Here is a 57,789-nt window from a genome sequence, read left to right on the forward strand (position 1 = left end):
TTTGACAACAGGATGTAGCAGAAATGACAATTTGGAGCTTAGTATTCATACTGTCTTAGAAGACAGATATCGTAGAAAAGTATTTAAATGATCTTTTATTCCCATTTATTTTTTTTGTGTGTGCGGTGTATGTGTATAGGCATGTGTGCATACAGAGATCAGAGGACACTTGTAGACTCTGTTCTCCCCCTTCGACCCTATGGGACCCAGGAATCAAACTCAGGTCATCAGGCTTTGTGGCAAGCACCCACACTCGTTAAACCACTTTGCCGGCCCAGAAATCTAAATGATCTTGCTACAGACATGTCATATCCAGGAGTTACAACCAACCTCCGGACATCTGACCGAGGTGACTAGGCCATCCAAACCAGTTAGTCAGACTGCATATGCGTAATTTACCCAAAGGAAAGACCGGAAGAACCACCTAACCGAACACATCCCAAACTGCTGTCTCACAGAACTGGGAGTACGTCAGTGACTACGGTGTGAATTCGGTACATTTTGGAGTGGGCTATTATGCCTTCCAGCCCCCCAATCCTTTACCCTCCCCGGAAATCTAATACAGCCATGACGAGTGGATTGTTTTATTGAGATTTATTAAATAAGTAGCATACGCAAGGCATCAGGCTGCCTGCAGAAAGTGAGATACAATGTACAAAGCATGACCAGTCTTCAGTAAGTTAACAATGTGTATCAGGAGGTAATCAAATGCTTAAGGAACTATCACACAGAACAACATAGCGAGAGCCATAGTATATAACTACTACATTGACTAAGCATTAAAAAAAACAGAAACATTTTAGCTTGAGGTGCTAAGAGAGGATTTCTTTTTTCTTTTCTTTTTTTTTCAGATGGATTTCCCCCCCAACACCATTTATTAAAGAGATTATTGCTATACTTTAAAAAGTGGCATGAAAGAGAAAGACACCATGCCACAGAGCTCAAATGGAGGGATTTTTTAAAAAAAAAATTTCTTAATTGATTTTATTGAGCTATGCATTTTTCTTTGCTTCCCTTCTTTTCCTCCCCTCCCTTTTAACCCTCTCCCATGGTCCCTATGCTCCCAATTTACTCAGGAAATCTGAGACAGGTTTCTCTGTGTAGCCCTGGTTGTCCTGGAACTGAACTCACTCTGTAGACCAGTAGACCAGGCTGACCTCACTCAGAAATCTGCCTGCCTCTGCATCCCAAATGCTGGGATCAAAGGTGTGTGTTACCAGCATCCGTTAGAGAAGCTTCATCAAGAAGGTAAAAATCAGAAAACCTTGAAAGATTTTGGTAGTGAGGTGGAAGGATAGGGCTCTCTAAGTAAATGCCCCAGAAGGACTGTCCAAGAAAAAGGACAAAGAATCTGAGATACCTCCAGTTTTAGTTAGAATACTGTATAAACATACAGGAGATGCGAGCACACCGTTCTGCATTCAACAAACAGCAGCTTGATGTCAGGGCATCGGCTACTACACTAATTATTATATAATAGACCTGGAAGCTAAGTCACTAGGTAAAGATCCCCAAAAGTGATGGAGCATGCCTATTTTTGTTTTATGTTTATATATGTATGATAGGGGCCGGGGAGTGCATGTGGAGGTCAGAGGACAAATCTGGGGAGTTAGTTTTCTTCTCCTTTGAGTTCTAGGGATCAAACAGGTCATCAAACTTGTGGGACAAACATTTTTACTCCCATGTCAGTGCCCCCCCCCCTTTTAGAGGCAGAGTCTCCTGTAGTTCAAAGGGGCGTGAAATTTGCTATGTAAACAAAGATGACTTTGAATTACTTTTGTAATTCAAATGACCGTTGTAATATACCCTGTCGGGGGCCAGCCTCGACAAAAATACCTTTCTTCCAGAATGGAGGCGTGGGAATTTAGAAATATAGTAAAGAATACAAACTACTTCCCTATTTCAGAAGCACGAGGTCTGACAACTAGCCACACCTGGTGACAATAATTTTGAGAGAGCAGAACTCTGATTTACAACTAGGTGGGACCTCTGTTTGAGTTAGAAGCACAATAATCTCGAACTAAAAACAAGTCCCAAACTCTCTGACCTTTGGCCTCTTTGGGCTTCCACATCCCCACCCCCTCACCCCCCACACGTACTGTGGCTGGGGATATTATTCAGAGATAGAAGACTTTATTATTGGGAGGTCCTGGGTTAGTTTTCCAGCACCAAAGAAAGGGACTTAAGGAACAAAAATCTTGTACCCATCTAAATGTCTATCATTGGTTTCATGGTAAATCAACAGCAAACAAATTAAAAAAAAATGTTATGCTATACTACATAGCGATGAAAATAAGTATGCTACAACTGTTACCACCAAAATAGCTAGAGAAGTCAGCAGGAGAAACTTCAACCACTTAAAGACTGTAGAGGAGGGGCTGGAGAGACAGTTCTGTGCAGTGGCTGCTCTTCCAGAGGGCCCAGGTTTGATTCCCAGCACCCACATGGCAGTCTGTAACTCCGGTTCCAGGGAACCCAACACCTGTGGCATAAACACTATATTAAAAATTTTTTTTTCAAAAATGTGGAGGAAAACCAAATTAAGATGTAACAACATTTATATAAAGTCAAGGCAGATCAGGTAAAACTATACAACTTATTGTTCTGAAATGCTTACATTTCCCAGGCATGGTGGTAACCCCAACACTTGGGAGTCAGGCAAGAGGATCTCTTTGAGTTGGAGGTCAGTCAGGACCACAGAGAGACTCTGCCACAAAAAACAAAGTCAAGCAAACAACAAAAAAAAATGTTTTATCAAAAGACAGGACAAGCACAAGAGGGATTAATACACCATTCAGGAATATAGCTTCCTCTACAACCAGAGAAAAGACAGTTTGCTAGCCACCACCGCCCGTGTTTTTTGTTTTGTTTGTATTTTCGAGACAGAGTTTCTCTGTAGCTTTGGAGCCTGTTCTGGAACTAGCTCTAGTAGACCAGGCTGGCCTTGAACTCACAGAGATTCGCCTGTCTCTGAGTGCTGGGATTAAAAGCGTGTGCCTCCACCGCCTGGTTATCTTCCTCAAATTGTACATATAGGTTGTAGACATCTTATTTTTATTTACTTGACAGATATGTGTGCATATTCACACATATACATACATGCATGCATATATATATTTGATTTCACACAACCTCTACTATGCAGTTCAAAAGAGAAGTGGGGTGTACTGGAGAAAAGGGATTGAAAAGAATACAAATTTAAAAGAGAGAAGGCATTTCAGAATGAGAAAATAGAATCAGGACAGAGGCAGAAAAGAAGGCATCAGATGGGAAACAATGGGGTCATTTTTTTGTAGCAACCTATGATATTTATATTGGTAGGGAATAAACTCTTAGCAGAATGTGGGGATTCTTGGGCTCTCACAGGGGATGTGTATGCCTCTCACTGTAAACAATAGGGACTTTGTATTAGTAGTCACTGGTTTCGGCAACAAGAAACAATTGTGGCTATCTGAAATAAAGGGGGGAGGTTTGTTTTTATTTGTTTGTTTTTAAAGAGAGAGAGAGAAGGGGGAGGGCAAAAGAGAAAGATTGAATAGTTTATTGGCTAGGCTATATAGTCTACTGATCAGTCTCGGACCTCAAAAGATCTGGGGATCTCAATGGGATCAACCAGGTCCTACAGCTTTCGATTTCAGCTGTTTCAGATGTCAGTTCTCAGGAGTCTGATGAGTCTACAGTTTGTTTTGTTTCCTCTTATGTGATCTGGCATCTTTGTTTGCTGTTCATTATAACATGGGAAACACAAATTAGACAAAAGTCTACCAAAAGAATAAGGGGACAATGGAGACATACACACTCATACACGTGCACACGCAGGTAGTATGTGTTCCTCAGTAAATTATAGGATGGTAACTTCAAAATCCAAGAATGACCTCATTCACCTAACTAATCCTGAGATTACACATCTAGACATGTAATAGATTAGTTAAACATAGGATCCGTAGGATTCGTGGCCTTCGTGTAGTAACTAACGTTTTTCGTTTAGGATGTCCTAAAATTTGTCCCGCAACTCAGATCCAAATTGCTACACATTGCCTCTAATATGAAACTCAGATCAGTTAGCTTTTGCAAAAGGCTTAAACTCAACTAGCAGAAAATAAAGATATATAAGAAAATAGCTGGGAGTAATGATGCACGCCTGCTGTGAAGGCAGAGGATCAAGAGTTCAAGGCCTTCCTCAGCTACAGAACGAGCTGGAAGCCGACTAAAAGAGACCCTGCCTCAAACAAAGGCAAACAACGACACTGCGAGATAGGAGAGCTGAGGACTAGTCAAGCCACTCGCGCCGCAACCCCCATTCGTACGCTGACTACCAACGCTCCCTATTCTGCGTCCTCAGAAGCCGGGAAAATCTGCAGAGCGACGAAGTCCCGCCACCCGCGCGAGGAGAACCGCACCTACGGAACCGCAGTTCCCGGAGAAAGGGGCAGAGCGGGAATGGCGCACATGCGTACAAGCTCCCAGGTCAACAAAGACCGCGGCGGCGTGCGCGCGCGCGCCCCGGAGCCAGATCCCTAGGACGTGCGCGTGCGCGGCCACGGCGGAGAGGAGCCAGCGGGCCTGAGGACAGAGGAAAAGGAGGGGCGGGTCGGAGCCGCTGGCCGCCTGAGGAGGTGGAGAGGGGGTTGTGCTCCCGGCCAGCGGAGGACACAGGGGCGGGGCCGGCGAGCGGCGCGTGCAGGTGCCGGGCTCCCGGGCTGCGCGGGTGCGCGAGCGGCTCCGTGGCCCCCGGGCGTCGCGGTGGCCGCCGCCGCCGCTTGGTGGCCGTCTGTCTGAGGGAGGCGGGTTATGGCGGCGGCGGCAGTGGGAGCTGTGAATGAGTTCTCCGGCCGGACGACGGAAAAAGAAAGGCTCAGGCGGCGCGAGCCCGGCGCCCGCCAGGCCTCCGCCCCCCGCCGCGGTCCCCGCCCCTGTCGCCGGCCCGGCCCCCGCGGCCGGCTCGCCGCCTAAGCGGAACCTGTATTACTTCTCGTACCCGCTGGTCGTCGGCTTCGCCCTGCTGCGCCTGCTCGCCTGCCACCTGGGGCTCCTCTTCGTGTGGCTCTGCCAGCGCTTCACCCGCGCCCTCATGGCCGCCAAGAGGAGCTCCGGGACCGCGCCGGCGCCCGCCTCGCCCTCAGCCCCAGCTCCCGGGCCGGGTGGCGAGGCCGAGAGCGTCCGCGTCTTCCACAAACAGGCCTTCGAGTACATCTCCATTGCCCTGCGCATCGACGAGGAAGAGAAAGGTACCTGGGTCCGGGGGGAGACGGCGGCGGGCGGCCCTGGGAGGGGGGCCGCCACCTGCGTCCCTTTCCTGCACGCCCCCCGAGTTGATCTGCCCCAGGAGTCCGATTCCCTACAGGCCAGACCCTGCTGTGGGACGCCTAGTTAGTTAAACCTCTCCCTTTTCGGGGCGCCCTAGCTCTCGACTTTGTTTCTGCACCCCCACACTTGTGCATTATCCAAGTCCCCGTGAGACACGCAGACGTGCTGGTGACAGTGACAGTTGGCCTAGAGTGACCACACGGGATTCTTTCTAACACTGTAAACAGTGTGGCATTCTCTGAGCTGGGCTTCCAAATGGTTCTGGTATCGAATAAGCTGTGTATAAACTTAATGAAAAGAGTTCTTCTGTAGTGTCTGAGGAGAAAAACAGAACAAGCGTTCACTTGAATTTAAAAGGGATAATTGCTTATAATCAGTGCCGAATTTGCGTTACTCTGAAGCTTCATGAATTATTTTTATCCATATAGCGAGCCTTGACTATTTTTTCTGTGAAGTTGTATTTCAGCCCCTGGTTGGTTTGGTTTATTTTCCTAAGTTTGTATTTCAAAGCAGGCTCTTAAGTTTCTAAATTGAAGTGTTAAATGAATGAGTTGAGTAAACATGCATATCATTGTCCCGTGAAACCTAAAACAAAGGCTCCTGCTTCTCAGTGAAGGCAGGGGTGCTGCGTACTTCAGGTTTTCCTTCAAGCAATGTCTTTTAGTCTTTTCCGTGGGTGAGGCATTGTGCGATTCGCATTGCCTGTGCCCCTTGATCCTCACGGTCATTCCGCTGTGAGCATACTATCAGTAGAGGTGTCTTCCAGATGAAATTACTAGCTAGAAGATTGAAGCAGGTGGCATCAAATTTAGGCTAAAGTGGCTAATTTTAAAACTTCCTTGGGGAACGTTAAGTGGGATTAGAAAGTCTTGTGTCTCTCCTTTTGTTGTCACCTCCAGTATTCTCCAAAGAAGCCCAGATTCCCACCCTGGCTCAGTTAGGTGCGCTCATCAACGTTGTCCACGGTGGAAAATGAACAATCTGTAGTTTTTTTTGCAGTGTTCTTCCCTCTGGCAACACCAGAGACTGTTCTAGTGTTTCAGTCTTGGTGAAAATTTTCCTTTGCAGTACCTAACAGTAAAAACGGAGATATAGTGAAAAGGGCAGATGTCCATGTTTTGGGAGTCCAAAGACAGAGTGAAGACTTAGTAGAAGACAGTAGTACAGGCGGCCCGGGTTCGACTCCCTGTGTGGGAACCAAAAAAAAAAAAAAAAAAAAGAAAAGAAAAGAAAGAAGAAAAAGAAAAAAAAAAGAAGATAGTAGACACAGTTAAGACTGTTTTGTGTTTGTGAGAGCGAGCTTTTTAAATTCATTGCTTAGTTCTTTCTACCTCTTAGGAAAATCCAACAATCACTTAAGGAGGATGGAGAACCGCACTCTTCCTCCCTGATGTGATGTTGATTGCAGTATTTTATAGCTTGGGGTTCCCTGGCTTTTTGAATAGTGGGACTATTCTTGAGAATAGATTGTTTTAGGGACTTGAGGTTGTAGTTAGTGATAACAAGGCTTGTGTCCAGTGTGCTTCCTAGTGCATGTGCTTCTCAGTGCTTCAGAAACAAAGCCAACAAACAAATTAGAGAACAAACTAGTTACATTCATTTTCCTTTAAAAAGAAATAAAGCTGGAAGTGATCTTCCTGCTGGGGAAACTGAAGACTGCCATGAGTTCAAGGCCAGCTAGGCTACTTAGCAAAACGAAGCAAAAAAATAAATAAATAAACAAACTGAATCTGAGCCTGGTCTACAGAGCTACTTCCAGGACAGCCAAAACTATCACACATGAAACCCTTCCTCGAAAACCAATAAATAAATACGTAAATGAATAAGTAAAAAAGGGGCTGGAGAGATGGCTCAGTGGTTAAGAGCACTGACTGCTCTTCCGGAGGACCTGGGTTCAATTCCCAGTACCCACATGGCAGCTCACAACTGTCTGACACTCCAGTTCCAGGGGATCTGACACCTTCACACTGGTGCACATAAAATGAATCTAAATAAATTATTAAAAAAAAAGAATAAGTAAAAAAAATTTTTTAGAACTATTTTGTATTTTCATATATTTTCTCTTCTATCCCATTTTTCCCCTTGGCATAATTTTGTAGTCTAATTTTAATTCCATAATTGAATAAAAGTTTACTTTGAAGTTTGTCAGCCTTTTCAGCTATACTTGACAACTCAGAATTTACTTCCAAGAGAATTTAATTCTCTTTTCACTGATAAAAATATGTGAAAAGATAAACTGTATTGAGTATGCAGTCTTCAGAGGCTTTGTTACTCTTGTACATTGTTGCAAGAGTAATAGTGTCTTACATTGTCATCTATTAGAAATGAAACAAGCAGCTGGGCAGTGGTGGTGTACACACCTTTAATCCCAGAATTTGGGAGGCAGAGGCAGGTAAATCTCAGTAAATTTGAGACCAGCCTGGTCTACAAAGGGAGTTCCAGGACGGTCAGGATTGTTAATACAGAGAAACCCTGTGTCAAAAAAAAAAAAAAAAAAAGGAAGAAAGAAAGAAAGAAAAAAGAAGGAAATGTAATACACCACATGTGCGCAGTGCCCACAGAAGTCCGAAGAGATGTGCGCAGTGCCCACAGAAGTCCGAAGAGGTGTGGGATCCCTTGGGGCTGCAGCTACAGACAGGTGTGAGCCACCATGTGAGTGCTCACTAAGCCAAGCCAGGGCCCCCTTTTTAAAGAGCAGCCAGTACTCCTAACCTCTGAGCCTTTCCTCTCTCCAGCTCTGATCTTTGTAGTATTTTAATGTTGAAAGAGTGATAATCTGTGACATCCATTTATATATGAAGAAACAAATTAGAGTGGGTTCAAAGTAGCGTAAGTAGGAACAGAGGTGACTAGACAATATAAAATCATTTGATTTTATGATTTTTTGAGATTATACTATAATTGCAATATTTCTTTCTTTCTCCCTCCATACTCCCACAGATTCCTCCTTGCTCTCTATCAAACTCACAGCCTCTTTTCCTAATGCTGGTAAAGAGTCAGTCAAGAGGTTATAATAGTGGTTCTTTGGACTAACTAGATCATGACCTAACATGTTTTGTGTGACGTTTAGAGAGAGACAGTATGAGATCTCCTAGTCAATACAGAGGTGGAGCTTCAGAAGGCGTGGCTTGTTATCTCACGTTGGTAGCACCTAACTGTAAGGGCTGCAGTGTGCTGTGTGAAAGAGAGTGAACCAGTTTTTCAGGATGTTGTAGGGCTGGAGAGTCTGGCATCAAGAACAGAAAGTGTCTAAAGAAAATAGTCCTCATCAGTTACATTTTTCTCCATTTTCTTTATTAATTTTTCTTGTGTGTGTGTTTCTGTGTGTGTACACAGACACGCATGTGCCGTAAAGTGCATGTGGAGGTCAGGGTGCTGGTTGGTTCTGTCCCATCACATGGAACCCCAAAATCAAACTCAGATTGTCAGGTTAGCAGGCTGAGCCCTCTAGTCATATCTATATTTGGTGTTACTGTTCCAGAGCACCGAGTGTATCACCCTCATAGCAGGGAGGTGTGGCGGCAGGCAGGCAGGCATGGTGGCTGCAGCAGCAAGCTGAGAGCTCACATCTTGAATCATGAGCAAGAAGCAGGGGAAATGAAATGAGAGGAAGTGGCCGGCCCCTTTAAACTCTCAAAGGTGCTTCCAATGACACCCTTCCTCCCAAGAGACCACATCTCTTAGACCTCACAGACAGCACCCAGCAGAATCATGTGTTCAAATGTGTGTGTGTTTGTGTGTTTGTTTGTTTTTGGTCCAGGATCTCTGCATAACCCTGGCTGTCCTCAGACTCAGATCCACCTGCATCTTCCTCCTGAGTGCTGGATTAAAGGTATGCACCTCCCTTTCTAGCAGTGATTTTTCTAGTTTGTATAATCCAATTTGTACATTAACTTAAAACAACAGTCTGCTCACATCCACATTTTCCTAAAGTGAGGGGAGGAGGAAGAAACCAAAAGTGTGATTACTTTCATTCCTGAAAAGTGTACATCTGCCATTTAGAATTAAGTTCAGACTTAATTTTCTTTTGCTGGGTGACTGCCTAAGGGTTCTGGTAGTTCACACCGTTCCCAACACTCCGGAAACTGAGGCTGGATGGTCAAAGAGAGTTTGAGGCCAGCTTGAACAACATAGTGGAGTTCTAGAAGACCCTATTTCAAAAAAAATTATTTTGAAATTCTCCTTGATTAGAGGCAAAACACTAAAGACCCAAGAACTTGAAGGCCATTGTAATCTATCTAAGAAATTGTAAACCACACAAGACTGCCTAATAGGAACCTGCCACAACGAACCCAGCAGTCTCCCGATTTGAATAGGAAAGAATAGTGCAGGGACATTAGGCCTTTTGCAAAAGCATTGGCTTTCTTCTTAGTGACTGCTCAATATTTAATGTTGTTTGCACAAAAAGAGCTAAAGACAGCCACTGCTAGAGCCCTTATGCCTTGTTTGATTTCTCTTTTGTTTTAAAACAATTTATTAAAATTGTTTTATATGCACAGATATTTTGCCTGCATGTATGTGTGTGCACCAGTGCATGCCTAGTACCTACAGAGGTCAGAATGGGAAGTCTGAGTCCCTTGGAACTGGAGTTGCAGGAGGTTGTGAGCCACCACATGGGTGCTGCAAATTGAACCAGGATTTTGTGGAAGATCGGCAGGTGCTCTTAACTGCTGAACTAGCTCTCCAGCCCTTTGTTTTGTTTTTTAAAATCACAGTTTATGTGGTTAATGTAAATCTTGAATAGTTCTGTTATTCCTGGTTAAATCTGTAGAAGAAGGAATTGCTGAGTCTTGTACCAAATAGCACTGACATGAACCACCGTCTTTACCCAGTTAAAGGTACCAGTTTGTATTAGGACCAGCAAACATGACATTTGGTCCATTGCTTTTCCTTCTTCTATTTGGAGACAGGGTTTCTCTGTAACAGCCCTAGCTGTCCTGGAACTCACTCTGTAGATCAGACTGACCTCAAACTCTCAGAAATCCACCTCCTTGCCTCTGGAGCGCTGGGATTAAAGGTTTGCACCACTACAGTCCAGTGGTCCTTTGCTTTTTGTATTAGATTGTTTGGGTGGTTTGTTGTTGTTGTTGTTGTTTGGGTTTTTTGTTTTAAGTTGGTTTCTTAGTCACAGATCTATTTCTTTGAAGAGACACTATGACCAAGGCAACTCTTATAAATTAAGGCTTTTAATTACAGTTTCAAAGGGTTAGTCATGGCAGGGGCATGTTGGGAGCATGGCGGCACTCATGGCGCTGGAGTTATAGCTGAGAATGACATCCTGATCCACACACAGACAGCGAGAAAGAAAGATATGGCCTGGCATGGGCTTTGCAGCCTCAAAGCCCACCACCAGTGACATACTTTCTCCAGCAAGGTTATACCTACTCCAGCAATGCCACCATCCTACTCCTCATCCTCATCCTTTCAAACAGTTCCACTCCCTGGTGGATCAACATTCAAATAGATGAGCCTAGGTGGACCATTCTTATTCAAACTACTACAGTTGGCTTGGTTTTTCTGTTTTTAAATTTAGATATGTAGTGAGTGGCATCTTACTAAATGTCTTAGTTTGGGTTAGTGATTAAACCCTAGGGCCTTGTGCTGTCTTGACAAGCATCATCCTCCACTGAGCTACAACTCTAGATCTCATTTTGCTTTAAAAGAATTATTTAGGGGGCTGGAGAGATGGCTCAGTGGTTAAGAGCAGTGTCTGCTCTTCCAGAGGTCCTGAGTTCAATTCCCGGCAACCACATGGTGGCTCCCAACCATCTATAATGAGGTCTGGTGCCCTCTTCTGGCCTGCAGACGTACACACAGACAGAATATTGTATGCATAATAAATAAATAAAAAAAAAAGAATTATTTATTTTGGAGAGAGATGGCTTAGCACTTAAGAGCACTGGTCCTTCTTCCGGAGGTCCTGAGTTCAGTTCTCTCTTCTGGCTTACAGGCAGACATACAGACAGAACATTGTATACATACATGTAGAACATTGTATACATAACATAGTAAATAAATAAATTTTTTTTTTTTTTAGTTTTTCGAGACAGGGTTTCTCTGTAGCTTTGGAGCCTGTCCTGGCACTAGCTCTTGTAGATCATGCTGGCCTCGAACTCACAGAGATCCGCCTGCCTCTGCCTCCTGAGTGCTGGGATTAAAGGCGTGTGCCACCACCGCCCAGCATAAATTTTTTTTTTTTAAAGAAAAAATTTATTTTGTGTGTAAGTTTGTGGAAGCAGTGGGGGAGTGGAACAGGGAGTGCATTCACAGTATGTGCTTGTGGAGGTCTGCTCTCAGGATCAGTTCTCTCTTTCTATTCTGTGGGTCCCAGGGATTAAGCTCTGGGGGATCAACCGCCTTTACACACTGGTTCTCTCTTTAGTTTTTGAAACAAGGTCCTGGTAAGTTTTCTTGATTGTCCTTGAACTTGTGAGTCCTCTGCACTTCTGCCTCTGAGCAGCTGGGATCACAGACTGTGCTGCTGAGCTGGCAACATGGCTTCAATTTGTATTCTCTGGCAAGTGATGACATTGGATGTCTGTGTGCTTCTTTACCATGTCTGTATGTATGTCTCTGGGACCCTGCATAGGCTGTTTCATTCCCCGCCCCCCTTGGGGATTTGAGATTAAACCCAGGACTTTGCACATCCAAGCACAAATTTGACTCCTAAACTGCATCCTAAGACATTTGGTTGTTTCTATCACTACTTTTTGAGGGTCTTTGTATAGGCAAGTCCTTTGTTGTTGAGAATGATTTTGAGTTTCTTAAAGCCTGTTTGTTTTCTTTTTCTTCTTAGAATACCGGCACTGAAGAGCAGGGGTTTAAATTTAGTGAAGTTTAGTTTATCTGTGTTTTTGTGACTTTTGCTTTTTGTGTTCTCTTAGAAAGCTATTTGATTCAAACTCTCAAAAGAGTTTTGTTTAAACACTCTGAGTTTTATACACTAGAGAAGTGCTGGCAGGGTGACTCTTGGAAAAGGCCTTTTGCTTCAAAACTTGATGGCCTGAGTTTTTCCTGGAACCCACAAAGGTGGAAGGAGGGAATCACCCCACAAGGTTGTCTCCTCAGACCTCCACACTTACGTTCTGCCCCACTCCCCCTGCCCCATGTATATACATGTGCATATAACAAATTTTATTATTTTAAAATAAAAGAAATGAGGTAATATGTAAGTGACAAGCAAATGCTGATAAGAATGTTGCCATTGAGCCAGTAAGATGGCTCACCAGTTTAAGGCTCTTGCAGCCAAGCCTATTCAGTCCTCTAGACCCACATAGGAAGGTGAGAACAGTCCCTAGAAAGTTGTCTTCTGACTTACGCTAGCTAGCACTTGTGTGCACACAAAGAGGCAAAATTAAGTGTGTCATGTGAACTTTTAAATTTCTTTCATTTTATGTATATGAATGTTTAGCCTGCACATATGTATATACACTATTTGTGACTGCTGCCTAAGCAGGTCAAAAAGAGGATATCAATCAGACCCCCTGGAATTGGAGTTACGGGTGATTGTGAGCTACCACGTGGTTTCTGGGAATTGATTACGGTCCTAACTACTCAGCCATTGCTCCAGCCCCAATATGAAATCTTAAAATTGAAAAATAATGTTACCAATGAGAACTCTCAAATATCAGCATTAAGAGTGTATATTGGTCCACAGATAAGATGGCTCAGGAGGTGAAAAGCACTTGCCACTCAAGCCTTGAATTCAGTCCTCAGAACCCATCATTGAAGGAGATAGCCAACTACCCAAAGTCGTTCTCTGACCTCCACATAGGCAGTGTGGCACTCACACATCACACACACTCAATAATAATATTAATAGTAAAATAAATTGTCGGGTTTTTTTTTTTTCCTTTTTGAGATAGTGTTTCTCTGTGTAGTCTTGGCTGTCCTGGAACTTGCTCTGTAGACCAGGCTGGCCTTGAACTCACAGAGATTCACCTGCTACGATTAAAGGTGTGCATCACCACCACCCAGCAAAATAAAATCTTTAAAACATAAAAAGACATCCGGGCGGTGGTGGCGCATTCCTTTAAACTTTAATCTCAGCACTCTGAAGGCAGAGGCAGACAGATCTCCGTGAGTTCGAGACCAGCCTGGGCTACAAAACCTAGTTCTAGGACAGGCTCCAAAGCCACAGAAAAACCCTGTCTTGAAAAAAAAAAAAAAAACAAAAGCAAAAACAAAAAACAAAACATAAAAAGATTAAAAAAAAACAAGCATAGTTTTGGCTTGGGGATATAGCTTAGTGTTAAATGCTTGCCTAGCATTAACCCAAAGCCCTGGGTTCAATTCCAATATCACACACATGTATGTACACACACACACACACACACACACACATACACAAAGGGTGGGGGGGGGTCGGTGAGATGGCTCAGCAGTTAAGAATACCCTGCTCTCTTCCAGAGGACCCAGGTTTAGTTGGCTCACATCCATCTGTAACTCCAGCTCCAGGGCATCTGACATCTCTGACCTCTGCAGGCATTTGAACTCACATGCACTTACTTACAGCCACTTAATTTAAAGTAGTAAAAATTAAAATTAAGAAAGTAAAGGAAAAGGGTTCAGCAAAATAGTTTAGTAGGTAAAGGTACTTGCTAGCAAGTTTAATGACCTGGGTTGGATATCCAGGCCCTACATGGTACAGAGAATTGACTGTGGTAGTTGTCCTCTGACCTCCACATGGGTACTGTGGCAGGTGCACAGCCACATGCATACAGTACACACAAAACAAATAAATGTAATAAAAATGTAAATATAATAAGCGTATATAGTTAGAACAGCCCTCTTAAGAGTTAGCTCATGTGGTGAGTGGAGAAAAGTGACAGCCCGTGGTTTCACTTGTTCAGTGTACAGCAGAGATGCTGCAGATGGGTGCTGGGGACACAGTGTTCACCACAGCACTATTTGAAATTTTTAAAAAAAGCTGGCAACGCACTTGGTATCTTTTTGGGGAGAGAGGTAGAGGTTGAACACAGAACCTTGAACATGTTAGCCAGTGAGTTCCAGGCTAGCCATTAATTTTCAGTATGTTTTGGAACATTTTAAGTGATTTTTTTTTTAACTATTCTTTGTGTCTGAGTGTTTGCTTATAAGTATGGATGTATACCACGTTTGTGCCTGGTACTCATAGAAGTTATAAGAGGGTGTTACATCTCCTGGACGGGAGTTACAGACAGCTGTGAGCTACCTTGTGGGTGCTGGGTCTCAAACTCTGGTCCTCTACAACCCCTGGCCAACTCTGTAGCTCGAGTACCTTTTCTTACAGCATCTTACCTTTCTGTGTAGTACTAGGGACTAATACTCCACCACTGAGCTCTATGTTCTCAGTCATTCAATATCTGATAAAACAATTTTTAAAGTACCTAAGTAAAAATTTTTATTTATTTATTTTGTGTGTGTTGCCATGGTACAGGTTTGGAAGTTAGAGAACAACTTATGGGAATCATTTTTTTCCTTCTACCATGTAAATCCTTGGTATCCAACACACTTTACCCACTGCTCTGTCTTACCAGCCCTTCAATAGCTTTTGCTTGGGTTTGCTTTGGTTTTTTCAAGACAGGGTTTCTCTGTGTAGTTCTGTGTAGTAGGGACCGGGGGCCCTTAGTTTGTCCTGGCTGCCCTGCTAGCTTACACTTGAAATAATCACACAGAAACTGTATTAATTAAATTACTGTCTGGCCCATTAGCTCTTAATTTCCCATTGGCCAACTCTTACATCTCAATTCAACCCATTTCTACCAATCTATGTAACACCACGAGTTTATGGCTTACCAGGAAAGATTCTATCCAGTGTCAGTGTCAAGGAGGAGCTTCATGGCGTCCGCAACTCTGCCCTTCTTCCCAGCATTCTGTTCTATCTACTCCGCCCATCCAAGTTCTGCCCTATCAAAAAGCAAAAGGCAGTCTCTTTATTCAACCAGTGAAAGCAACACACAAACAGAAGGACCTCCGAAACCAATTCTGACTATTCTGGAACTTGCTCTGAAGATACAGACAAGGCTGGCCTCACACTCACAGAGGTCCACAGCCTCTGCCTCCAGAGTGCTAGGATTAAAGGCATGCACCACCAGTGCCCAGCTTGAAAACTTCTAATATAGAAAATAGCAAAATTAGCAGGTAATGAATGTAATACATATATATTACATATGTATATATACATACATATACGCACATATGTAATGGATACATAAATGTGTATATATTATATATATATAATACCATAGCAATTTCATGTGTGAATTTTTTAAAAAAATAGTAGGGCTGTGGAGCTGGCTCAGTGGGTAAATGCTTGCTAAACAACATGAGACCTGACTTCAGGTCTCCATCACCCCAGTAAAAGCCAGGTAGTGGGCATCTCTGTTACCCCAGCGCTCAAGTGTAAAGGAAGATTGTGCTTTTGTTTCCCAGCCGCCCAGACCCGAATAATAACATGATGTGGGATTCCCCTCTGTATGCTATGAATTTGTTTCATTACCATTGGTTATTTTTTTGTCTTTTTATTTATTTTTATTTTTTTACCCTCAGAACCCATGATATTTATTGAGTTCTACATTTTTCTCTGCTCCCCTCCTTGCCTCTCCCCTCCCCCCTTCAATCCTTTCCCCAAGGTCCCCATGCTCCCAATTTACTCAGGAGATCTTATCTTTTTCTACTTTCCATCTATGTAAGTCTCTCTTAGTGTCTGTATTGTTGTCTAAGTTTTCTGGGATTGTTCATTACCATTGGTTATTAAAGAAGTTGCTTTGTCCAGTGGCTTAGTAGAGTCAAGCCAGGCAGGAAATCTGAACAGAGATATAGAGAGAAAGTAGGTGGTGTCAGGCAGCCATCTAGCTGCCAAAGGAGACAGATGCTGGATCCTTACTAGTAAGGCACAGCCTTGTGCCGATACATAGATTAATACAAATGGGTTACTTCAAGATGTAAGAGCTTGCTAGGAATATGCTAGAGCCATTGACCAAACAATGTTGTAATGAATATAGTTTCTGTGTGTTATTTGGGTCTGGGTGGCCTGGAGACAAAGGAGCAGTCTCCGTGCACAAAATGACGTGCCAACATGGGCTGACTACATCAACATAAAAACCTGGGAGAGCTTGGGAAGGAATTCTAGACATACACACACACAAATACACACACACACACAAGAGTTAAGCACAGCTTCATGGTAGCAGCATTTTCTTGGGTGGGCTCTGTTTGCTAGAAGCAAGCAGAGGCACGATTCCTTTAAGGGAAGGCTTCCTGACTCAATGGTAGCAGCAAAAACTGCACAGCTCCTTTAAGAAGGCTTCCTGGTTTGTGCTAGTTGCACAAACAGCTCTGGCTCTTTCAGGAGTCCAAGCACTTGAATGGGGTTTGTGGGCAGAATGCTGCAAGTACTTGGTGGCAACATGGGCCAACTGCTTCCCAGACTTGAGGTGGTGGGTACGGCTCCTACCTAGCAGTCCCAGAGTGGGTCTATATCACCATAAAGCAACTTGTAACGCTCTGCTCACAAACCCCAGTTAAGTGCTCTGTAACAGGACCTCCCAAAAGAGCCAGAGCTATTCAGGGTGCCAGTAAGAACCAGGAAACTGTATATTAAAAGAAGCCATGCCTCTGCTTACAGATAGCAAACAGAGCCTATCTGAAAAAAATACAACTACCAAGAAGCTTCAGGGCCGGGCGATGGTGGCGCACGCCTTTAATCCCAGCACTCGGGAGGCAGAGGCAGGCGGATCTTTGTGAGTTCAAGACCAGCCTGGTCTACAGAGCTAGTTCCAGGACAGGCTCCAAAGCCACAGAGAAACCCTGTCTCGAAAAACCAAAAAAAAAAAAAAAAAAACAAAAACAAAAAAACAAAAGAAGAAGAAGCTTCAGTTGACTCCCTTTTTGTGGGTCTAGAAACCCCTCTCCTTTTTAAAAACTTTTTTAGGCTTTATGTGGATGTACATTGCTGAATGTTGGGTGTAAATGAGACTGTGCTTTTGTTTCCTGGCCACCTAGACCCAAATAGTCACACAAAAACTCTATTAATTACAACACTGCTTGGCCAATGGCTCAGGCATATTCCTAGCCAGCTCTTACATCTTAAATTATCCAGTTTCTATTATTTCATATTTTACCACAAGGCTTGTGGTTTGTTACCTCACACCTTGCTTCTTGTGCACCTATGTGGTGTCTGCCTGACTCCGCCTTCTTTCTCCTTGCATTTAGTTTAAGTTTTCCCACCTGGCTATATTCAGCTCTGCCATAGGCCAAAGCAGCTTCTTTATTAGCCTGTGATAATAAAACATTTTCACAGCATATGGGGGAATCTCACAACACTGGAGTTTTTAGAGACTTGTGACTCCCAGGGGCTCTCGGATCAGGCCCTCCTAACCAAAACAGTAAGCTCCAGGTGAAATGAAAGCTGCTGCCTCACAAAATAAGGAGAGGGTCTAGTGAGATGGCTCAACAGGTAAAAACTCTTGTTCACAAGCCTGCAACCTGCTTGATTCTCAGAACCCATGTAAAGGTCACAGTTAGAGAACTGACTGCCCCAGTTGTCCTTTGCCCTCCACATGTCATATGACCCATGCACCCATGCCCTACCTCGTGTGATGATAAATAAGGTGGAGAGCAATAGAAGGTATGGACATCAGACTTTGTCTTCCATCTGCACATGCAAGGGCTTGTGTACCTGCATATACACGCACACACAAAAGTAAATGAGAGGTAGGAGTGGTGGTGTACACCTTTAATCCCAACTCTCTGGAGGCAGAAGCAATCATATCTCTGCGTTCAAGGAAGGCCAGCCTGATCTACGTAGTACTAGGACAGTCAGGGCTATGTTGTGAGACCCTGTCTCAAAAAAAAAAAAAGAGAGAGAGAAAGAAAGAGACAACAAATATTTGTGAATATAGTAGAAAAGCGTGTACTAGAAAGATGTGTCATGAAAGTGACCTCTTGGAAGGACAAGACTTTGAGAATGAGAAGAGGTGCTATAAAGGAACTCTCTAATATTTGCTAGGATGTATTCACTTTGGTGCCTTATGAACTGTATACAAGTAAGACAGTGCTAGCGACATTTTCATCACTCCGAATGTAAATGTCACTATACTCCTTGTTCTTTTTTTCAATTAAAAATACCCAGAAGTACATATGAACAGGTGTTCTTTTTTTTTTTTAAAGATTTATTTATTTATTATGTATACAGTGTAGGCCAGAAGAGGGCACCAAGTTTCACAGATGGCTGTGAGCCACTATGTGGTTGCTGGGAATTGAACTCAGGACCTTTGGAAGAGCAGGCAAAGCTCTTAACCACTGAGCCATCTCTCCAGCCCTGAACAGGTATTCTTATGAACAGGTAATGCTAGCTTGTAATGCTACCACTTGAGGGTCAATATTTCAAGGTCATCCTCAGCTATGTATTTATTTAAGATCTGCTTGGAGTACATGAGACTATTTCAAAAAGAGAAGAAACAGGAAGATGAACATTCAGAGTTTCTGTTGGTTTACAATAAACTGTTCGAGGAAGGATCGTGTAGCCTACGCTAGCCTCAAACTTGCTCTGTGGCTAAGGAAGACCTTGAATTTCTGATCTTCTTGCCACTGTCCAGGTTGATTTATAACAAGCTCTTAATAATTTCTTCATGTGCCATTATCAGGTATATTTTTCAATACTTGCTCTTTACTTGGCACAGTGAAAACTATGGTATTGTGAGAAGTAAGAAATTGCAAATATAAGAGCTGAGATAAGAAGGAAAGGGAGGCTAGACGTGTTTTAAATCCAGTTGTAGGAGGCAGAAGCCACACATCTCTGTGAAGTCAAAGCCAGCCTGGTCTACATAGTTCTAGGACAGCCAGGGCTATATAAAACCTATCTTAAAATGGGGAGATTCTGGGGGGATAGAGAATACACATTTCTTAGTTGTTATATGGTGTCTATAAAGGGACTTCATTTGGGCTGGAGAGATGGCTCAGAGGTTAAGAGCACTGACTGCTCTTCCAGAGATCCTGAGTTCAATTTCCGTAAACCACATGGTGGCTCCCAACCATCTGTAATAAGATCTGGGGCCCTCTGCTGGTGCTGCAAGCAGAATACCCACATAATAAATAAATAAATAAATAAATAATTTTTTTTTGTTTTTTACAAAAAGACTTCTACTTTGTGATCACAGCATTTATGATTAAGTTTTTATTTTGAAAATTCAAATGAAGAATGATATGGAAATTTTTATTTTATTATGTATAGGTATAATGTTTCTTAGACTTACTTGATCACAACCTTTTCATGTATATGATACTTGGAGGAGTGGATGCTACCTTTTTTTGTACTCATGATATATACAAATAATGATTTCTGTTTTTAAAGCAGGACAGAAGGAACAAGCTGTGGAATGGTACAAGAAGGGTATTGAAGAACTAGAAAAAGGAATTGCTGTTATAGTAACAGGCCAAGGTAGGTTATATGCAGTTTCTATTGCCACCTCAAATTCTACTATAGTTCCTCCCTCCAAATCCCTTCCCCATGGAGACCCCTCCAGGGCTTCTCATGGACTGACCGTGACACTGTCAAGCCCTAGAGACTATACTAATACTAATAACCAGGATGTCTGCTGAGTGACTCTGTGGCAGCAGCACATATGGATATTTTGGACAAACGGAAGAGTCGTGATGTGGTTGGGATAGATTAGGTAAAGGTGAAATTTAATTAATATCACAGAGTTCGACATCTCTAACTTGTTTATTTTTTGTAATTCTCCATTTAATTATTTTGGACTGTAGGTGAGCACAGGTAACTGAGAATTCTGAAAGCAGATTTGCAGAAGGGGGTTGGTGACTGAATTTACATATTTACCCCCTTTTAGATCTGTTTACCTTAGTAGATGCATTTTATTTCTTGATGTCATTGCATTTTGTTTGTTGTAAATTATTTTTATTTCATGTGCATTAGTGGTTTTGCCTGTGTGTATGTCTGTATGAGTGTGTTAATCTCTTATAACTGGAGTTACAAACAGTTGTGAGCTGCCGTTTGAGTGCTGCGAATTGATACTGGGGCCTCTGGAAGATTAGCCTTTGCTCTTATCCACTGAGCCATCTCTCCAGCCTTTCTTTTTTTAAAAAAAAAATTTTTTTTTTTTTTTTTTTTTTTTGGTTTTTCGAGACAGGGTTTCTCTGTGGTTTTGGAGCCTGTCCTGGAACTAGCTCTTGTAGACCAGGCTGGTCTGGAACTCACAGAGATCCGCCTGCCTCTGCCTCCCGAGTGCTGGGATTAAAGGCGTGCGCCACCACGGCCCGGCTGTTTATTTTTTTAAAGATTATTTATTATGTATAGTATTCTGCTTGCATGTATGCCTACAGGTCAGAAGAGGGCACCTCTCAGCACTCGGGAGGCAGAGGCAGGTGATCTCTGAGTTCAAGGCCAGTCTGGTTTAAAAGAGCTAGCTAGTTCCAGGACAGGCTCCAAAGCTACAGAGAAACCCTGTCTCAACCCCCACCCGCCAAAAAGAAAGAAAACAGAGGTAAAATTAGAGGCTACTGTCTGTGTAACTATAGTGAAAACATTTGTTGTATATTACTAGCTCCGAGTAGTCACTGAAAGTGCCTAATGGAGAGCATCTCATTTTTACCATGACTTCTTGCTTTTAGCTACTGTTATTAGCCTTATTTTTCAGATGAGAAACATGAACTACAGAGATGTAACTCAACTAAGGTTTCGTGGTTAGCAAGTGAGAAAGTTGGGATTTGTACCCAGGCCATCAGATGTCAGCCTTCTCCTCCCTCCCTTTTTTTCTCTTTCTTCTCTCTCTCTCTCTTTTTTTTAAATATTTATTTATTTATTATGTATACAATGTTCTGTCTGTGTATGCCTGCAGGCCAGAAGAGGGCACCAGACCTCATTACAGATGGTTGTGAGCCACCATGTGGCTGCTGGGAATTGAACTCAGGACCTTTGTAAGAGCAGGCAATGCTCTTAACCGCCGAGCCATCTTTCCAGCCCCCCTTTCTTCTCTCTTTTTTTTTGGTTTTTCATGACAGGGTGTCTCTGTGTAGCCCTGACTGTCCTGGAACCTGTCCTGTCTGTAGATCAGGTTGGCCTCAAACTCAAGAGATCCTCCTGCCTCTGCCTTGAGATCAAGCATTGGATCAAGGTGTGTGCTACCACCCCTGGCTTTCTTTTTTAAGGTTTATTTTATTTTTATTTTATGTGTATGGATTCTGCCAGTATGTATGCTGTGTACCACATATGTGCCTGGTACCTACAGAGGCCAGGGGAGGGAATTAGATCTCTTGGTACTGCCATCTCTTCTCTCCATTTTTAAAAAATATTTATTTATTATGTATACAGTATTTTTCTTACATACATCCCTACAGGTCAGAAGAGGGCATCAAATCTCCTTATAGATGATTGTGAGTCACCATGTGGGTGCTGGGAACTGAACTCAGGACCCCTGGAAGAGCAGCCAGTGCTCTTAACCTCCTAGCCATGTCTTCAGCCCCTCCATTTTTGGGTCTATTTTTGTTTTTTGTTTATTTGTTTGTTTTTTTGAGACGGGGTTTCTCTGTAGCTTTGGAGACTGTCCTGGAACTCCATATGTAGACCAGGCTAGCCTTGAGTTCACAGAGATCCACCTGTCTCCCCAAGTGCTGGGATTAAAGGTGTGCACCACCACCACCCAGTGCTTCTCTCCATTTTTAAAATTTAATTATTTAGGTTGTTGTTTGAGACAGGGTCTCACCATATAGCATTGGCTGGCCTCAAACTCAAAGATCTGCCTCTGTCTCCTGAGTGCTTGGAATATAGGTATGAGCCACCACACTCAGCTGGTCTTTTATATAAACAAGCAGAATTTGAATCGGTTAGCAGTAGAGCATTTGCCTAATTTTGATGATGCTCTGGATTTAAACTCAGGCGTTGCAAAAGTCAGTTTAAAAAGAAACAATAAAATGAATGTGAGTGGTTGGGTCTTTGAGGCGTTGATGACTGTGACTTTATGAATTAAAAATGTAAATATATGCAGTTCTGTATCAGTTCCATAAAGAAATGTTAGACGGAGATGGTTTAAAATAAAATGCCTTTTATTTAAGAAAAAAATCCCTTAAAGTGTGTTTTCTTCTCACCCTTAGCATTTAAGTTCTGATTTTGTGAAATAGAATGTGTGCCTTTCATAGAGATCACAACATTAGCATCTGACAGATTTGCTCATGCACAGGCAGTGACAAAGTATGACTGTAGCTTGGATGATAATAAGTTGGCACAGGTGATATCATATTCCAGCTCAAAGGTTTTTGCTTTTTGTTATTTGTTTATATATGTGTATAAGGTGTGGGTTTGAGTGGAGGTCACAGGACAAGTTTCGGGGTCAGATCTGACTTTCACTTTGGGTCCTGGGACTTGAACTCAGCTTGACAAGCTTGCTCAGCAAGCAGCTCTACCCAATGAGCAACCTCACTAGGATCAGTTCAAAGACTGAAGTGTGAGGGAAGATGTCATGGGTTCCATGAAATATGTGTGAAATTCATGACACTGCAGTATATTTGAAGCCATCATTAGGAACCATGAATATGTCTATGTGTGATATACATTCATATTTAAGACAGGTTCGCACTGTATCTTCCAGACTGGTCTTGACTTCACTATCCTTCTTCCTCAGCCTCCTGAGTTCATCTACGATTTCAGATGTTCTTCACCTTGCCTAGCAAAAGCATTCCCTTCCTCCATCCCTCCCTCCCTTCCTTACCCCTTTCCTCCTTGCCCTTTTTGAGACAAGGGTCTCACTGTGTCGCCCATATTGACCTGAAACTTATTATCTATCCTGACTGACATTGAACTTGACTTGGTATCCAAGTCCTGGGATTCTACATGTGGAGACACTATGCCCACTTTTAATTTCTTTATTAGGAAAAATTTTGATTCTCCATGAAGGTAATTGGAGCAGCACTTACCTTGAAACACTGTTAGTAGGGAAATGTAGATGCTTTAACTAATTCTTCCTTTCTTTTTTTTCTTCATTTAGGTGAACAATATGAAAGAGCTAGACGCCTGCAAGCCAAAATGATGACTAATTTGGTTATGGCCAAGGACCGTTTACAACTTCTAGGTATCACCTTCTCTAATTAGTTATGAAATATACTTAAGTGTTTAATGAATCATTGGTAAGGGCTGGGCACACAGTTGAGTGGCAGAGCACTTGCATAGCATGTGTCAGACCCTGTGATCAGTCTCCAGTGAGAAGTCAGTCTTTACCGGTGGGTAGAGTAGATCAGTAATTTCAGTGTTTAAATTTTATTTTCTGTGTGTGCCTGGGTGTCTGTATGTATACAGCATGCACGAAGATGCCTATGGAAACCAAATGAGGGCATCAGATTTTCTGGAACTAGAGTTTCAGGTGGTTGTAAGCCACTTAATGTGTGTGCTGGGAACTGAACCCTCGTCCTCTGCGAGAGATCTGATGCTCTAAACCATTACTGTTTCCTTCCTTCCTTCCTTCCTTCCTTCCTTCCTTCCTTGCCTCGAACTCACAGGGATCCTTCTGCCTCTGCCTCCCAGTACTGCCCAGCTAATACCGATTATGCCGTTTTTGGAAGGCCACAAGTTCCTCTTGCCAGAGATTAGGATGTCCTCCTTTTTAGCCATCAAGAACTTTCCTCAAATCCTTGAGAAAACGGGGACTTTTGTCTAAATGCCTGACCTTGGGAAAAGGACTTTCTCGGGGGACCAAATACTCCATTATAGCATATTACAATTTTTTTTATGTGGCTTAGTTTATCCTAATAGCTAAAGCTTAAAATGAGCAAAGACAAATCTAGACAAATATTACTGTGAACCTGAGTAGACCTTAGGAATTTATAAATTTTGATTATATATAATATACCTTATTTATTAAACAAATCTTATTTATCAAAAACACATTATTTATCACACTTAAGTTACATATCTAAATTTTCTAGCAGCTTGGTTAACTTGTGTGGGAGTAGGCAGAGTTATCACTCTGTTGTTCCATGGTGGAAAGGATTTTTTCCAAAGAATTATTTTGTTTAAAGAGGCAACAATTTTATACATTTTCATCCTTCAAAGCTTGCATAAAATTCCCCAAAGGAAGAGGTATAAGGGAACCTCCATTATACATAGTGAGAATCATTGAAAATGAAAGTAAATGGGTGCTGGAGAATTGTGATCCGCAAGGTCGAAATGCTGGGACTTTGTCAGGCAGCAGTGATTGCTGTGCGGTCCATGCCATTCTGTAGACCAAGAACTCATAGAGATCCACCTGTGTTTGCTTCCCGAGTGCTGGGACCAAAGTAAAGGGTTTTAGAGGAGTCCTAATGGTAAGGTTTTTCTGTGAAGCCCATCAGTGAGGATTTCTTTAGGATTAGAAGGGGGATCCTAGGGAAACTTGACTGTGAAGTTCAGATAGCCATGTTAGTCTGTATTACCTCAGGTGTTTCAAAAAGAAGCACTAGTCTCTTTCAGTTGTTGTAACAGGACTAGAACCCAGGGCCTTGTACATATCACTTGAGTTCTCTACACTGAGCTTCATCCTCAGTTACTGTTTTGTTAATAGGGACTAACTGGAAACATGGTTACAGTGTCTGTGTGTGTGTTTATGTAGCTAGAATTATAAACGCTACATACTTTAATCTATAACTTTTTATTTCCTGTCATCAAAAAAAATAAAATTTTGATTCCTGCTTGTCTTTACTATATAATGAATGTTTCTGGTAACTTTTTATGTTAATAAAGAAGATGCTTAGTGACCAAAATTTTCTAACTTATGATTTCACCAACACAAGTAAGTTGTGTCTCAGTATTTTGATTTAAAGAGCATTATCTTGAGAAAAATCAAGTGACCTATCTCTAGCTAACCAAAGTAAATAGAAAGGATTTAAAGTATATTGTATCAGCCACTTCTAGGACACAAAAGCTACGTGCTGCTTTGTGCTTTGTATACAAAGGGTAGCTGCTATTTAACCTGTCCCAGAGGCATGTGATACCTCACCGTACACCAAGCACGGTGCCTGCTTGTCTGACTTTAGGAATATAAGTCAAAGAGTTAGTATGTATGTTCTGCTTTTTTTGTTTTGTTTTTCATTGGGTGCTGATAATTAAACCAGGACCTTGCATATGTTAATTGCATATTCCACTCTGAGCTACACATATTTAGCCCTAGTGCTGCATTTATACATGGATTCATTGGCTTTCTAATACAGAAGAAAACAAACTTACTTCAGCAAATCATTTTTGGGAAAAGTGATCCCTTCCTTGGATGAGACAGATAGGTATGTCACCTTAGGAGCAGCGTCTGGCAGCCTGCATATAGCCCTAAGGAGGACGGAAGGCTGCGGTCTTGCTGCATAAGGAGAAAGCAACACCCCTTTTGCTCTAGGCAACAGACGGAGACTCCAGCTAGGGAGGGTGGTTATTTGAGGTGAGCAAATCTTTTTGTTGATTAGTTACATCTTACATGTCACAGAATTTTAAGCATGACTACCATCCCTCCCATTGTCCCCAAGTGACCCATTCCCATCCCAAGAGGCAGCTGTACTGGGTCATCAAGAAGTGACCAACTGTGTGTGTGTGTGTGTGTTTTCACAAACAGTAGCGTATTGCACACATAGTTCATCATGCTGATCCCCTTGCCTTGTTGCATTTACTTTTTTGCTTGACTTAAGGTAATAAAGTCAAATGTGACCTTTCTTAGATACTCCTTGTTTCCTTCTGCGCTATTTTTAAGTGATTTCCTCTTAAAGTGTCCTTTTAATCTTAGTGAGGTCATACTGTACTTCCTATAAAACATTTCTTTTTTTAATGATTTATTTATTATCTATGTATATTGGTATTTTGCCTGCATGTATGTCTATATGAGAATGTCAGATACCCTGGAATTGGAGTTACAGACAGTTGTGAGCTGCCATGTGGGTGCTGGAAACTGAACCCCTGTTCTCTGGAAGAGCAGCTAGTGCCCTTAACTGCTGAACCATCTCTCCAGCCCCTCCGCTACATTCTTTTGTTTCTTTTTTTGAGGGGTTGTTTTAAGACAGGGTTTCTCCTTGTAGATACGGCTTTCCTGGAACTTACTCTGTAAACCAGACTTGTGCTCAAACTCACAGAGATCCACCTGCGCCACCACTGCCTAACTCTGAAAGACCTTTTCAATAGGCTTTTCTATACTATACAGTATTTTAAAAATACAGTGATGTTGAGCTGGGTGTGATAATATAGGTCATCTTATGTTTTGTTTTGTTTTGTTAAGACAGGGTTTCTCTGTGTTGTCCTGGAACTCACTCTGTAGATCAGACTAGCCTTAACTTATAGAGATCTGCTTGCCTCTGTCTCCTGAGTGGTGGGACTAAAGGTGTTTACCACTACTGCTTGGCTAATAGTACAGCCAAACAGATCCCAGTGGATCTCTGAGTTTGGGGACAACCTGGTCTACATAGCGAGTTTTATGACATCTAAGGCTACATATACAGACCCTGCCTCTAATAGTAACAATAATAATGGTAATAATAAGTACTAATCCAGTTATGTTCTAAATTCCCAATTATATTTAATAAGTTTTTAGATAATACAGCCAGTCACTTTTTATCCTAATATCACTAAATTATCTTAGGGATTTGAGCATATGAAAAGAAGCCATCACTTGCTGTTAAAAATAGTGATAAGTAACTGTCTTAGGTTACCAGCCTGAATAAGGAGTATTTTCAACATAGCCTTCCACGTGTTAACTTCTGTACTTTTCATATGAGTTCTTACTAATTACATATTTTAGAGTATATTTCATATATGTGCAAAAACTTCACTGACAGCTTTGTAACACAATAATTTTCCATTTTCCACATGCCTTTTATTTGTTTATTTTTCTTTCTGTTTATTTTGTTCTTTTTAACCTCCTCTGTTGCATAGAGAAGCTTCAACCAGTTTTGCAATTTTCCAAGTCACAAACGGACGTCTATAATGATAGTACTAACCTGACATGCCGCAATGGACACCTCCAGTCAGGTAGGTTTAGGCTAACTAACGTAAACTAAAGCTTGCATGGAAAATGAACTCTTGCTTACCCTATAATGTTGGTTTTGCTGTGTAGTAGAAGGTATAACTGTTTTGTTTTCACAGGATTAGTAAAACATACAGAATCCTTATCATTCATAGTAGATATAGTAGAGCTGTTCTAAACATACCTAGTCACATGTTTTCCAACTTCCTACTTATAAAGTACAAAAGATGAGGAGGTGGTACTCTCATTACTGTCTAGACCACTGGCCCTTCAATTGTACTCAGTAAACCTGTTCTTTAGAAAAACAATATAAATCCATGTATGCGTGTATGTGTTTGTAAACACATTTGGAGGTCAGAGGACACCTGAAAGAAGGGGTTCTCTCCTAGTACCATGTAGGTCCTTGGGATTAAACTCAAGTTGTCAAACTTGATAGCCAGTGCCTTTCCCCACTGTGCCATCTCAGAAAACATGATTTGATCGTCTTCTTGTTGCTAATATTGTTTTTTTGTATTTTGTTTCTGTCATTTGGGACAGGGTCTTACTATGTAGCCTTACCTGCTTGGAACTTACTATATAGACCGGGTGTCCTTTAATTTCCAAAATCCATCAGTGTTCATGCCTCTTTTTCCCCAGTATTGGAATTACAAACGTATTGCACCATATCTGTACATAATTTGGTGTAGCCCTGGCTGGCCTGGAACTCTCTACATAGACTAGGCCAGTTTCAACTCAGAGATCTGCCTACCTCTGTATCAAGTACTACGATGAAAGTTTTGTACCACCATAGCCAGGCTGTACAAGTTCCTTTAAATAATATTTTTCTTTTCTTTTTTTTTTTTTATTTTTTTCGAGACAGGGTTTCTCCGTAGTTTTTTTTTTTTTTTTTTTTTTTTTTTTGGTTCACTAGCTCTTGTAGATCAGGCTGGCCTCGAACTCACAGAGATCCTCCTGCCTCTGCCTCCCGAGTGCTGGGGTTAAAGGTGTGCGCCACTACTGCCCGGCCTAATATTTTCATTTTTGTTGTATTTTGTTTGTGGGATTTTTCTTTTTGTGTTTTTAATATGAAAACCTTAATACTTTCTCAAACATTAATTACACATTTCCTGGAAGTTATGGCTGCCATGGGTATACCTTGTTCAAATAAACACAGACAATGCTACAGCTTATGTCTCTAAGAAAATGAAACAGATTTTTCTTATTATAATATAAAGCATATTACAGGTATACCACACAGTCCCATAGGCCAGGCAATTACAGAAAGATCAAATCAAACTCTAAAGTATATATTAAATAAACAAAAAGGAATGATAAATACCCCCTGAATTAGATTGCATAATGCTTTATTAACTTTAAATTTTTTTAATGCCAATGAGAAAGGAGCAACAGCTGTGGAGAGACATTTGCTAGTAGAAAAGACTATGGAGTTAAATCAGCTAATGTGCTTTAAAGAAATGTGTTATGTTGGGGAATGGGTTTTCCTTTTGGTTCGACAAAAGAAAAGCTATGAATACCACCTGAAGATTGCAGTGATCCTCCTGTCTCTACTTGCCCAGTGTTAGGATTATGGGATTATATGTCACCGTGACCAGCATTTTTTGTTTGTCTCTCTGTTATTGGCTTGTTGTTTTTTGTTTGTTTTGTTTTGATTTTTTTGAAATATGACGTACCCCACCACCCGGCTTCTCTGATTTTTGAGACAAGGTCCCTCTATTATGTAGCTCTGGCTGTCATGGAACTCACTGTACAGACCAGGCTGACCTGGGAATTACAGAAATTCACTTGCCTCTGCCTCCCAAGTGCTGGGATTAAAGGCATGCACCACTATGCTCCGCTAGCTTTTTTTTTTCCTTAAGCATAGTTTCACACTTTGTAGCCTAGAACTCACATAGCCCAGGTTATTGTTGAACTCACAGAAATCTTCCCTGGATCAGCCTCAAGAGTACTCACATTATAGTTTAAGCCACCCTACTTGCCTGGCTTAACATTTGTCTTTACAGAAAACATCATTATTAATAAGCACTGATTTTTCTATTTTATTTATTTTTACCTTTTTTCAAGACAGGGTTGCTTTGGAGCCTGACCTGGAATTCACTCTGTAGGCAAGGCTGGCCTTGAACTCATTGAGATCCTCCTGTCTCTGTCTCCCAAGTACTGGGATTAAAGGTGTGCTTACCACTGCCCAGCTATTTACAAATACAATTTTCCTCATAAGAAAATTATAATCTACAACAGGGAAGGACAAACCTAATAACCAAATGTCTTTTCCCAGTAACTATTCCCATGATATCCTTGTCCTTGTCCTTATTTTCTGATTCAGATCTTATTTTGAAATGCTTCTGGATTTAAAAACCTTTGTTAAGGGCCAGTGAGATGGCTCAGTTGATAAAGGCACTTACTGCACAAGCTTGATGGCCTGTGTTTGACCCCTGTTACTCACAAATGGGAGGTGAGAACCAAAGTCAGAAACTTGTCTTCTGACTTCTGCGTGTGCACTGTGACATATGTGCATCCACACTCATTCAAACATCATATACACAATAATAATAAATACAAATTTTAAACTGCTGGTACCTTGTTTTGCAAATTTGCTAGTATTACTTTTTATTGTTGCTAGTATTATAAATTATTATTATTACTTTTTATCTGCATAGTCAAAGTTTTCAATCATGATGGCTGTACTTTTTTCTTGACAGAAAGTGGAGCAGTTCCGAAGAGGAAAGATCCCCTAACACATGCTAGTAATTCACTGCCTCGATCAAAAGCAGTCATGAAAAGTGGATCCACGGGCCTTTCTGGTCACCACAGAGCACCTAGTTGCAGTGGTTTGTCCATGGTTTCTGGAGCAAGGCAGGGTCCTGGTCCTGCAGCTTCCACGCATAAGGTACTCTAGAACGGGTGCAATTGTGCTTTGTCATGCTTGCTTTAGTGTATTGAGTTCTCTGTAATGCCTTATAGACTTGAGTGGTTTCCACAAAGGGAAATATAATTTTCTAATTTGCAAAAACTATTTGCTATTAAAATCTTAGTTCCTTTCAGAATAATTAGAAATTTTATATTGTTTACTTAGGAAGTCTTTTCAGTATAATATTGTATATGTCATTTTAATTCTAGTTTTATGATCATTTCAGATTGTGTAAATTTTATTATTTGTTTATTTTGCTTTTTCAAGGCAGGCTTGCTCTGTGTAGACTTGGCTTTCCTAGAACTCACTCTATTGAACAGGTTGGCCTCAAACTCACAGAGATCCTCTGCCTTCTGCCTCCTGAATGCTGGGATTAAAAGCATGTACCACCACTGACCAGCTAGATTATGTAAATTTTAGAACATTAAACATACCTAGAATTTTGTTGTAATTCTAATAAGACTCAAAGATGACTTTTTTTTTTTAAAGATTTTATTTATTTATTATGTATACAACATTCTGCCTGCATGAAGAGGGCGCCAGATCTCATTACAAATGGTTGTGAGCCACCATGTGGTTGCTGGGAATTGAACTCAGGACCTTCGGAAGAGCAGCCAGTGCTCTTAACCACTGAGCCATTTCTCCAGCCCCAAAGATGACTTTTTTTAGAGGATCTTTGGGTTTTAAAAAAGGGGTGTGTGGGTGTGTGTAATTGCATATGCACGTAATTGAAGGCCAGAGGGCGCTGAGTGTCTGCCTATTCCTTTGAGGAATAGTCCACCTTTGAACCTAGAGCTTATTTATTCTTGGCTGTAAGTCTACAGGCCCTGGTAATCATCTGGTTTCCATTGCCTTCGGAACTGGGGTTACAGGCATGTACAGGATGATTGGCATGTTATGTGCATGGTGACATCCTAACTCCATTCCTCATGAATTTCCAGTAAAATCTCTTAACTCCTGAGCCAGTTTTCTGTCTCAGCTTTGTCTTTAATAGTAACTGAATCTCTGGATAAAATCTATTAGCTCTCTTCATGTCAAATGTCATTCTATAGTGAAGATAGTTTTAGGTTAAATACTCAGTCTTTGCAGTCTTAGATTTTTTTTTCTTTGTGTTTGCCTGTGTATGGAGACCAGAGGGAGACCTCAGATTACTTGCTCAGTCACTTTTCATGCCAAACCTGGGGCTCACACACTCTACTAGCTGGTCTGTGAGCTCCAGTGACAATGCTGGGTTACATACGGACTACGTGCCTGGCTTACATGAGTTCTCGGGACCTGAACTCAGGTTCTTACTGTTGTGTAGCAAGCATTTCATTTCTCCCTAGCTTCATTTCCCCCCTTGTTTTTATTAAATTCTATCAGCATTTTAGGATGATTTATGAGTGAAAAGTCTAGGTTGTTTTCATATTAAATTCTTGTGTCCTTCAAGGGTACTCCAAAACCAAATAGAACCAATAAACCTTCTACACCCACAACGGCTGTTCGGAAGAAGAAAGACTTGAAAAATTTTAGGAATGTGGACAGCAACCTGGCAAACCTCATAATGAATGAAATTGTTGACAAGTAAGTTTTGCTATGCAACTCATTTCTATTTCTTATTTTTACTTATAAAATACATATGTGTGGGGGGCTCAGAGGTAAGAGCACTGAGTGCTCTTCCAGAGGTCCTGAGTTCAATTCCCAACAACCACATGGTGGCTCACCACCATCTATGATAAAATCTGGTGCCCTCTTCTGGTGTGCAGACATACATGTAGGCTGTATACATAATAAATAAATTTAAAAAAATACATATGTGTGATATATAATAAATATTTCATTTACTTTTATATTTAATTTTTGAAGGTTTTTGCTAATAAACAAGTTTCACAGTTAACATAAATATGACCGTGTTAGGCTTATACGCTACATTGAAATAGCTGAACCATATTTCTGTTGTGAAATTAACTGATGTTCTATTTTTAGTGGGACAGCTGTTAAATTTGATGACATAGCTGGTCAGGAATTGGCAAAACAAGCACTTCAAGAAATTGTTATTCTTCCTTCTCTACGGCCCGAGGTAAGGATTTTATGGCATCAAACGATTCATTCATATTAAATAATTCAAGTTCACTATTTTAAAAAATATAAACATTAAAGTCTGGGTATGTACCAAGCATCCAGCTGAGGAGGCTGAGGCAGGATAATCTTGAGCTTGAGGCCACTGTTGATTCCACAGTGAATTCTGGACCAGTCAGGGCTATATCATAGTATGGCCTGTCTTACTCCACAAAAGGCATTCACATTTGCTATTGATAAATTATTATAGGAGATGAGAATGAATTTAAGAAATCCTGAATCCATTTTTAACTTTTTTTTTTTAAACATTTATTTATGTATTTATTAGGTATACAATATTCTGTCTGTGTGTATGCCTGCAGGCCAGAAGAGGGCACCAGATATCATTACAGATGGTTGTGAGCCACCATGTGGTTGCTGGGAATTGAACTCAGGACCTTAGGAAGAGCAGGCAATGCTCTTAACCTCTGAGCCATCTCTCCAGCCCCCATTTTTAACTTTTATGTGGAAAGTAGATAATTGTGTGATGTTTTTTCCAGCTTGTATCTTTTCATTTTCCATTCTACTTTCTTGCTTTTCTTCTGGATGAGGTTTTAGAATGTTACCCAGGCAGGTCTTGAAATCATGGGCTTAAGTAGTTCTCTCTTCCCTCAGCCTCTTCGTCCAGGATGTGAGCACTCACTACCGTGCTCAGTTTTGCCTATTTAAATTTTTTTCACTTAGTACTTATCATTCCAAGTCATGAAATCACAGTTTGACTGATAGTTACATTTTTGTTAATACTCATAAAATTAGAGAGTTAAGAGAGAAAACCATGTGTCTTTTATGAATCAAAGTTATATCATGTGCCCAAATAGGGCCCCTTGGGGAGCATACTGTAGCTTATAGAGTGAGCTACAGGGCAAGACATAGGTAATAGTTTAGAGACTCAGTGATAATATAATAGACTGGATCTAAATGTAAAGAAAGCTTGTTACAGGCGGGCGGTGGTGGTGCACACCTTTAATCCCAGCACTCAGGAGGGAGGCAGAGGCAGGTGGATCTCTGTGAGTTCGAGGCCAGCCTGGTCTACAAGAGCTAGTTCCAGGACAGGCTCCAAAAGCTATAGAGAAACCCTGTCTCGAAAAACAAAAAACAAAAAGAAAGAAAGAAAGAAAAGAAAGCTTTTTACAAGAGGAATCATACAATTGCAGGTATAAAGAGAACTTTAAGGCCTGTTGTGTGGCACACACCTAATCTCAGCCTTAGAGGCAAAGGCAGGCAAATCCCTTAGTTTGAGGATAGCCTGGTCTATATAATGAGTTCTAGGCCAGCCAGGCATACATAGTGAGACCCTGTCACACCCCACCCCATCTTACTCCCCAAAGAAAGATATTATTAAATACTTGGCATGTCTGGATCAGCTCTCTAGGATCATAGCTGTAACCAATGTTTGTTTGGTAAGTTGTTCACAGGGCTCAGAGCTCCCGCCAGAGGGTTGTTACTCTTCGGTCCACCCGGAAACGGAAAGACAATGCTGGTAAGACTGCTGCCAAGGTTGAAGGTTCTATTGAGATGCTAGAAATCATATGGAAAAACGTAGTTCTATATTGTTCCCGAGTCTATTATTTATTGCTTATTGTTGTAATATACTTCTTGAGTTTTCATGCAAAAATAAATGGAAAATTGTATGTGACTCTTCATAGCATGTTTTTTGCTTTATTTTGAGGAAGAGCTTTCTTTACTATACTGATGATCTGTCTAATGACACTTAGAATTTGTCCATCTTAACAAGTTTCTTTGACCAGTTAGTTTGCTGTTGGTTTTCTTGTAGTTTTTTACCAAAATCTGAATACCTATATCTGCATCATTTTTCTGAACTATGAAACCAAATAGATATTATAGGCATAGTGGCACTAGGAGGCAGAAAACAAATAGATATTAAAGGCATGGTGGCACTGAAGAGGCAGAGGCAGGAGGATTACTCTAAGTTCAAGGCCAGCCTAGTCTGTGCAGTGAATTCCAGGCCAGCCATGGCTGCATAGTGAGATATGGTCTCAAACACAAAACCCCACAGGAGTAGAATAAGTTTTTCCTTGCCTGTTTAACTTCCTCTGGCCAGTATCTTCCTGCCAAAGAGAAGAGAACTCCTTCCTAGTTCTCTGCGAAAATAGTGTGTAGACTTGTCGTAGCTGATGCTGAGGGTCACATCACACATCTGGTACTTCTATGATCATATGTAGCTGCTTTTAAAAAAATCAGGATGTTGAACTAACATATTTACTCTTCTGATCTTAAAGGCTAAAGCAGTAGCTGCAGAATCTAATGCCACCTTTTTCAATATAAGTGCTGCAAGTTTAACTTCAAAATATGTAAGTGATCCTTTCCCCATATTGTCATGTTTTTAAATTACTCTTAAGTGCTACTTAAATAAAATGATAGCAATATTACAAAATTTTTTCTATGAGTTTTATGACTGTATGCTTATGTATAATGAATATTACTCTTCAAGGTACAAGGTTTTGTACACTTTTTAGCTGTTTTAAAATTAGAATTATGTTGTTGAATACTGTCATAGTAGGTCCTAGGTTAAAAAAGGGCCAAACCTGCTTGGATCAAATTCTGGAAATGTATTGCACAAATAAATAAGATGTGGGAATACATCCTTGGGAGGCTGCAGGTCCCAAGACCTAAGTGTTAGCAGTTATAATACCTTCTGGGAGCCACAGCAGTGACTGTATTTTAAGTCTCTAGTTTCTGATGTGCTGATAATTCCTGGTAGTTCTTGACTTGCAGATTCATATTTCTGTGTTATCACTTGACAATTTCTGTAATTTCCGAGTTTACATTTCTATGTGTTATAAGAATACAGTTTCATCAGAGTAGAACTCACCCTAATGATCAACTTAATTTATAAGGATGCTACTTCCAAATAGAGTCTCATTTATAGATACTAGAGCTAAGGCGTCAGTGTGTTTGGGTGGGCAACATAATTCAGGCTGTAATAAATACCATCACTTCTATTTCGTCTCCCTAATGTGGCTATCTAGAGAGAGATATATATGTGAAAACAGGATTTACAGTAAAGTGAATATTCCCTGCTCTTTGACTCTAAATTAAAATATGATGTAAATCTTCTCTTTTGTTTTGTTTGTTTTCATTTTTGAGACAGAGTCTCTGTATGTGGCCCTGGCTGTTCTGAAACTTCCTATATAGACCAGGCTGGCCTTGAACTCACAGAGAACCACCTGCCTCTGCTGGTATTAAAGGCATATGCTATTATGCCTGGCATTTCTTGTTTTTTTTTGTTTGTTTGTTTGATTTTGTTTTTAATTGCTTTATATTACAGTTTAGATTTCTAATTTTCCTTTCACTGACTCCAGTAGTATTCAGAGAAGAATTCAGTCCAATTTGGGAGTAGTACAGCCGAACGTGCAGGGTTTACGGAGAGCTGGGACCTTTCGCAGTCAAAAATGTTTTTGCTGTGCAAGTGTGAGAATCTAAGTTTGACCTCTGGAATCCACACTAGATAGGTCGGGCATGGCAGCCTGTCCTTGTGATTCCAGCTGGGGAAGTGAAGACAACCAAATCCTTGGGCCTTAGAGGTCAGCCCAGCATAGCTGACTTATTGAACTGTAGGCCACTGAGAGACCCATTCTCAAAAAAAGAGAGCACCAAGATGGTGGTACTGTGCATGCACAACACATACACATTCGCATACACACATGCACACAAAATGAATAGATCTGTCTTGAATGTTTATAACTAGTAAGAATGGAACTCGTGCACTGTAAGAATGTAAAATATTTCCCACTAACCTTTAAAAAGCAAATAGTGTGGTTTCTAAAATTACACAATCTTATCATAAGGTCATGAAGTTAAATTTTAAATCATGATAAAAACTGGAATATTATTGCATGTAAGTGTATTAAGCATGCATCATTTGTAGGTGGGAGAAGGAGAGAAGTTGGTGAGAGCTCTCTTTGCTGTGGCTCGAGAACTTCAACCGTCTATAATTTTTATAGGTAAGTATTTTCCCAACTTAGTTGAGCATTTATGAAATTGCACTTTCCAAGTCAGAGAATTTTGCTCAAAAAGCTGTTGAGAAGGACAGCATTTTAAAGAATGAGTTCGGTAGTTCTGTTAAAAAGTACGAAATGGATGGATGTTAGATGGCTTACTTAGATTGCTCTTAAACCCTCACCTTTGCATTTCCTCTAGATGAAGTCGATAGTCTTCTGTGCGAAAGAAGAGAAGGGGAGCACGATGCTAGTAGGCGACTAAAAACTGAATTTTTAATAGAATTTGATGGTGTAAGTATTGGTAATCTCTATATATGTGCACACACACATATATATATATTTTAAGATTTATTTTATCGGTCAGATGGTGGTGGCTCATGCCTTTAATCCCAGCACTCCGGAGGCAGAGACAGGCGGATCTCTGTGAGTTCGAGGCCAGCCTGCTCTGTAAGAGCTACTTTAAGGACAGGCTTCAGAGCTACAGAGAAACCCTGTCTCAAAAAAAAAAAAAAAGAAAAAGAAAAAAAAGATTTATTTATCATATATTTTTGTGCATTTGCATGAGTTTTTGTGCACTATGTATGTATATGTGTTCAGAAGCCTACTGAAGCCTGAAGAGCACATAAAATCCCCCAAAGCTAGAGTTACATGTGGTTTTGAGCTGCCATGTAGGTGCTTTGAACTGAAATTCAAGTCTTCTACAAGAGCAACAAATGCTCTTAACCTCTGAGCCATCTTTCTAACCACTGATTATACTTTTTACTTTGACAGTATTTTAGTGTGTATACTTTCCTACTAAATGACCCAAACTATCAATACATGTATGTATGTATGTATGTGTATGTATATGTATATATATATAGTTTTTCTTTTTATTTTATCTAAAATACTGACAAAACTTTTTGGCTTGCAGGTGCAATCTGCTGGAGATGACAGAGTACTTGTAATGGGTGCAACTAATAGGCCCCAAGAGCTTGATGAAGCCGTTCTCAGGTAGTGAGATATGTTTATGACAGATTCATTTCTTGTGCTCATCTCTCCTGTCTCTCTTTTCGTGTGTAACCCTGGCTGGCCTGGAACCTAGAGCCATCTGCCTGCTTCTGCCTTCTCAGTGCGCCACCACCACCTAGGTTCACCTCACCTACCTCGGATATCCTGCACTTACAACTCTAAGAGTAAATGATTTTCCCCATGTGTTGTCCACTTCCTAGTGTTGCTGACTATACCAATGTCCTAGGATCATGCCTAGGACATTATTAAAACTATTGTCTATATACTACATTTAGATGAACCATTTCTTTTGCGTTAACTTTAAAGTCTAAAATCAGTTCTTACCATCATTCCCCCTTCCCCCGTGCTTTAAGACAGGGTTAATTTTTATAGCCCTGGCTGTCCTGGAACTCACTCTGTAGACCAGACTGGCCTCAAACTTACAGAAATTGGCCTGCCTCTGCTTCCTGAGTGCTGGGATTAAAGGTGTGTGCTACTATTGCCTGACTCATTCTTTTTTTATTTTTTTTTTTCAATTTTTTTTGGAGGGGGGGTGGGGGCCTGCACATGCATGTGAATGGAAATTGAGGACATCCTTTCAGAATCTTCTGGCTCTTTGTACTACTTGGTGTAGAAGATCAAATTAAGGTCACCAAGCTTAGTGCCAAGCACTTTTACTCACTGACCATCAGGCCTGTTTTTGTTTTGTTATTCTTTTGGGACAGGGTTTCTCAGTATAGCCCTGGCTGTCCTGGAATGTACTCTGTAGACCAGTTCAACCTTAAAGTCAGAGATCTGCCTGTCTCTGCCTCCTGAGTGTTGATTTTTAAAAGTTATTATTATTAATTATTATTATTTTAAATCTTTGACTTTTTGAAATAGGATCTTATGTAGCCCAGGTTTTGCTTGGGCTCACTATTGTATTCAAAGCCTTAAACTCCAAATTCTCCTGTCTCCATTCCCTGTGCTGTGACCACAGATACACACCTCCACACACATTTATATTTATATACTTTTCCCCGTTATTTAATTATTTTAGCCCTGGCATCACCATGCTGTGCCACCCAGCTGTTAGGTGGCTGAGGTCACTGTCCACCCTGCAAACTACCACCCTAACTGGAGCAACTTTGGGCACCTGATACTTACATTCCCTTTATTTAAACATCATGAAGTACTGTGGGTTAAGATGTAATTCAGCTGTACTTGCCAATAATAATTAAAATTTTTTAGTATTAAAAATAAATATACAGTTGTCAAAAGTAAAAATAAGTCCAGAATGCCTTTCATAGTTCATAAAATCATCTGGATTATATGCTGGGTGAGCTCTGCTCAGCTGTTCCACACAGTAAAGCTTTGTAAATTAAAACGTAGTCAGCAATAATGAAATGAACCTTTCTGTTTCTGTAATCTTTGTTCTTTTTAGTTGTTTTTTTAGAAGACTTCTTATTCTGCTTATTATTTCAGATATTCTTTGATTTAAAATATTGTTGCGATTAATTTACACATACAAAATGGCAGGCTTAATTTAACCATCTACTAAATGAAAGATTTTAAATCATCAACTAGAGAGTTTGAAAAAAAATAACAACTAAGCCTGGAGCCAAAGCCCTGTGATCCAAGCTACTTGGAAGGCTAAAGCAGGAGGATCACAAGTTCAAGGCCTTCCATTACTATATTTAGGGCCAACCTGGGCAACTTAATGAGACTATATCTTAAGATAAAATATGAAAGGGCCATCAGAAAAGGGGCTGTCTAGCATGTGTGAGTTCATAGGCTCAATTGCAGGTGAACCACCCACACTAAAAAAAGTAAAATTACCTTTTTGTATTAATAATCAGAAAGAACTTTTAATCGCCTTAGATATTATATTTACAGCTTTTTCTATTAATTGTTATTTGAGCTGAGTTACCTATAGCTTCATATTTATATTTCTAATTTGATTTTTCAGGCGTTTTATTAAACGGGTATATGTGTCTTTACCAAATGAGGAGGTATGTATATTTATATTTCAATTTTTTATTAAAGTAAAAGCAAGTACCATCCTGACAATATTATATTTGCAATTCTGTGGTATAGCAATTTTGAGAACATTTTGTTGGAACTGGAGAAATAGCTCAGCTGTTAAGAGCACTGACTGGCTGCTCTTCTGAGGGACAGGGTTCAATTGCTAGCACCCACTGGGTGTTCACAACTGTGACTCCAGTTCCAGGAGATCCGACATACATGTGGTGCACATACATACATGCAGGTACAAAATATCCATACACATAAGATAAAATAAATCTTAAAAAAATAGCTCCTGTCTCGAAAAACAAACAAACAAACAAAAGGTTGGCAGTTTCTTAAAACAATAACCATAAACTTAAATAAGACCCAGCAGTTCCTGAACATTTTATCCAAAAGAAGTAGAGACTTCTCCAAAGAAGGAAGACATACCAACAGTATTAGACAGCTGTCCTAACAATAGCCTCAGTCTGCAAGAAAAGTAATTCAGTTGCTTAATGTATAAACAATGTGGCATATCCAGTCAATGAGTGCTATTTAGTTTACAATTTTTTTTAATATTTATTTATTTATTATGTATACAATGTTCTGTCTGTGTGTATGCTGCAGGCCAGAAGAGGGCACCAGACCCCATTACAGATGGTTGTGAGCCACCATGTGGTTGCTGGGAATTGAACTAAGGACCTTTGGAAGAGCAGGCAATGCTCTTAACCACTGAGCCATCTCTCCAGCCCCAGTTTACAAATTTATTATTTAATTTTATAGGGCTTGGGATATAGCTTAGAAGTAGAGCATTTGTCCAATATGTATAGGGCCCTGGGTTTGATCCATAGGACTGAAAAAAAAATTCATCAGCTGTACATATTACATTCATTAATATTAACAAAATTAAAAAATAGGGATTGGAACCATATACAAACTAGTTATATATGATTTTATTTTATTGTTTTATTTATTTACTCATTTTTCTTTATGATTTTGTGTGTTTTGTCTACTGTATGTCTGTGTACCGCATGTGTACTTGGGCCCCAGACAGGCTAGAAGAGATCAGATCCCCTGAAACTGGAGTTTCAGATAGTTATGAGCTTCCATGTAGGTGCTGGGAATCAAACCTGGGTTCTCTGGAAGAGCAGCTAGTGTTCTTAACCACTGAGCTATCTCCCTTGCCCTGATTTTATTCCTTTTAGATGAAATATTTAGAAAAGACAGATTTCTAAAAATACAGTCAGATGGTGGTTAGATAGGAGAGGAGGTAGGAGTAGGGATTAATTGCAAAGAGGCATGAGTGAGCTTCCAGGAGTGACAGATGTTCTAAAATCTTATTATGGTGATGGTTTTACAATTCTGTATAGTTAAGTCATTCGAATTAATACCTATAATGTATGAAATTCTTGCTATATAAAATCATATGTCAATATATCTTTTTGAAAATATTATATTTATTGGAGCTGGAGAGATGGCTCAGCAGTTGAGAGCACTCTCTGCTCTTACCTGTGTGGGCTTGGTTCCCAGAACCCACATGGCAGTTTACAGCATCCTTAATATCAGGTTCAGAGGATCAGATACCCTTCTTTTGCTTCTTTAGGCATAGGACACACAAGCAGTACACATACATACATTTGAACAAATATTCATTCATCCAAAATAAAAATAAATAAGTCTTTATAAAAAACTGTAGTTTTCTAGTTCAGGCTCTTAGCACCCTTGATAGTAACAATGGCCACTTTCTTGGTGCTGTATCTGGACAGTCTTCAGAAATTCCCCCATTCTCACAGATAGTTTTTGTTATGTTTAACAGTCAGAAATAATGCCTAAGGTCAAGAATCAGGAATTGATTCTGGAATATTACATTAAGCTAATTCTTAGTTTATTAATTAATACTGACCAGTTTTTATAATTCTCATATCAAATTGGGCCTTTTTGGTAATTCTTTAATACTTACTTTCAGACGAGACTGCTTCTACTTAAAAACCTGTTATGTAAACAAGGAAGTCCTCTGACCCAAAAAGAACTTGCACAACTTGCTAGGTGAGTGGTTTCATTCATCTGATTCATCTGTCTTAAGGCATCAGTTTCATTTGTAAAAATTTCTCTTTGTGTGCTGTTTAAAATGAGCTAATATAAAAAATTGTTTAAGTAAAACAAGCTTATTTAAAGTGAGCAATTCATTTTCCAGAAATTTTCTTGTCTTTTACTTTCTTTTTTTTCTTACCTCCTCTTCCTGATATAAAGGAATTTCAATTTCTCTCTTATAGTAGACCTGAACTAATTATGTAATGACAATATAGTCTTTTTATATATAAAGCTCATAAATATTAAAATAATTTGAGAAGTAAAATCCCTTCATATTTGAGACCAACACAGATACTTTCATATATACTTCCTCTTCTGTATTAGGTAGAAACACATTTAACTTGTTCATCTGAAAACCTACCTTAAACATAGTAAGGAAGTAGAGTATGGTGGTACATACCTTCTCCCAAGCACTCAGGAGATAGAGACAGTTGAGTCATGAATTCAAGGCTAACTTGGGCTACATATAGAGACCCCATCTCAAAGCCAAGAAGTGCCATGACATTGGAATGACAACTGTAGTGTTTTGCAGTGAAGCCCTGATACTGGTATCTACTCTGACTTCATCAAAACCTTTTTATGTGTGGCTGGGGAGTCACTCAGTGGTTAGGATATTGTCCACACTTCAGAAGACTCTGATTCCCAGGTAGGCCTTTTCTTTCCATTTCTCCTTCCTTAAGCTCCCATCATGCCGGCTTTTCTCATAAAATTACATTTCTATCCCTTCTCGGTGATCTATCATGGTCTTGAGGCCTGTTCTCTTAAGGAACCTGATTCCTGAGAGGTGACTGTGTGGCAGCATCTTTTCTCAAACAGTGCTGCTGCTTTACTATCTTCTTGTTATTACGTATACTAGATGGACAATTACTAACAGGAAAGATTGTGGGTCAAGAATTTTTTTTTTTTTGGTTTTTCGAGACAGGGTTTCTCTGTGGCTTTGGAGCCTGTCCAGGAACTAGCTCTGTAGACCAGGCTGGTCTCGAACTCACAGTGATCTACCTACCTCTGCCTCCCGAGTGCTGGGATTAAAGGCGTGCGCCACCATCGCCCAGCCAAGAATTCTTATAGACTGACTCAAAAGGATTCTTACAGAAGGCAAACAGCATTATTTGATCATAAGCAGGCCAGATACAGAAGATTTAGGACTTTTAGTAAACCCACTCAGAACACTGTTGGTTTATTTGAACCAAATTCTGCAATAAACCTCATGGGGGGGGGGGGGCTGGAGAGATGGCTCAGTGGTTAAGAACATTGCCTTCTCTTACAAAGGTCCTGAGTTCAATTCCCAGCAACCACATGGTGGCTCACAACCATCTGTAATGAGGTCTGGTGCCCTCTTCTGGCCTGCAGGCATATACACAGACAGAATATTGTATACATAATAAAAAATAAATATTTAAAAAAAAAAAAAAACCTCATGGGGTAAGGGGAGGGGAGTTGAGCCTGATAAATGATAGACTATATATTAAACACTTTGTCAGTGTCCTTGTGTGGACACTGATTGCAGGCAGGACTTCCACAGGTTACATCCCTCAAAATGGCAAAAAATAGTTTAAAAAGCCAGGTAGTGGTGTCACATGCCTTTAATCCCAGCAGTCAGGAAGCAGTGTCAGGTGAATCTCAGTGAGTTAGAGGCCAGCCTGGGCTACAGAGTGAGTTCTAGCACCAAAGCTACAGAGAGAACCCCTATCTCGAAAAACAAAACAAAACACAAACAAACAAAAAGCCAATAAAACAAAAATAGTTTAAATAACTGGAGGATCAGTTCAAGATCATCCTTGCTACATAGCAAGTTTGAGGCCAGTCTAGATATGAGTATAAAATAAATGAGTCTGTTGAGGCATCATATTCAGGTGTGTCTCCTTTTTATAACTACCTTCTATGCCAAACACTTCTTTAATCTTTTCTGTGCTCATTTAAAGAAATTTAAAGACTTTTTAGGTCTCACCTTACTAAGAGGGTGCTCTTTGCCAGTCAACTTACCAATCAAGTCATTGTGACTGAACATGGTAGCACATTCCTTTAATCCCAGCACTGGGAGGTAGTACACTACATAATCAGCCCCCCCTTTTTTTAATTGATATTTATTGAGTTCTACATTTTTCTCTGCTCCCCTCCCTGCCTCTCCCATCCCCCCTTCGACCCTCCCCTAAGGTCCCCTTGCTCCCAGTTTACTCAGGAGATCTTGTCTTTTTCTACTTTCTACTTCCCATGTAGATTAGATCTATGTAAGTCTCTCTTAGTGTCCTCATTGTTGTCTAAGTTCTCTGGGATTGTGGTTTGTAGGCTGGCTTTCTTTGCTTTATGATTAAAAACCACCTATGAGTGAGTACATGTGATAATTGTCTTTCTGGGTCTGGGTTACCTCACTCAAATTAATGTGTTCTAGCTCCATCCATTTTCCTGCAAAATTCAAGATGTTCTTTTTTTTTTTTCTGCTGTGTAGTACTCCATTGTGTAAATGTACCACATTTTCCTTATCCATTCTTTGGTCAAGGGGCATTAGGTTGTTTCCAGGTTCTGCCTATGACAAACAAAGCTGCTATGAACATAGTTGAGCACATGTCCTTGTGGCACGATTGAGCATCCTTTGGATATATACCCAAAAGTGGTAATACTGGGTCTTGAAGGTTTTTTCCTAATTTTCTGAGAAATCACCACACTGACATCCAAAGGGGTTGTACCAGCTTGCATTCCCACCAACAATGCAGAAGTGTAGGTGTTGTTTTATCTTGTTGACCATGTCCTTTGTTTTACAGAAGCTTTTCAGTTTCAATAAGTCCTATTAATTGTTTCTCTCAGTGTCTGTGCTACTGGGGTTATATTTAGGAAGTAGTCTCCTGTGCCAATGCGTTCAAGTGTACTTCCCACTTTCTTTTCTATAAGGTTCAGTGTGGCTGGCTTTATGTTGAGGTTTTTGATCCATTTGGACTTGAATCAGTCCCTTTCTCAGAGAAAGGAAAAGTGATTGTGGTTATGTGTTGATTGGCTACTAATAGCTTATAGAGTTGACCTCTCTAGGTGATGTGTTTATAACTTAATGGGGCCTGCTTCAGAGCCTACCTTATCCTAAAGCAAAGGTGTCTTGCATTTTGACATTGCATATGACATAGTCATCTATAAGTGTGTTGGGTCTCATCCATAACTGTCTTCAGATGCATAATGGAGGCTTCAGGTGGTACTGCATGGTTCTCTAATCCTGGAAATTTGAGCTGTTATAAGGGGTGAGCATTAGATTGTGTTGTTCTTATAAATGGGCCTTTCTATGCCCTTAAAACATTAAATCATGGCACTGGAGAGTTGGCTGAGCAGTTAAGAGCACTGGCTGTTCTTGCAGAAGACCTAGGTTCAGTTCCCTACATCCACATTGGGTGGTTCACAACTACCTGTAAACTCCAGATCCAGAGGATCAATGCCTTCTGACCTCTGTAGGCACATGCACACACAGTTCTGTGCATACATACAACCAGGCACACATATACATAGAATAAATAAATATATTTTAGAAGAACGAAAAATCAGACCACATAACTATTAGCTTGCCTCTCTTGTAGAGATTTTTGTGTGCTCTTTCTGTTGGGACTTTTTATTTGTCCCACTGTATAGTTGAGGTTAGTCTCAAGCTTGTGATCCTTTTTCCTGTATCTCATGAGATGTAGGAGTACAGGAAAGTTTTAATCTGCAAAGAAGGTAATTTGTTATCCTCTGCTTCTATTGTTCAGAATGACTGATGGATACTCTGGGAGTGATCTCACAGCTTTAGCAAAAGATGCAGCATTGGGCCCTATCCGAGGTGAGTACGAAAGCATTTGAAACACTAGAACTTTGAATAATACCATGTTATACATTTAGCCTCTTGAGAGATACATAGTTTTACATTTTATTTGTTTATGTATATGATAGTATTTTTTGTTTATTTTTGGTTTCTGTGTGTAATAGCCCCGGCTGTTCTAAAACTTACTTTGTAGACCAGGCTAGCCTCAAACTCAGAGACCTGCCTGCCTCTGCTTCCCAAGTACTTGGCGGGATCAAAGGCACTAGAGTTTTGCATATATATTTATTTACACCATATGCATGTAGTGCCCACAGAGGTCAAAAGAGGGCATGAGATACCCTAGAACTGAAGTTACAGCCATTTGGGAGCTGTCATGTGGGTGCTAGGACTCAATCCCTGGTCCTCTTGTAAGAGCAGCAAGTGCTCTTAACCACTAAGTCATAAGTACAAAAGAAATAAAGTTGTATTAGTTCAAAGCTTGATACAAAACATTATCAGAGTAGAAGTCAGTGTTAGGAATATTTCTTAGAGGAGGTTCTCCAGATGGCACTGGGGAAGCATGGCGAGGGGGAGAGAGAGAGAAGCAGAGACCACACTAAACAAGGAGACAGCGTGTCCATTCTCTGGTGGGGGGGCAGTTTAAATAGCCTGTGGGCATGGTCTTGACCCTCCCTGGGAAGGGGGTCACCATTTGGCGGGCTTTCTCTGAGGTGGAGTTTGGATTAAGGCAACTCCCACAGGAGGGGGCTTGAAATGGAGCTTCGCTTCCTGCCCAATATTCCAAAGATGGATGTCAGGGTCTGGGATGAGGCCCCTGACTAAATACTTCAGTCAGTAGGCATTTTTTTTGTGAAATATATTGAATAGTTGAGGCTTTCTGGAAAAAGTGTTCTCTGTTGCGTGTTCACGGTCTTTTCTCTATTAACGATCTTTTAAATGTAAAAGTATATTGATTAAATGACTCAGTGCTAAAAGAACCTGAGTTCAGTTCCTAGCACCCATGTTAGATGACTCATAACTGCCTGTAACTCCAGCTTCAGGGGGATATAGTGCCTCTAGCCTCCAGGGGCACCTCTCCTCTACTACAGGTCCCCCACGCACATAATGATTAATAATAATAATAATAATAATAATAATAATAAATCTTTTAAAATGTAAGGCAATCTACAGAACATGTGAAAATAGCTCATAACCGTTACAAAACACCCCTTTTATAAGACCTTTTCTTGCTTTCTAAAACCTTTGGTACTCCTCCAAACCCTAAGTTTGGATCTGTCTCTATATTGGAGATTTACACAGTAATTTTTCGATTGAAGAATTGCTGCAGACCTCTTAACAAGTTTTAGAAACTTGTCTCGAAAAACCCAACCCCCTCCCCCCAAAAAAGAAAGATTTAGCACTTTGAATACCAGAAGGTAGGTATGCTGGCACAGGCTTGTAATCCAGCTATTTGGGAAGATGACAGAGGAGGGTCACAAGTTCAAGGCCAGTATGGACTAGTGAGTGAGATGAAGGCTTGCCAGTGTAAAAGAGAGCATCAGCTCAGTGATTGCCTTACATGTCCAAGACCATAGTTCAGTTCCTGGTACTACAAATAAACAACAGAAACCTAAGGGCTAGGAGATGACTCAAGTAGGTAAGAGCACTTGCTGTGCAAAAACACTGTCTCGAAAAAAAAAAAAAACTGAAATCAACCCTGAGTTTGAATCTCCAGCATGCATATATAAAAACTAGATATGACTCCACATGCCAGTAACTCCAGTACTGGGGAACAGTTCCCAGAAATTAGCTAGCCAGCCAGCTTAACCAAATACTGAGATTCTGGGTTGGCAAGATACCTTGTTTTTATGTCATTGTTATTTTAGATTTATTGTTTGTGTATTTATGTGTGTGTGAGTACACATGCTTGTGTGCCAGCAAGGAAGCCAGAAGTGGGAGTCCGGGTGACCTGGACTGTCACTCCAGGTCTTTTACCTTCACGTAGGATATCTCTGTGAGCCTGGGACTGAGGTTTGCTCAACTAGACTAGAATTAAGCAGACTCTAACAATCCTCTTGTTGTAATGGATTAATTAAAAGTGCTGCCGGATCCCCAGAGGCTGCAGCAGCAGGAACACTGCAGGCTGACAGCAGTGGGCTATGTGGCAGAGGGGTGGGAGGGAGAGACAGAAGCTGCCTCTTCGAGAGGGAGAGTGAAAAAGAAGGAACTCAGGCTGCAAGCAGGAAGGAAGATCTGCCTGCCTCATTGGACTTGGAGGGGGAATGGGTGTGGCTTGTCTCTTAAAGCGACAGGAGAGACCATTACACTGTGTCCCTCTCCCTTGCAGCATAGGGCTTGCACTAGGTGCTGGATCAGAACTCCAGGCTTCATAATTGTTATGAAGTACAGTTAACCACTGAGTAGCTTTCCAGCCCTCAAGGCCCTGTCTTTAAGGAATAAGACAGAGAATACTAGAAGATAACACCTGCCATTCTTCCCTGAAGTTCTGTGTGCATGCTTGTGCACATACAGGCATATATAATGGTTCATACATACCAAAAATGTTGAAAACAAATGGGAAAAAAAGAAGTAAAGCTAGCTGTCTGGAATCCAAGGAAATAATCAACAGCAGAGAACACCCTCCACCTCCAGACAGAGTTTCTCAATAGCTTTAGATTCTGTCCTGGAACTTGTTGTATTGACCAACCTGCCCTTGTGCTGGGAGTGCTGGGATTAAAGGCGTGTGCCACCACCGCCCAGCACAAATTCTTAAGACAGTGTACTTAGACAAACATAATAGTAGAACAGATATCCAAGCCCAAGTCTTGGTCCTACAAAAAATCCTTAGAAGGTCCTCACATGGTCACTGATTCCCAGGTCCCTGTCAGAAGCCCATGTTTGTAGAAGAAATACTTCTGAACTTCTCAAAGATAAGTCCCCATGGGGTAGAGGGTCCTCAACAACAGAAATATTTTAATCTCCTCAAAGTTAGATTCCCCCCCTCAAAAAACAAAAACAAAAACAAAAAATCCAAGGAACCAGTCTTGCCTCAGCACATTCTTTCAGTCTCCCAAAGGTAAGATCACAATGTTGGAGACCATCACAAAGGGGATACATTTCCACCTCCCAGAAGCAGTCAGCTGTAGAGAGCTGCGTGGAGCCGCACCTCATGGTGCTGACTTCTGCCCTCTGTGATCCCAAAAGCGAGTGCTCTCTGTGATAATCAACTCCTATTATGGCTAAGGCCTGACTCATGCTATTATCACGCAATGATTGTCAGCTGCTTGCATATGCGTGGACCTATGGGCAGTGCCCACCTGGCAATCCGGGGTTGGTGGCCTATGCCTTTTTAAGGGCTGGGAGAGGTTTGCCCGGAGAGAGAGAAAGAGAAAGAGAAGGAGAAAGATTGCTGTGACAAGGTCCTGAATAAACTGCTTGCAAGAAGAGCTCCAGTGTTGTGTCTTCCTTACTGGTCGAGGCAGGCGCGACAGTCAGCCAATGGGCAGGGCACAAGCAGTTTGCATCTTCTCAACAAGTATCCGCTGGTATACTTAAAATGGCTCCCAGAAAAACAGTCAGTCCTTGATGTTCCTTCCTTCCTGACTGCTAACACTTACTTACAGGAAGTGATTCTCCAGTGAGCAGCCTGACTGACCAGATTTGGGTGACTGAGTCTGATACCAGTTTCTGCCTCCAGGCTGCTTTCCCAACTGCAGAACAATACACAGACTAAGCATCAAATGAGACTTTTATTCTTAGTCAAGAGTAGAAATGCAGAACAGATATGGAGGGATGGCCCAGAGCTTTAGAGCACTTGCTGTTCTTCCACAGGACCTAGGTTCAGTTCCCAGCACCCACATAGTGAGTGGCTGTCAACCACTCTAACTCCAATTCCATAGGTTCTGACACCGTCTGTCTTCTGGCCTCTGCAGACAACAGACATGCACATAGTACACAGATATATATGCATGCAAACACCTAAAACATATGATATAATAATTTAAAAAAAAAGGAATGGGGGGCTGGAAAGATGGCTTCAGTATTAAGAGCACTTGCTGCTCTCATAGTACTGAAATAGGTTTCCAGTACCCACATTGGATGGCCTACAACCACTTGTAACTGCAGCTCCAGAGATCTGATGCCCTCTTCTGGCCTCTTGAGGTACTTTCACACATGTGGCACACACAGATTCATAAATTAAAAATAATTCTTTTTTTTTTAAATATTTATTTATTTATTATGTATACAATATTCTGTCTGTATGCCTGAAGGCCAGAAGAGGGCGCCAGACCTCATTACAGATGGTTGTGAGCCACCATGTGGTTGCTGGGAATTGAACTCAGGACCTTCGGAAGAGCAGGCAATGCTCTTAACCACTGAGCCATCTCTCCAGCCCCCAATAATTCTTTTTTTTAAAGTAGAAATGGGAGAGCAATTTGCAAATAAACTTCTCTGATGTGTCAATTTTTTATAGTGACTAAGGAGCAAGAAAACTGGATGGTTTGTTTCTTTTGGCAGTGCTGGGCATTGAGAGCCTCTAAATCTAGGGACTGGTGAGATGACTCAGTAATTAGGAAGACTGGCTGTTCTTACAGAGGATCCAGATTCAATTCCCAGCACCTACAGGGCAACTCTAAACCAACTATAACTCCAGGGAATTGCAATGCCCTCCATATTTAACAGGTAGTGCATGTGGTGCAACGACACACATGCAGACAAAACACCCATACACATCAACTAATTTATTTATGCCTGGTAGTTGTGCTGTGAGCCTTTAATCCCTGATCTTAGGAGGCAGAAGCAGGCGATGGATCTTTGAGCCCGATGACAGCCTGACCTACAGAGCAAGTTCTAGGACAGTCAAGGTTACACAGAGAAATCCTGTCTTGAAAAACAAAAAATAACTTGGGAGGCAGAGGCAGGTGGATTTCAGTGAGTTTGAGGTCAGCCTGGTCTAGAGTGAGCTCCAGGACAGCCAGGACTACTACACAGAGAAATCCTCTCTCGGAAAAAAAAAAAAAAAAAAAAAAACCAAAACCCTAAAACAGCAACAACAACAAAAAACAATAACAGCAACAAAAATCTTTTATAACAAACAAGTTACTTTCTTTTTAGTTCTATTTCAAGTTTGTTTATTTATTTATTTATTTCTTTATTTGGTTTTTCAAGACAGGGTTTCTCTGTAGCTTTGGAGCCTGTCCTGGAACTAGCTCTTGTATACCAGGCTTGCCTCGAACTCCCAGAGATCCGCCTGCCTCTGCCTCCCGAGTGCTGGGATTAAAGGCGTGCACCACCACCGCCCGGCTTCTATTTCAAGTTTATAAACGGTGGTTTGGAGCATATATGCAAGAAACTGAATGTCTACATTTCCTCATTTACTATTTTTATTGTATGTGCTGTCTGTGCGAATGTCTTTTGACTTTAATGATGAGCATTGCACAGGTACTATGAGATCACTGTGCTTATATTTGCCAATACGAAATTTAAACTTAAAATATTTTTTAAGTATCTGACTTATCTTTTACAGAACTGAAACCAGAGCAGGTGAAGAATATGTCTGCCAGTGAGGTGTGTATATTTTATGATTATTTTTCTTCATTTGAATCCTCTATAAGACTTGTAAATTTTTCTACTCTATTTAATTAGAAACAAGACAATTTTAACTTTGTTTCATTTAAATATATAAGGCTTATAAATCAGTTACTATGCTGTATTTTAGTAATGGTTAAAAATGTAGTCATTTAATCAAGTTATGTAAGCACTGAGTGAAAAGCTACAAGAAACGTGATTTCATATGTTAGGAGGATCCCTAGGGATGGAGCTTAGTGATAGAGTGTGTGCCTTGCACGTGTAAAGGTCTGGTGTTGGGTTCTCAGCAATATCAATAGTAGGAAGCTTCATATGCTGCTAAAAAGCATCATTCCCAGCTCATGTTTATTGTAACCAACCCTTTTCCTTTGTGATGAACCTGGTATGAACTTAGAGATATACTTGTGGGGAATGGAAGGTGGACCAGTGTGCAATCTTAGGGCACGATGGAGAGAAAAACCAGAAGTAGAATAAGTTTGGGTTGTTGTCTTAGTTACTTTCCTATTGTTGTTCCAAAACACCATGACCAAGGTAACTTCAAAAACTAGCAGAATGGCAGTAGGCAGGCAGGCACGGTACTGAAGCTGAGACCTTACGCCTTTATGAGCAAGAAGGAGGCCAGGAAAGAGACATACTGCACCTGGCATGGGCTGTTGAAAACTCAAAGAGCACCCCAGTGACACACTTCCTCCAACAAGGGACAGTTCCACCAACTTCAGATCAGGCATTCAAATATAGGAGCCTTGTGGAGTGGGGTGTGGGAGTGGGGTGTGGGAGTGGAGTGTGGGAGGCTCTCTCACTCAGACCACTGTAATTATACACCCAGAGGTAGAATTTAGGGTTGTTTTCTATTGCTTTATCAGATTTTTTTCTAATGTCTTTTGTTTTGTTTGTTGTTTTTAGTGAAGAAAACATATGCTATGAAATATTAATATACAAATAATAACAGTGTATTGGCATAGATTTTGTAGGTGTCTTGTATAGCAAACTTGCCTAATATGTAATATAAAAATATATTTAAATGATTAGCATGATTTTTCTAAGAATATGTTTATCTTATAAAATTAACAAAGTTTCATTTTAATTTATTTACTGCATACATGTTCATCATTTCATTCTATGTCACTTTTTTTAAATCTAGATGAGAAATATTCGATTATCTGACTTCACAGAGTCCTTAAAAAAGATAAAGCGCAGTGTGAGCCCTCAAACCCTAGAAGCATACATCCGCTGGAACAAGGACTTTGGAGACACCACTGTTTAAAGCAATGCCTTTGTAAGCCTGCAGAACATTCTACTTAACAAGAAACACGAGCTTCAGAGAAGTTATCAGCCACAGGAACTCAGACTTCGTTTACAGGACTTTTTAGAGTTTTCCTTTTTGCGCACCAAACTTGAAGAGGAACAAAAAGACAGACCTAAATAAAATATGCAATGTGAATGGAATTTTTGTTTAAGGCCTTCTTGCCTGGTGGTCAATGGTTTTTTCAGTGGGCACTGTTAGTTAGAGCACAGCAAAAATAGATTCTAGCTCCTTATTGAGAGTAATCAATATGTAAATAATAATTTGTATATTGTGTTCAAATGAAAGTATTTCAGAGACAGTGACTGGTAGACACAAAGAGCTTGCTGTTGTCTGTCTCCGACGTTTTTCTTACAACACTCTCTTTTCTGGTTTCCTTTGCTGCTGTTACCTTAGCTCCCTGTGATTGGAATACCAAACTCGGAGTTCTTTCCTGCTTTTCTTACCAACTTCAGTGTGCCAAATGGAAACCTTTTCCATCTGCAGTAAGAAAGAGCTACGCTAAGGCTTTTTTCAACCTAGATATACAAACATTAAACCATTAGTACTTTCTTTTATGTTTTGTTGTTCTATTTCGTTGCCTTGCTGCCAAACAGTTTAGAAAGCAATATTATAGCAACAGAGAATCTGGCACAACAAAGGTTTGAAGGTTTGAGTCACTCTGTCATGTAACATGTAGGTCAGTCCTTCTGTGCCCTGCAGTATTTTTTTTTTCTAATACACCAGAAACCCCTTGCAGGTTTAATTTATTCCAGCTGGAATTTAGTTTTTGTGTTGGAATTATTCTAGTATTTTAGAGAGCTGATGTTAAGTGCTATAAATTGCACCAGTGTGAAAGAAGGGACATACTAGGAGGTAGCACATTTCTAGTTTATTGCTGATTACTTTCCTAACAGGATCATTAAATGCCAGTGACACTACCATCTTTTTACTAATTGCCATTCCTTCCATGAAACTTAAAAATCCGAATTTTTCTACACGGCATATATTTTATAGGTCTCCTGTTCTTGCTTTTTAACTAAAAAGCTCTAGTTTGTTGATCTACCTTTTGTTTCCATAATTGTATAGTAATTCTTTGTTGTTTGTATAAATATGGCTGGACTTTTATTACAAAAATGCATTATAGGAAGTAGAGGCTCATGTGTGGCCTTTTAAGAATTGTATAAAGGCAAAATGATATTTGCCATTAGTTTACTGGTTAAAAGTTTGTTTACAGAAATTTTCTTTGGTGCTTAAATGATGCTTTGTAAAATATCATAGGTAGAAAGAATGGTTTTGTGGTAGTAACACCATCTTCTCATGTAAGAAAGATGTTTGAGGAAATACATTAAAACACTTGTCCTCCCCCAGGTAAAAATTTATGATAAAGACTACATCCTCAGTTTTATTCTTGGTCTTATTAAAGATTTTATTTAAATATAGAAGATGGTTTATTTCTTAGATGCATATGCTGTTTATGGCTGTAATTTAAGTCATGTCTCTTTTAATCATGATTTTAGACATCCCTGGATGATAAAAATGAAGTTTAGATAAATAGGAAAACAATTTAAACCAAAGCTGTGCATATTTTTGGTTCTGACTAGTGTCTGTGTAAGGTTCCAGATGTTAGAGCATCGTTAGAGCTTGCTGACGATGCAAGCCTGTGGTGACGGTGCAGCAGGTCTAACCCAGATGTCTACCACAAAGCTTAGACTTCATTGTGTTTTCGTTGAGGAAGGGATTGACAGCATTGCCACTGTTTATGTATTGAACAGGCTCCAGGTCAGTTATTACAATAGAAGAGTCTTTAAAGTTAGGGTTAGTTTATGATTCTTTCCAGAAGAGTTTTAAGAGGTAACAAAATTTTCCTTTGTCTAAAAGGTGCAGAAGTTGAGTTCACTAAACTAAGTCACAGGAATCACCGTGCGACTGTCATCAGTGTGTAGACGCTCCTTTGTTCATCAGGCAGGAGGTTCAGCCAGTATGAGAGAACACTTTCTGTGATGTCTTATGACCCAGGTTTATTTTAGGCTTTTTGTTATTGTTTTTCAAACAGGGTCTCATGGAGCCTAAGCTGGCCTAGAACTCAATGAGTAGCCTGTTCCTCTTTCTGCCTCCACCTCCCAAGTGCTGGGATGCTAGTGTGCACCCCACACTGGGACATTTGTTCTTTTTCAGTAAGTATAGACTTTGCTGGGGATTTCCAAATTAACATTAGATTTTAATTTATATTAATTTTAGATTTTTGTATTGAGCTCTGTTTATTGTTCAAGATGATGTTTAAAAAGTAAGGATTGGTGTGTTCATGTTGACATGACGGAGTCCTGGTAAGCTCGGTGAACTTACCGATGACCTAACTGAGCCAGAGGAAAGACTCAATACCATCTTTCCAGATCTGCTAGGGCTACAAAGCTTTCCCGAGACTAGAAGCCAGTTGGATTTATTTTCGTCTTTTTGTGCTTAAGGTGTAACTGGACAAACAGAATTTTAAGTTAAATTTTAAGTTAAAGTGGTATTCTTTGTTTATAATGTAAAATTGTTTATGTGTCATACAAAACTAACCTTTTTGTAGAATGAATGGCTTACAGTTTGCTTTTCGGATTCTTAAGGCAGATTATTTTCCTTTAAATGTCTGTCTCAATTTTAGTCTTAACTTTTTACTTCTACAAAAGGAATGACTTAAAGGGTACATTCAGCTGCATAAAATGGGTTTTTATCCTAATTAATTTTATTGTAAATAAATGATAAACTTGGTTTTGCCTTAATTTTGTATAGTTTGAATCTTTGATATTTCAGAGGTTGTAATTTGATGGAGTCTTTTGTAACTCTTATGGTAATAAACTCTGAACAAAATATACATAACAATGACCGGAAGGCTCTGAAGAGCAACGCAAACTAGTCAGAAGTGACAAAAATCCCAGTGTTTGAAGAGCTCTCCTATGTGTCAGTTTCCAGCTTGTGCAGTTCATTTGAAAGTAAAATTCAAGCAGAATGGTAGCTACTTGTTCAGTTGAAGAGGTATCTCAGGCTTCTGAGACAGCTGGAAATGAGAACAGAAATCTTGGAAATGCACGGGATAAGTTAGCCCACATCAGCTACACATTCTGATTCCTTTCAAATCATCGGTACTTTCTAAAATTTTACTTATCTAGCAGGATATTCAAAGGAACCCAGCAGATAGCAGAGTCCAAAGAATTGATCAAATTGAGCATATTCCTGTAATCCCAGGCCTTGGGTGGCTGACAACTGCCAATTCAAGGCCTATTTTGCTTAAATTCTATTGAAATTACTAAGAAACTCCAGCCTGGGGTTTTTTTTTGTTTGTTTGTTTCTTTTGGTTTTTGTTTTTTTTTGTTTTTCCCAGTCTGGGTTTCTTAGACCCTATCTCAAAACAGACAAATAAGCCTGTCATGATGGTGAATGTCTTTAATCCCTGCACCCAAAAGGCAAAAAGTGAGCAAACTCTTGAGTTCTGAGGTTAGCCTGTTCTACAAAGAGAGTTCAGGCCATCCAGGGAGGGCTACTCAGTAGACCTGTCTCACAAAACTAACAACACAAAGACAGCGAAGTGTACACAAGAAAACTGCTTGGGGATAGAGTTTTGAAATTGAAAATTGAAGCCAGGCAGTGATGGTGCACTTCTTTAGTCCCAGCACTCTGGGAGGCAGAGGCAGGCAGATCTCTGTGAGTTGAGGCCAGCCTGGTCTACAAGAGCTAGTTCCAGGACAGGCTCCAAAGCTACAGAGAAACCCTGTCTCAAAAAAGCAAACTAAAAATTGAAACTTAGAGACAAAGTAAACAAACTCTTCGCAATTTAAAGTATCTTCACAGTACCATGGTTATACTTTTAATAGTGTAGATTCAGAATAGGCAATATTTTTTTTTTTGATTTTTCGAGACAGGGTTTCTCCGTAGCTTTTTGGTTCCTGTCCTGGAACTAGCTCTTGTAGACCAGGCTGGCCTCGAACTCACAGAGATCCGCCTGCCTCTGCCTCCCAAGTGCTGGGATTAAAGGCGTGCGCCACCACCGCCCAGCTATAGGCAATATTCTTTACAAGAAAACAGACGCCAAGTATCCAAAAAGGAAAGTTATGTGATCTACAATCAGAATAAATGGAAACAGATTCTCATATCACCCCCTTTGGGGGATGAACAGCAGATGCCTTGAACATGTTAATTTACAGAAAGAGACAATAGACCCTAATATTCAACAGAGAAACATAACAAAACCAAAGAAAAACCTGCCAAAAAAAAAGAAACAAATGCATGTCATGTTTTTTGAGACAGAATTTCTCTGTGTAGTCCTGGCTGTCCTGGAACTTGCCACCTGCGTCTGCTTCCCAGGTGCTGTGATTAAAGGTGTGCACCACTACACCTGGCACCTTTTTGTTTTTTCTATCCAATGTTTTCAATGCTAAGCCAGTGAGACAGACAGAACAAGAGTCCAGGACAGAAAAGGTTTGAGACAGTGTGACCGTATCAGTGCTTGTGACTTGAAGTACAGAAGAGAAGAATGCATATGAGAAATGGGGAAATGTGATGCCTCAGTTTCCCATTGTCAAAAGCTACCACACACTTATGTTCACTGAGCCCCAAAATCTGTAAAATGCGGGTTTTAAGACTCCACATCTGTCTTTAATTTCTCTAGCAACAGTGAAATCATTTGTTAGGAAATACATAGTGGTAAGTTAGCTTTAAATCTTCATTTACAGATGCCAACCAAAGACTATCTTAAAAAAGCAGGACCTTCTTGGGAGAACAGTTTGGGGCCTGAGGGTTTGTCTCGAGCTGGAGTTCAAATCATTGTTCCTGAGGTAACCCAGAGTTGGATGTCAGACCGTCTTGAAGAGGTCACCTAAAATGATGGGCCATTTAACATGGGCATTAGGAAACTAGATGTTGGTGGCACATGCCTTTAATCCCGCACTCAGGAGGCAGTGGCGGGTGGATCTCAGTGTGTTTGAGGCCAGCGTAGTCTACAGAGTGAGTTTCAAGACAGCCAGGGTGGTTACACAGAGAAACGCTGTCTCAAAACAACAAAACAAAGCAAAAAAAAAAAAAAAAGGAAGAGGCAAGTTAGTCACACACTGGAGTGGGTACAAATGCTCAGGACTGTGAAATAGAACTGTGGAAAGAAGTCTGTATTTTTAATAATTGGATTTTAATCTAAGGGGGCTTAACAGGACCTAGGATTTGCTTGGGTTGGAGTTTCATTGGCTTTTTCTTCTGCCTCTTTCCTGTGTTCACATGCCCGTGAAAAAATTTAGTGGGCTGTGTTTGTATTTTCCTGTAATCAAGCATTCAGGAGGAAGAGGTAGAAGGATCAAGGCCATCATTAGCTTCAAAGTGACTTCAGGAAAGCCTGGGCTATCTAAGACACAGTCTCACTAAAAGTGATTGATTTAAATGGATCCTAACTGACTCGACAGTTCTCGCTCTGGTGAAGTCATGATCCAGATTTTCATACAGTATATGCTATCACTTTTCAGATCTCACCGTGCACCTTTTCAAGATGCTTGCTCTGGTTTATTCTGCCTGGGGAAAAGTCATTTTCCAAGAATATTTATCATTTAGATGTTAGTCTCATCTCTCTGAAGAAGCTTTTCTGAGGGGCTGGAGAGATGACTCAGTGGTTAAGGGTACTTCCTGCCCAATCATCAAGACTTGAGTTTGAATCCCCTCCTCATTGGGTGATTCACAAGTCTTTTTACCTTCAGCCCCAAGACTTTTTAATGCCCTCTTCTGGCCTTTTCAGACATCTGAACACAAAGTAACTTTAAGAACCTTTCCAACCACTATGAATCAACCACTCTGTCAATCTTTAATAACATACCCCCACTCCCTTTTTTCAAATACAGGGTATC

At 40.6% G+C, this 57,789-nt stretch overlaps 1 protein-coding gene across 4 annotated transcripts; it reads left to right on the top strand.

The window, feature by feature from the left end:
* The first annotated feature begins 4,549 nt into the window (after window positions 1–4,549).
* On the top strand, window positions 4,550–52,089 carry Spast (spastin). 4 transcript variants are annotated; one of them, XM_041631080.1, is made up of 17 exons: window positions 4,550–5,228; window positions 19,643–19,729; window positions 23,289–23,372; window positions 27,179–27,274; window positions 29,966–30,153; window positions 31,604–31,737; window positions 32,140–32,233; window positions 33,677–33,751; window positions 34,512–34,583; window positions 36,161–36,236; window positions 36,433–36,524; window positions 37,147–37,226; window positions 39,172–39,214; window positions 41,176–41,255; window positions 45,023–45,093; window positions 50,582–50,622; window positions 51,785–52,089. In XM_041631080.1, exons 1-17 carry the CDS (start codon window positions 4,820–4,822, stop codon window positions 51,905–51,907), a joined length of 1,845 nt encoding a protein of 614 aa, XP_041487014.1. In that variant the 5' UTR covers window positions 4,550–4,819; the 3' UTR covers window positions 51,908–52,089. The 4 variants fall into 4 exon arrangements, with proteins under 4 accessions (XP_041487014.1, XP_041487015.1, XP_041487016.1 ...); XM_041631081.1 differs by having other exon boundaries at window positions 19,646–19,729; XM_041631082.1 differs by lacking the exon at window positions 27,179–27,274.
* The last annotated feature ends 5,700 nt before the right edge of the window (window positions 52,090–57,789 follow it).

Source organism: Microtus oregoni, unplaced genomic scaffold, assembly GCF_018167655.1.
Source record: "Microtus oregoni isolate MIOR12 unplaced genomic scaffold, Mior012 000036F_ref0000092, whole genome shotgun sequence".
NCBI classification, from domain to species: Eukaryota; Metazoa; Chordata; class Mammalia; order Rodentia; family Cricetidae; genus Microtus; species Microtus oregoni.

Coding starts and splice junctions, on each gene's coding strand:
- Spast (XM_041631080.1), top strand. CDS start 4,820: ATGAGTTCTCCGGCCGGACGACGGAAAAAGAAAGGCTCAGGCGGCGCG. Junction 19,730..23,288: donor TGTTATAGTAACAGGCCAAG/GTAGGTTATATG, acceptor TTCTTCATTTAG/GTGAACAATATGAAAGAGCT. Junction 45,094..50,581: donor AGCATTGGGCCCTATCCGAG/GTGAGTACGAAA, acceptor TATCTTTTACAG/AACTGAAACCAGAGCAGGTG.